This window comes from Euprymna scolopes, chromosome 19 (genome assembly GCF_053919585.1).
Source record: "Euprymna scolopes isolate OS-2025 chromosome 19, ASM5391958v1, whole genome shotgun sequence".
NCBI lineage: Eukaryota > Metazoa > Mollusca > Cephalopoda > Sepiida > Sepiolidae > Euprymna > Euprymna scolopes.
The window spans coordinates 118020049-118092137 of record NC_136500.1 but is presented as its reverse complement, the minus strand read 5'-3'; the positions used below and the strand labels follow the sequence as shown (position 1 = coordinate 118092137).

At 31.8% G+C, this 72089-nt stretch overlaps 1 long non-coding RNA gene across 1 annotated transcript; it reads left to right on the top strand.

Annotated features, from left to right (window-relative positions):
• Positions 1-48421: 48421 nt before the first annotated feature.
• On the top strand, positions 48422-57037 carry LOC145239903 (uncharacterized). The gene is made up of 2 exons (XR_013862391.1): positions 48422-48676; positions 54489-57037. It is a non-coding gene; the product is annotated as an uncharacterized LOC145239903 (long non-coding RNA).
• Positions 57038-72089: the final 15052 nt, after the last annotated feature.

Genomic DNA, 72089 nt, shown 5'->3' with positions numbered 1-72089 from the left:
ATGATGATGATGATGATGATGATGATGATGATGATGATGATGAGATTCCCCTTAATGCTCTAAAAGCCAGAGCTACAAAGTAGAGACATACACTTGAACATAGTGTATCCCTTTCAGTCAGTGTCAGACGAATGATTTTAAAAAAAAAAGAAAGGGTGGTCTTTTCTTTTATCGGGGGGGGGGGAATTCACTGCATGTATGCATGACCGCCAATAATCAGGTTCCTTATAATCAGGTTCGTGAGGGCCTTACTCCTCTTAGTGGTGCCTTGCAATGCCTTGAAGCATAGCCACAACACGGTTTTCAAGAAATCATCAGAAGTGGTAATTACCAGGTCAAAATGGATGATTACGTTCCTGATCGATCTCCACCCATATATTGGCTTTTGCTAGAGAGATTGGTTTCTGAGATAAGAAGGGCAAAGAAAGCGGGAGAACAAATAGCTGATAGGTATTAAAGCCTCAATGGGAACGGGTATCATAGTATCTTACATTCCCTTGGGCAGGATATATATCCGTTAGAGACAAGGAGTAGAGATATGCAAACTCATCTCGTGGAGCTATAATTGCCGCAGGCGAGAAGCAAAAGAGCCATTTTGCCAATAGTGGGAAAGGCACTTAGTGTCTTGTTTGGAATGGTGTCTGAGGCAGATGTTAGTATGATCAAACAAAGACTAGTTGACTTAGCGGAGGATCCAAAGGATTTAGCACAGGAGGCAAGAGACAGTCTGTCCATCTTGAACGTTACTCGGATAGAGTTAGCTGAAAATAGGCAGACAATTAACCGGTTAGTTAAGAATGTTCAGGGTATAGGACGGGGCCTAAGCAAAGTGACTCTGGCTTTATCGGGAAAATTGCGGGAGTTGGGGTATTTTGTGAAACAATTCATCCAACTTACAATGATAATAGCGAAACTTCGGCAGACCTCGCAGTCCCTGTCATTTTCCTTGGAACATGTCAGAACCCAGCTGGACATGCTTTCCCTGGGGCACTTTTCACCGAGTATAGTGGCGCCAGGCCGCCTCAGGGATCTCCTACTTAGAATACAGGCCGAGTTGCCATACAAGTTTCGCCTTCCCTCACCCCCCAGGTCGGGATTGTGGTGCTACTATAAGTCGCTTGGTTGCATAACCTTAATGGAGGAAGACAGGCTGTTGGTCTTTGCTGCTGTTCCGCTTCTTTACATGGAGAGTACATTTGAGGTGTTTCAAGCTATGTCTGCACATCCTTTTTCCCAATAGAATGGACAACTTCGAAGTAGTTGCTTGTTATAAGTTGGAAGCCAAGTATATTGCCCTTAACCTGGCTAGGACTAAATTCATGTTGCTCTCCCCGGGTGAGGCAAACGAATGCAAACAAGATATATTGAGAACTTGTACATCAAAAAGTCCCGTATACCTCATTGGTAACCACAAGCTGTTTGCTGGAGTTGTTTAGAGGTAACCAGATGGAGATTGAGCAGATCTGTCGGGTGGAGGTGTCAACGAGAGACCTACTACTGCAGGCAATAGGCCTGTCCGACGTGGTATGGGCTTTAGCACTGAGGAAGGATATAGAATTGGCGCAAGTGTGTGGGGAAGGTTTGTGAGTGCCATAAGGGCCACCCCCACTGGCCATCATCAAATTACATATGGAATGTTCGGCCTTTGGGAAGTCTGTTACTCTTCCGCCCTACTACCAGGCTTTTCTTTTTTTCTTCTTTCCTAACACGAGCCGCACGATGCATGAGGTAAGGTTCTTTACTTTTAACCACAATTGTGTTGAATTATATTGTTGTTTTAGTGTTGTCGAAAACAGAAACAGTAGAAAAGCAATTTAGTGTTGTTAAAATGTTACTTGTTTTTCTTAATAATGTTACAGGAAAAAAAGAAAGATCGCGAGAGACCAGCCAGGTTTGGTGGTGTGCACAAGGTTTTCCCGCTGGGAGGTGAAAAATCCTCCTGATTTTTTTAGGAGGAGGGGAGAGAGGAGAGTGGCAGTATGCCTGTTATAGTTGAAGTGATTAAAATTTTTAGGGGGTTGAGTTAATGCTTTTCGGGCACTCCCTAATGAAATAAATATTTCAACACAAGCTACTGAATAAATGAACAAACAACTTCGTAAAACTTAACAAGGAAAAGGTTTATTGAAACAAGTCAGGGTAGGATGCCAAAAAGATATAACTAGAATAAAACACGTCTGCCTTTGCCCGGTAGTTATTCCCAAGTGGGAATCGTCGATACCAGTGTAAGCAGAGAGAGAGAGAGATAGAGAGAGAGAGACAGAGAGAGAGTGAGGAAACAGGTCCGCTCTCTTTGACGTGTCGCTGGAAAAGGAAGAGTTTTTCTCGTCCGGGACGGAAGCAGTTATAGTTCCTTAAGGGGGAAGGAAGATCCCTGCGCTATGCCTTTGATTGGTCAGTATGTGCCATATCGGACAGTCAGGGGAGGCACTGACGCACAAGAAAAGAGTTCTATTTGTTTCTGCTACATAACCCCCTGCTTAGGCTGAAAGCCGACAGAGAAAAAGGTAGCAGAACAAATAACAAAAAATAAAATTAAAATTTAATAAAAATGTCAATTTATTCACGTTATTTTTTTTGTTTTTACGAATAAAAAATGTTCTTAGTTTTCTGTAAAAAGTTGGAGAATATTTGCGTTTTTTGTTTAATTATGTAAAACGTTCTTTTTGTAGAAAGGAGAGAAAGAAAAGTTTCTTTTTTATCAGAAATATACAGTTTTACATAGTTTCTTTGGCCAATGTACCCATCAGCCATTACGTGTAGTGGTCACATAACTGTTCTCACGTAGAGCATTTACCTTAGGTGTATGATGATGCTGTGTGTATGTTGGAGGAATGTGTGGCTCATGTATTAATGTGTCCAGAAAGGCTCTTTTTACCCTATCTATGGAAACTGTCTTTTTTTTTACCACTAATGTTAAGGATAAAAGTTTTATCAGTGCGTGAAAGCACGCGATAAGGGCCATTGTAGGGTGGAGTTAGGGGAGCTTTTACAGCGTCCTTTCTAAGGAACATGTGAGTCCATGTTGATATGTACTTCGGGACCAAAGATTTTATGGTCTGCTCCCTGGGGTGCATCGGTGGTAGCTTACTGAGATAGGCTCGTAGTCTGTTGACATACAGAACTGAGTCAGTTGTTGTATCCTCTATCGGGGTCAGCATCTGACCTGGCAACGATAGAGGTGCTCCATAGACTAGTTCGGCTGCAGAATATCCCAAGTCCTCTTTGATTGAGGCACGACAGCCAAGAAGGATGACCGGTAAGTACTCGCTCTATCACTGTTGGTCCGGGTAAGTGTGTAATGCTGCTTTCAATTGGCGATGGAAGCATTCTATCATCCCGTTAGAAGCTGCGTGATAGCATGTTGTCCGAATGCATGTGATCCATAGGATACTGGACAGTTCCCGGAATAGGTGGGCAGTGGTGGCTCGTGCCTGTAGCTGTGGAACTGCTGCAGTGCTGCACCCCCAAGTCATTTCTACTCATTATTATCGATACACGTTAAAAAGAATACGTTTATTTTTTTTTCTTTGTATGTGATAATATATCATATTAATTATATATATATATATATATATATATATATATATATATATATATATATATATATATATATTCTTGAAGCTTAATGTCGATAATTGTCCGCATACTCATATAAGCATAAAAGTAAAACTTTGCTTGGAGCTGCGAAATTCACAGTTACACATTCTTAGTGAAATTCGCTTGTGCGCATGCCCGATCTAGAACGGTTAATATGAGTCAATTTGGAACTGTAGTTTTCGCAGTTCCAAATGCGGTGTTTACGCGTTTTCGCTTATTATTTTTTTTTAAGAGGCTTTGTTTACAAATGTTTTCTTTTTATTATTATTAAAAAGTGTAACGTGTTCTTGTAAATAAAATCTCCACCTTAAAAAAAAAATTCCCACACTTTTAAATGCGATTTAAGCAGACAAAAATATTTAATATGCCAAACTTTTTTTTTTAATTAAAAGTGTTCGGGCTTTTAGCCTTGAAGTTACCAATGTTATTTTTATTTTACCTATATGGATTATTTTATTTGTATTTTTAACTAGTTTAAAATTTATTTATTTTGTAGTAGTTTAACTTTACAGAATAAAAAATATTTACATTTTTTTTATAGAAAAGCGAAGAAAAGTTTATTTTTTAAAATACATTTTAGTTAGAAATGTTTTTGCCTTTTATATATATATATATATACACACACATACAGTGATGATCATATTTATTGGCACGGTAAAATAAAAGTTAAATTTTGTCTAATAAATTCTAAAAAAGGGATTAAATTAAAGAAAATAACAAAGTATATTATGTATTTTTAACTGGCCTTTCCGATGCAGCAATCGGATTTTAGAAAAAATAAATAACAAAGGAACAACAAACATAATTGCAAAAAACCCTTGTTCAAAATTATTAGCACGATTTATTTAATAATCAATTGTATAGCCTTTGGCCTTGATTACCTTCCTCAGTCGCTTTTCATAGTCTACAACCAAGTTGTTGCACTCTTCAGTAGTAATTTTAGCCCACTCTTCCTGACAATAATCCTCCAATTGAATAAGATTCTTAGGCTTCCTTTGCATTACCCTCAATTTTAATGTTCTCCATAAATTTTCAATTGGATTAAGGTCTGGGCTTTGTGATGGCCACTCCAAAACATTAATATGATTGTCCTCAAGCTATTTCTTAGTCAGTTTAGCCGAATGCTTTGGGTCATTATCTTGCATGAACCACCAACGACGACCAAGTGAGAGCTCTTTAGCAGAGTCTTTCAGGTTTTCATCCAATATATTAACATAATCTTCCTTTTTCATGCTACCTGTGACCTTAACAAGTCGCCCTGGTCCAGAGGCAGCAAAGGATCCCCAAAACATCAAACTGCCTCCACCGTGCTTCACTGTGGGTATGGTGTTCTTAGGCAGGAAAGCTTCGCCAGATTTTCTGTAAATATAAGACACTTTATTATGGCCAAATAACTCTATTTTCGTTTCGTCAGTCCATAGAACACGTTTCCAGAATGCAACATCTTTATGAATATGACATTTTGTAAAGGCTAGCCTTGCTTTCAGGTGCATAGGCTTCAATAAGGGAGTCTTTCTCGGACGACATGCTTTTAAACCAGCTCTCTTCAAAACTCTACCAACTGTATGTCGAGATACATTCACTCCAGAGGTGCTCTGTTCATCAACAATCTCCCCAACAGAGATCCTTGGGTTTTGTTTTACTTGTCGAACAATTTTCCGTTCATCTCTTGGGGAAAGAATCCTTTTTCTCCCTCTACCCTCTAAACTCATAACGTGGCCTTGCGATTTGAACTTGTTTATTATGGCTCTAATAGTGGATTTGGGAAGGTTTAGCTTCTTTGAAATCTTATCATAGCCCTCCCCATTGGTATGGCATGCTACAACAAGCTTCCTGACGTCTTCGCTGTGTTCCTTAGTTTTAACCATGGCGATTGAAAATTATAATTTAGTCACTTATAATAGTTTAAATAAATCGCTATCTAAAAATTATCTGAAAAAAATTATTCACTGAATTAGCGTTAAACAAGCATAATATGGCTATAAAAAAGTTCAGAAAGCACGTAAACCGGAAATTGATTGATATTATACTGATACTAAAAGAAAAACAAAGCCGTGCCAATAATTTTGAACAAGGGTTTTTTGCAATTACGTTTGTTGTTCCTTTGTTATTTATTTTTTCTAAAATCCGATTGCTGCATCGGAAAGGCCAGTTAAAAATACATAATATACTTTGTTATTTTCTTTAATTTAATCCCTTTTTTAGAATTTATTAGACAAAATTTAACTTTTATTTTACCGTGCCAATAAATATGATCATCACTGTATATACACACACATATATATACACACATATATATATATATATACACATATACACCCACACACATATATATACACACATACATATATATATACACATACATATATGCACACATATATATATATACACACACATATATATATATATATATATATATATACACATACATATACACATATATATACACACACGATATATATATATATACACACATATATGCACACACATATATATATATACATATATATACACGCATATATATATACACACATATATATATACACACACATATATATACATACACACACACACACATATATATATATATATATATATATATATATATATATATATATATATATATATATATATAGCTTTAGCATTTATTTACATCCCACGAGGACAAAGCAAGAAGTTTTACACTTTGAACAAAGTTTTTTTTTAATTAAAATATGCAATAACAAGACGAGTATGTAAAACCGTTTTTATAATAAGCTTAGTAAATAGCAAAATTTGTTTTTATTTTTATATAAAAAGTTGTAAAAAGATTTGTAAATAAAATTATGTATCTTTAATTTCTTTTTTGTTTGCTCATAGTACAAACATGTAAACTTTTTTATTCTATATTTTATTTACAAAGTTTTGTTATGAACACACTGTTGCATGAGGGATTGAACAGGAGCTTTCACTGGCTGGAGTTACGCCCCCTTTCCGGTGTACTCATGTTTGGCAGATGTAAATAAAGACGCCATTTTTATAGAAGCTGATCTGTCGTTATGTCTTATTCAATCTATTGACATCCTCGATACTGACACATGGTGGTCGTGAGTGGGATAAAGATATATCTAAGTAAGATGTACAAAAGGATAAGAAGCGGAAAGTTATTTGCAGAAACAGATAAGTAACTTTATTGTTCTTGTTTAAAATTGTAATTCGCACGTACGTCACGTGGAGAAAAAAAATGTCGGAAGGAAGCATGGAAGAAACAAACAGACCAGTGACTGGCATAAGACCACCAGCGCCCTTATGTATGGAAGATAATTATCGGCGAACTGGAAGTTGTTTGAACTGAAATGGCATAACTACGCCATTATTACGTGTTTGATGAGACAGTCATTACAATATTAAACGGCACTTTTGCTTCACACGTTGGGAGATGACGCATTGAAAGTTTACTACGGATTTCAATTTCTAACACCTGAGGATGAAAGAACACCCACCGAAATTATTCAGGCATTCGATAAATACGCTATAGGGGAAACGAATGAGACCTACGAGCGTTACATATTTCATTCTTGAAAGCAAGGGGGGGTCAGAGACTGTGGAATCCTTTATTACGGCACTTCGGACGTTAGTAAAAACGTGCAATTTTTGTGACAATTGCGTTTCATCAGTACTCAGAGATCAGGTAGTGCTGGGAATACACAACCCCCAGACACAAGCTGAATTATTGAAAATAAGACAGTTAGACTTACAAAAATGTATTGACATTTGTAAGTTGTCTGAAAATGCCACGGTCCAGTCCAGAATCCTAAGGCCTGAAGGAGTGAATAAGGTTGATTTTAAACCGAGGAGAAAGACATCGGCACAAACTGACAGAGATTGCTGGGCGTGTGCACTGCGGCATGGACCGAGAAAAGAGTTATGTCCTGCATTTGGCAAGACCTGTTATCAATGTAATGGAAAAAACCACTTTGCCGCGAAATGCAAAGTATCAAGGAAAAAGAAGGTGCAGGCTGTCAAAACCCAATATGAGGACTAGGAAAACGACAGTAGTAGTTCAGACTATGGACAGGTAGACAACATAACGATTAAGGAAAAGGTGAATGCTGTGAGTCAAGAGGTGACAAAGGCGGAAATGATGGTGAAAGGAAAACCAATTGCTTTTCAGCTCGATAGTGGAGCGTCCGTGAACATATTGAATGTGAAACACGTGATTGGAAAAACACTGGAACATTCAAATAAGACCCTTGTCATGTGGAATGGAGCAGAAGTGAAACCGTTAGGAGAGTGTCGAGTTAAAATGATAAACCCCAAAACTGGACAGAAATATGCAGTTAAGTTTGTCATTGTGAAAGAGGATTTCCATCCCTTACTAGGAGCAAATGCAATCCAGAAAATGGAACTCGTCACAATCAATAACGACAAATTCAAAATGGTCGCCAAAGTTTCCCAAATGAATGAATACAGCACCCAGTACTCGGACAGCATTATCAATGACTTCAGAGATGTATTCATGGAAGAATTGGGTCAATTACCAGGAGAGGTACATTTGCAGGTGGATCCAGGAGTAACACCAAATGTTGCAGCAACACGGAGAATACCAGTGGCACTTAAAGACAAGCTAAAAGTCGAGTTGGAAAAACTGGTTAAGAAGAATGTTATTGAACCAGTGAGCGACCCAACACCATGGGTAAGTGCGTTAGCACTGGTAACTAAGAAAAATGGAAGCCTGCGGATATGTATAGACGTAAGATCACTGAATAAGGCTCTGAAGAGGGAACATTTTCAGTTACCTACACTGGACGATTTACTACCAGAACTGGCTGACAGCAAGGTATTTTCTACCCTGGATCTACGAGATGGATTCTGGCATGTAAAATTAGACGAAGTCAGCAGTCACTTAACAACATTTGCTACACCATACGGTAGGTTCCGGTGGAAGGTTTTACCTTTCGGTATTTCTCCAGCTCCAGAGATATTTCAAAAGACCCTTTTTAACAATGTGTCCGATTTGGAGGAGGTGGTTAACAAAGCGGATGATCTTCTGGTGATTGGGAAGGGTAAAACGATGGAAGAAGCAACAATTGATCATGACCTAAAACTCAGGAAACTGTTGCAGAGATGTCATGATCGCGGGATGCAATTGAATGCTGGAAAATTGAACTTACGACAAACGTCTATATCTTTCCTGGGACACATAATAACCAGTGATGGTTTACTTCCTGATCCTGGGAAGGTAAGAGCCATAAAAGAGATGCCGTGTCCAACAGATGTGAAAGGAGTGCAACGATTGGTTGGATTCGTGAATTATCTGGCAAAATTTCTACCACACATATCTGATGTGATGGCCCCAATTCGAAATTTAGTGAAGGCAGATCTGCCATGGACATGGTCCCAAATCCATGAAGAGGCTTTTGGGAAAATTAAAGAGTTGGTGAGTGAGGCACCAGTGTTGAAGTACTATGACCCCCAACAAATCTTTGGTCATTCAATGCGATGCAAGTGAGAAGGGCATGGGGGCTGCACTACTACAAGAAAGTCAACCCCTAGCCTATACCAGCCGTGCACTGACCGACACAGAAACTCGGTACGCACAGATTGAAAAGGAACTACTAGCAGTAGTCTACACATGTGAACGGTTTCATCAATATACGTTTGGTCGACAGATAACAGTGCTAACCGATCATAAGCCACTGGAGGTGATTATGAAAAAAGAATTGGTGAAATGCCCAAAACGACTTCAAAACATGCTGATGCGACTACAGGCTTACGATGCTACAGTTCTGTACCATCCATAAATCAAAAGTACGCTAAGGGAAACAATTTAGTGCACGGGCGTCCCTTTTTAAAATTCATCATTCAATAAGGTGAAAAGCTATAGTAAACATCTATATGAGTATTTTAACCATAGTTCCTGATTTCAAAAGGCGAAAAATTAAAAGGCAAATTTTTGTACCTATATTTTTATGAATATACTTGTATATCTATGTATATGTATGTATGTGTCTATTTTTGTCATATATATGCATGTATATATTTGTAATGTTGTACTTAACCAAATTTATATTTTACTCTATTTCTTTTCTATCTCTAACCCATATTAATTTTATTATCAATTTTAAATCCAGACCTTTATTTCAATTTTTTTCAGATACATCTGTCTTACTTTTAATGCTAGGTTTATTTATTGTGTCTTTTAAATTTGATAAAAACCCTTCACAATTTGCTGACGAGGAGACCTTGTTTATTAAAAAAACTATATGTAATAATTATTATCCATAACTTGATGTCTACCACAATAAAAACACTGTTTTCCGAAACGATCTTACAGATAATTGATTTTGTTGTTGTTCCTTCTTATGAAACGGATTTTTAATTTAATTATAATTTGATTTTTAAATTTTAAATTATCAATCACATTACTTAATATTGAATTAGCTCTAGGATATTTACCTACCGAGCTTATTATATATCTAAACTACAACAGGCACTTTTTCTTTCCTGTATTTTAATTAAACTAGTAATTTCACTATTACAGTAAAATATACTCAGCTCTTTAGACAATTGTTCTAATCTCCTTTTATATATATATATATATATATATATATATATATATATATATATATATATATATATATATATATATATATATAAGAGTAGGTAGTAGTTTTCTTGAAGTATTGTTGGTAAAGAAATATATATATTTTTTATTTTAAGACAAAAACAATGCGGAGGAAGACTGGAAAAGATGAAGTAAAAAAGAAAAACAAACAGATGTGTCTAACCTTTATTTGACTATCATTTTTAAATAAAGCGAGCGTCAACGGCCATTTTGTTTTTTGGCACGTGCAACAGCTAATTCACCTATAATGTTAATTTTGTCTTGTGCATTTTTATTCATGTGTAGTGTTAATGTTGATACACTTTAATTGGCGACGAGGAACGAACAATGCGGAGGAGTAACAAGACAATTTTAAAATAAAACCGGTGAACACCCACAACCCAACGAACCAGTAAAAGTTACTGAGGTACGGATAAAAATGGCGTTGCTAAGCACAATTCAAGAATAGAATAGTACGGAAGAAGAATGGTCGCACTATATTGAGAGAGTAAAGTTTTGTTTTTTTACTGCCAATGATGTCTTGAATGAAGGGAAGAATATATTTTGGTCGGTTATTGGGGCAAAACATTATGCTATTCTCAGGGGTTTAACCGAAAACAGGCCTGAGCAGAAAACATTTGAAGAGCTGTGTATTCTGATGGAGAAACACATCAGGCCGGCACCTAACGAGATACATGAACGTTTCTTATTAAACAGGAGGGACAAAGAAGAAGGCGAGTCCATCATTAGTGAATATGTGGCGACAGTGAGTAAAATGCTGGAGCATTGAAACTTGGAAGAAAAAGTAAACGAACACATACGTGATCGTTTGGTTGTGGAAGTGGAAGATAAGAAGATACAGGAGCACTTGCTTGGCGAAAGGATGCTAACTTTGGACAAGGCCATTGAAATAGCAGTGTTCATGGAATCGGCAAGGAAATATTCCAAGTTGATGTTGGAAGCACAGACGAGTGAAAGTGAAACGTCCGTACACAGGTTGCCATTAAAATGAGAGTGCTATTGTTGTGGAATCACTCGCCACCAGGCAGACAAGCGGCAGTTTAAAAACAAGGAATATTTTAAATGTAGGTGAATCGAGCATACTCGTCGGAAGTGTAGGCAAGAAGAGAGCAGGCCTGTGAGCTCAGCAGAACGAGGGAAGGGAAGCAGGACGGTGAACAATGGGGAAAAAAAGTGTTGTGCAGAAGAAATGGAAATTAATATGGAAAAGCTAGACTTGCAAACAGTTGCTACACTTCAGACACCACCAGTATTAGTGAAACTACTAATTAACGAAGAGAAAGGGGCCATGGAAGTGGACACAGGAGCTTCATGCACAATAATGAGCCTAGAAAAGTTAAAGAAAATTGGCCAAATTCGTGATCTAAAAGAAAACCATGTCAAGTTAAGAATGTAGTGAAGCCAAGACTACTATTTCTCCATTACATGTCTCTTTCTCTCTACTCTTCCCTTTCCCCTTCCTTCCTTCCTCCTTTCCTCAAAAATGTGACCAAAGGTTGTAACCAATCAGGACGAAGAACAGTTCTGGTGGGAAAGACAAAAAGAGAGATACAAAAAGTGTTGGAAGCAAAAAGATGGAGACGCGAGTGGTTCCAGAGTCAGGGGACAAAAATGAAATTCACGAACTTTCTATAACCCGGTACCACTTGAACGCTGAAATGTATATAAAACTGTTTCGTTTGGAAGTCCCTTTGTTTCTTTATTATTATTCCCAGATTGGTTTCTACTCCCGTCTTATCAATTTTTACGACTCCCCAAAAGGGGGACCCGCAGAAATGGTGACCTACCCTACAAGAATTACATTATGGTAACCGCCATAAGAACATACACTGGCGAGTTAGTTAAACCACATGGGACCAAGGACGTGGAAGTAATCCGGAAGGGTCAAAGCATCGACTACCTTTGCTGGTGGTAAAAGGAAATGTACCGACACTTCTTGGCCGCAACTGGTTAAAGAAGGTAAAGCTAGATTGGAGAGCCATGTTTCCTTTATACCAGGAAGATTCCCCTTCGAAGTTGGAAAAGCTTCTTAAAGAATTTGAGTCGCTGTTCAGTGAAAAAATGGGGTGTTTAAAAGATTTTAAGGTGAAAATACCCATTGATAAGACGGTGAGTCCCAAATTTTGTCGAGCAAGATCAGTGCCTTATGCCATAAAAGCAGATGTGGAGAAAGAACAAGATCGCCTGGAAACCCAGGGAATTTACAAAAGAATGGAGCACTCTAGGTGGGCTGCCCCCATTGTACCAGTTGCCAAAAATGATGATGGGGCATCCGGATCTGCAGAGATTACAAGCAAACAGTAAGCCGTGCATATGACAATTAACCTATTCCTCGGACAGAAGATATATTTGCTACTTTGAAAGGGGATAAGAAATTTAGCAAGCTCGACTTGAGCCATGCCAATCAGCAACTGGAATTGGATGAAGAACCCCAGGAACTGCTAACAGTAAACATCCACCAAGGATTACACCAGCCCACCACAATTTGGGGTACACAGTGCTACAGAGGTCAACAATTCCACATTGTGAACATTGAAGTCTCCACATACGTGAATATTAGCCGAAGGATAAGAAGATAAGACGTGGTCAATTTTCTCAGATATGCTTTTAAAGATAGTAACTCCGCTGTTGTGGGGGCGATAGAGAATAAATATAAATGCAGTAGTGTGAGCAAGTGCAACCCGGAAGCACATATAGGGTAAGTTAGGATTTTCTATAGAGATATCCCTACCACATGGAAAGCCATCCTTAATATAGTCACATATTCCATGCTCATGGCGATCTTGGTGGTTAGATTTGGAAGTTAAATTAGAGTATCCTTTAATTACGAACTCATCTAGGGAAATAGTCTGTCCAATGCCAGTTTCAGTTAGAAATAATAGGTCTGGTTTAGTCTCCTGTAATTGGGGTTCATCCTCTGGAAGGTAAGCACGTAGACCCCTGATGTTGGAGAAGGAGACATGGTAGTGGGGTTTATGTTGGAAGTTGGAGATCCGGGTTTCACTTCAACTTCTTTCCTCCTACAACGGACATTTTTACACAAAGAACGAAATAATAATTACACCGTGTTAGGTTGACCTAAATTCATTGTTCTTTAGCAGTTGATTTTCCTTTTAAATATTTTCACGTTTAAATCGTGTTTTTCATCTTTTAATTTTGATTCTTTTATATTTTCATATTTTTATTTCTTAATGAATTGGATACCCAAAACAGAAATCTTAACAAACAAAACAATTTTTCTGTTTTGAATTATTTATTTTTATTTTTATTTTTTGTCCGCTTTAATTTCTGGAATGAAAGGTAAGTTTTTCTTATATTTTTGTTAGACTTCTATTCAATAAGTTTTAAAATAATCTGAAATAATAAATTATATATATATATATATATATATATATATATATATATATATATATATATATATATATATATATGTGTGTGTGTGTGTGAAAATGCCAAGGCTTTTGCGAGGGTGAAGTGGCATTGGTAACTTGAGTAAGCCGTAATTCTGTGCACTGAGGTATGTGTCATAAATTTTCCCCCTACCACCTATATCCGGGGGGTTAACTACACCGCAGGGATACTGATGAGGTAGCACACATGTTTCGCTACATGCTGGTATTTGAATTATTTTCATACGTTCAGTAGAAGTGTAAAAAATTTTGAAGTGAAGTTTTGTGTCATTCAAATCATCATTATTAGACCTGAAGGTAAGTTGTAATAGTTTTGAAACTATATATATTCGTTAATATAGATATTAAACCTTATTTGTGAGAAATATGAAGCCTATATGACGTTACCTTCATTGGTTTTGAGTTTACCTAAAATGTGAAGCCGTTACGAAAATTTTCAAAATTTCACTAACGCCATATCGTTAACCTACGCACTTTGTTTACAAATATTTTCCAACAACGGCAATGACGCCAAACTACGGCTGGCTAAAAAAATTCTTTTAAATTATTAAAATTTATTTCAGCATAATGAACTTTTAGGATTTAAATTATTTTACTTTCTTTAAACCAAAACATTTCTCCCCGGCAAAATGTATTTTTTTCTATTTTATCATTTTCTCGAGCTGCTTTTTTTTTCTTCCATTTTGTTACTTTGCTTTTTTTTCTATGATAAACTAATAAACAAATTTACAATTAAAAAAAAAATACAAGAGTTATTTTTAAAATTAAAAAATAAAACTTTCATGAATATATTTTTTATTATGCACATTTTGCAAACTTTAAATTCTAAAAGTTTTAATAATTTAAAAGAAATTTTGGGTTTGTATTACTGTACACATTCGAAAAAGTTGTCAAAAAACAAATATATAACAAATAAATATTATCAAAGGCAAGATAAGTTACTTTTCTACCAAACTGGATACATTTTTTGTTTTTATTCAATGTAACATGTTTATTCAGCTTGAAAAACACGCAGTGCTTACCGTTGTATTAGAAAATTCAAAATGGCGGCCACTCTCTCTTAAACACGGTAAGTTTGGGAAAAGGTGTTATAAATAATAAACTAGACAAAATACTATTAAAAAAACACCGAATATATGTCAACTTATGTCACGGTAACATATAATGAGCGAATTTCTAACAGTATTTTGTCTAGTTTATTATTTATAACATCTTTTCTTGAACTTACCGTGTTAAAGAGAGTGTCGGGCGCCATTTTGAATTTTCCAATACATCGATAAACACTGTATTCGAGCTGAATAAAAACACGAAAAATATATCCAGTTAGGTAGAAAAGTAACTTATCTTGCCTTTGATAACATTTATTTGTTATATATTTGTTTTTTTGACAACTTTTTCGAATCTATGTGTACAGTAATACAAACCCGAAATTTTAATTTATATGCTAAAAGAAATTTTAATAATTTATATGCTAAAAGTTCATGAGAAATGTAAAAAAAAATTATATTTATTGGTGTTTGTATGATGAGAAATAAAAAAAAAAAACGGTGCTTCTGCAGTTTATTTTGACATAAAAAATCAGCATTAGCAGCAGACTTCATATGCGGGGATATAATATTGCCTTAGTAATTGACTGCATCTTCCGCCCCTGCATCCACTTTCACCTCTTAATCTTGTAAATAATTCATTAATAAACTTTCAAAATATATTTTTCTTGTTCTCCATTCAATAAGCTCTCCAGTGATATTTGTCTTTTTGAAATCGGACAAGAAATAAGAAAGTTATGACAAAATAACTGTGAAAAATCTTGATATCGGTCACAACTTTGTTAAGGAAATCCATTGATTCTATTGTCCAAAATTAGCCTCAAATTTCAGCTTTAGAATTGTTGTAACTTTCTTATTATTTGTCCTACAGAGGTGGTTCAAGTATCATTAGAATGGTCTTACTCTTTCTGCTGAGCTGTTCCATTTTGAGATATGTTAACTTTGAATTTTTCTTTCACGTACCTAATATATATATATATATATATATATATATATATATATGACTACTTCATTTAATCACATAAATTAATATACGAAAGTATAAATTTATTTACTTCAACAGTGGTCAATACGTAGGTAAATCTATGTAGTAAGTTATGGCAATTACGCTAAGGATTCATGAATCCTAGCGTGGATGAAATGCGGAATATTCTGTGTAGCTTAATTGCCATATATATTTTATAACTTATATATATATATATATATATATATATATATATAGCAATCCAATAAAAATATTGATTCTATATGCTATATAACAGACGTGAATATAAAGGGTGAATCTCCGATTTATTTTATTTATTTATCTTTTGTTTTCGTATTGAATTCCTGGGATGAAAGATAAGTTTGTTTTTCTTTCTTTTTTACACTAAAAAGTCGTTTCTAAACGAAAATACTTGTGTGATTTCTGAGAAACATAAACACAATAATTCAGTTGGAAGTCTAGCGCACACCAAAAAAAAAAAAAAACGTTTTAATTGTTTATAATTATCCAATTATGTTATTAAGTGCTATTTTTAAAAATCGTATTTACAAGATAAATTCGAATTTTACGATATCTTATTTTCTTAGATTATTAAGTAGAAGTGCAGAATAGTTACAAAACACTCTCTCCTCTAGCTGTGTCAGAAAACTCCATTAAAAATGCGTGATAAAAACTTGAATAATTAGACTTACTATTTATTGACGCTTTTTTAACTACTTGAAAAATATAATTTAAACCCAATTTTTTTTCAATAAAAGGAGTAAAGACCAAATTTTAAAATAATAACAGGTTTAATAGCAAAATATGCAATATTTGTTTTTTAAATCGGTTTTCTTTGAAAAGTAAAATCAACAAATTTTAACTTACTTCGAATATAATATATATATATATATATATATATATATATATATATATATATATATATATATATACTAGTGTTGGGACGATTCCTAATTTTTATACGATTCCGATTCCGATTCTAGGAAAATATTGATTAACAATTCCGATACCAAGTACGATTCCGATTCCGATTCCTAGGGAATTATTGTTTTGAAATATACCAGGTAGTTTTATACTTATGGTCGGTAGTTCCCAAATATGTTCCCTAACTTTGGAAGAGATATTTTATGTCTACACCAGTACACCGTCGTGTTTTGGTTTAAATAAAATTATTATATAATAAACTAAACGGAAAACTTAGCAAAATTTATTTTAGAGAAAATTTATTTTACTTAATTGGAATACCGAAAAAAAACTCAAAGAAAATAGAATTTATCCTTCAGAGAAAAAACAAATAAAATAGAATTTATATAACAGAACAAAAACAAGAAAATTAGAGAATAAATACACACGATTCATTATTTTGGTCCTCATAATTAACAGATTTAATGAATTAAATAAAAAAAGTATAGCGGAAGAGAAAGAAAATATATACTAATTAAATATAAAAAAGATAAATATTTAATTTAATAATTTATAAATGAACGTGCGTAATGAAAAAAAAAACAATATACCATGTGACATGGCGCCGTAGATACAAAATAACCTTTCCAAAGTTAACGACCATATATGAGAAATACCATTAATCGAAAGTTTTTGTGTTTTATACCAAAAAGGTAGGTATAGCGAAAAGTTACAATTAAAGGAATTTCAAAAACGATTTTTTGTTTGGCTATTGATAGTTGTATTTGTGACGGCAGTTCTTCAGACCTCCATAATTCACAAGTAGTAGTTAACACCTATTATTTTTTCTTACTTTTTCATTGCTTTTACACGTTTCTAACGTGAAGAATAAGTTTAGCCAAACTAATTTGTAAATAGGGTATATCAAAGGAACACATATAAAAATGATACCACTATAAAAAACAAATGAAATACAAGATAAAATTGAGCAAACATAATTACCAAAATTACAGAAAACGATGAAAAAAAATGGTGAAGTTTGTTGAGTGAAATGAATTATTGAAAGAAAATTAATTGAACTAATAGAAATGTTAAATAAAAAAATGTCACATTTCAATATTTTTTTAATAATTAAATTCTCAGGGTTGTCGAAATTAAAAATTAAGTGATTTTTTTTTATTAGACTTCTTTCGAAGCTTGTTACCTTGAAAAATACATTTAAAACCCTGTTTTTTTAAATAAATTGAAAAATAAACGCAATTAAAAAAATTTAATTGATAATTGAAACTTTAAAAACATATTAAACATTGAAAAATTACTTATCTCACAAATTAACGTCCAATAAAGTAGATCCAGTCTTCATACAAGAATTCGGTTATAATAAATATATCTTTCCCAAACTTAAAAATTAAATCTTTTTTTTTTTTTTTTTTTTTGAGAGAGAGAGAGAGAGTGCTTTAAAATCGCCGGGGAGTGCCGCCTAAAATTTTAAAGAAGTAAATTTTAGGAGTTTAGTGCCTTTCAAAGACGGTTATCAACATTTATTATCATCATTTAATTTCCTTTTTTTCCTCCCCCCACACCTTTCCACGTGATTCAGTAGTTAACCAGTGCTCCTGTTGCTGTCAGTCAGCTATCTTTACCTAAGTTTTAATTTCTAGTTAAAAGAATTTTTCATGAATAGAATCAGCATTTTTAAAAATTATTTTTTTAGTTGTATATATTGTATTTACTCTTTGAAGTTAAGGAGGGTTAAAAAAATTGGTGACACCTAGATGGTGACGTAGGCAAAAAAAAAAAAAAAGACACTGCGATTTCGACCCTCACTAATAAAACTGCTCTGAGTGACTAGTTGGTAATTTTTTGTTCCTTTTCTTTTTTATTTTGCTCCTCCAATTTATTTGGATGCATCATAGTTAAATGTTTTAACATGTTGGTTGTGGTCATATTAGATGGTTTTATTCCTCACGATATTTTAATTTGACAGACTTTGCAAATGGCTTTCAACTCATCATCTTCATCAACTTCAAAAAGTTTCCATGGAAGACTTTTTTGAACTTTGGCGTTGTGCGTTCTATCCCAACCATTATCAATGGACCAGAGGTCATCTAGTCAGCGTCAGACAGGGCCAAACTATTTGCAAAGAACTTTGCAGCTAATTCTACCCTATGCGACGAAGGCCATCAACTCCTCATATTTCCTCCTTCAACACAGAACAAACTAGGTAACATACAAATATCCGTGCATGAGGTTGCCAAGCTAATAAAGAACCTAGATTCTAGTAAGGCAACTGGCCCTGATGGCATCCCAATTATAGTGTTAAAAAAGCTTCAACCAGAACTTGCTCCCATACTTACGAAACTATTTAAGCGCTGCCTTAAGGAGAAGTGCTTTCCGACCCCCTGGAAGACCTCATCAGTTTGCCCTGTGTTTAAGAATTCAGGTGATAAGTCCTCTCCCTCTCAGTACAGACCAATAAGTCTCCTGTGTGTTATGAGTAAGTTGCTGGAATCCATATTAAATAGAGAAATAGTCAACCACCTCAGCAGGAATAACCTTCTTAGTGACACACAATATGGTTTCTGCTCTGCAAGATCTACCGCAGATGTGCTGACGGTTATATCCCACAGGATTAGTGAATCTCTTGACAAAGGCTTCCTTTCTAGGGCAATTGCTCTTGACATATCAAAGGCCTTCGACAAGGTATGGCATAAGGGTCTACTTCACAAGATTTCCAGCTACGGTATAACTGGAAATGTGTTCTCTATCATTAAATCATTTCTCTCCGATAGGCTCATAAGAGTAGTGGTAGATGGACAAAAATCGGAGGCCTGCAATATAAATGCTGGAGTCTCTCAGGGGTCAATCCTGGGCCCAACTCTCTTCCTGATCTACATCAATGACCTCCCTAAACACATACTTAAATCATTCGTTGACATCTATGCTGATGACACGACCATCTACGGCAACACATCAAAGGCTGTAAATGACAAAGTTCTCTCGGATTCTCTCTCCTCTGATCTCGAGCGCGTGGTTCAGTGGGGGAAGATGTGGCTGGTTACCTTTAATGCATCCAAAACCAAACTCCTATCCTTACATCATCAACGCTCTGATCCCCAGCTGGCATCAATTGTGATGGATGGCTCTCGTCTGGGTGAGGCCCCGTGTTTTGACAAGCTTCTGGGTTTGACCTTTACTCCTGATCTGAAATGGAACACGTACATCAAGTCTGTTGCCAAAGTCGCTGGAAAGATGGTGGGATCCTTCTACCGCTCCAGAAGATATCTCACTACTGATGCAATTCTCTATCTATATAAAAGCCAAGTATGTCCAAGGATGGAATACTGTTGCCATATCTGGGCAGGAGCTGCCAAAAACAGCCTATTATGCCTTGACAGAGTACAAAATAGTCTTCGTGGTTTAGTGGGGGATGCTCTTTTCTCTACCCTGCAACCTCTCTCCCACAGAAGAGACGTTGCGAGCCTATCCTTGTTTGATCATTATTTTCATGGCAGGTGCTCGTCTGAACTCCAATCCCTGGTCCCCCCTCGCCAATCTTTCACGAAAAACACCCGTCTAGCTGAATCCACTGTGAAAAATTTCCCCCACTCTATATCTGTGCCTAAATCAAAACGCGGATTCCATGAACAAAGCTTCTTTCTTAGAACTGCACGCCTGTGGAACTCTGTTCTGTCTGCCTGCTTCCCTCCGGACTACAACTTGGGTGTCTTCAAGTCCAATGTTAACAAATTCCTAATGAACCGCCCCCCCCAATTAAACACTTCATCAAATCTCCACACTAACGTAATGTACTTGCAATAACCCTTATCCCTGAGTGGCTTCCGGGCCTTGATAAGTGGTGATCACTGTGTAAAAAAAAAAAAAAATCCGCTAAAAAAGACAAAAAGAAAAAAATATAAAGGGATGGGGCGGTAAATTGTACCAACCGGTAGTTAACAAAAAAAACTTATAGAATTTAATTTTTGAAACCAATGTATAAAAGTTTACATAATGAAATGCAAATATGCATTTTCTTTTGATTTTTTTTTTTTGGTTGACTGTGTTCAATTAACACATGGTTGATGCGGTTCAATATTGTTAAACTATAAGTCTTAAGTAAAATTCTATTCATAAATACTTTTTAAAATTAAATTATTTAATTAATCGTAAATATTATTTAGACATAAAAATTAATTGATTACAAAACCTTTTAAAAATATATATATTAATTTCTTTTTCGTTCGGCAAAAAACTGCGCAAAACACTTTTAATTTTCAATTTAAAATTCTAGAAAAAAGATTATATTATTCTGCTTTTAATATAATCAAATTCAGGGTTTTATCTTTCTGGAGAAAAAAATTTAAAAAATGGAGTTTATTTCAATGAAATTAAAAAAAAAAAACTTGACTGAATTGAATTAATTACCCTTAAATTAACGAAGGGGTTATTTAATAACTTTAGGTTTGGAAGAGATAGGTATGGGGTCGGTTTTTTGGAAACATCAAAAGAAGCCGACAACTGTCAAAACTTTGCGAAATAATACAATGTGATCAATTTCATTTTAGAGATATTTCTTTCAAAAGCCTTCTTTTAAAAAAAAAAGTACATTGTTCTATTAAACCGTTTACTGTTTAAATCATTTGACTTTGCTCGTTTTATTTTAAGAAAATATAAGTTGAAAAAGCATTTTCATTCAGTATTAGAAGATTTGTCAGTAAAAAAAAAACAATCGCCAAAAAGATAAGCGTTTTTTTTTTATTTTTACTCGCAATGTAGAGCCCTGCATACTTTTTTTCAAGTTAACTCTTTTGTAGTTTTGATTACAATAGATCTGAATGAATGAACCTTGTAAGGGAGGGGCACTAAGCATTGCCCTGTTAATAATGAATTTCTTTGGGTTTTTTTTATAACATGCTACATTTCTCTCTTGCGGTTAGAAATATCAGGAAATTTTTTTCTTTTTTTCAACATCAGACTAAAAGAATCGTAATGAAGGAATCGGAAAATTAAGGTATTTTTTAACGATGCGATTCCGATTCCGATACCTCCCAAAATACACGATTCTTACGATTAACGATTCCGATTAATCGTCCCACCACTAATATATACATAAAATCAACAAATTTTAACTTACTTCGAATATAATATATATATATATATATATATATATATATATATATATATATTTGGGACAGAGCAAACAAAAAAGTGACCGTAATAGAGGTCAGTGTACCCAATGATACAGGGCTTAACAGAGCTGAGAGGGAAAAGATAACAAAGTATCAAGGACTTATGTATGATATGAAACGAAATTGGAAATTAAAAGATGTTTCAATTATACCAGTCATCATAGGAGCAACTAGGCTTATGAAAAAGAACTTTAAAAAGTACATAGCAAGCATACCCGGTGAACCAAGTGCAAGTGAAATACAAACGATTATACTGAAAGGGACGGCTAGAATCCTGAAAAGATCTCTTGGTTGGGCACACTAAAATAGGGGTAAATGTCAGACATCTGGTTGGATGTCCCATCCCCTAGAAGAAAAAGTTTAAGTATACATAAAAATATATAAAATATTAACTACATAAGACTCAATTTTTTGAATTCATAGTAATATATTACAAATACAATATTTAAATGTATTATAAGATAATATTTATTTCTAACTAATTTTAACATGATAACATACAGATAGTTTTAAAACTTTGTATATTAACTTTTTTTATTTATCTTTTAATAGACTTACTTTCCATGACTCAATTAACTCTATGATGCGCATTTAATCTTCATTTTCTTTCCCTTCACTTTCTCAGGGATTCTAGACTAATGAAACCATATGACAGGCAGCGGATGGTCACTCTCTTTTTTTCTTTCTTCTTCTCTTTCCTTTACGCGCAGTTTATTTTATTTCCTTCTCTCTATATCCGTATATTTCTCCCTCTTCTTCCTAGGTTAGTAAACGCATGTCAAGGCATTTACGTGTAAGAACGTGCATATTTAGGGGCGTGTGTGTGTGTGTGTGTGTGTGTGTGTGTGTGTCTGTTGTTACGTCGAGCTACCGGACAGCCGTTACATGTATCATAATGTTCTTGTTTTTTTTTAAATCCCTCCCACCCTCTCTATAAAATGTTTTAAGTGGATTGCTACAACCACCCCCTCTGGTTTTTTGACGGTCAAGACCCGATTCTGTTTCTTTCTTTATTTCAGTATCAAAAATGTAATTGTCTAGTTTAGATGCTTGAAAATACCATAAGGTTGAAATAAATTATTGCATCGACAATTATGTAATTTCCGTGTTATATTTTTATGTTATTGCTCTGTTTACCACATTGAGCTCTCATACCCGGATTTCCTCCTGGAATTATTCCATTGTAACACTATATATATATATATATATATATATATATATATATATATATATATATATATATATATATATATATATTCCAAAAAATCACTTATCTATGAAAATACTTATCAATGGGTACTTCCATTCTTCATTGTTAGGAGTTTATCTATATTTATGTTTTATATTCCATGTCCTTTTAAAATAAAATACTTTTTATGCAAAGATTAAAAAACATCGCAATATCAGATGTTTCACAACTGGAATAGAGGGAGACAAACGTCTCCCTTTTCTTCGAATTAAGAACTTTGGTGGTCTTAAGCGCCAGAATTAATCTCCCTTTCTATTTCTGGCTGTAAACAAAAGTTATTCATATGAGCCATCGTAACTTGAAAAATGATCACATTTTACTTATCAGTTTCTGCCATTAAAAAAATCCAATCGACCGATTTTCCATTTGTTTTTAAAAAGAAAAAAACATTGAATGAAGGAGAAAAATTGTTGTAGGTATTCAATCTTTTCAGGACAAAATTTAAAAATGTAAGGTTTCACTTTAAAAAAAATCAACGTGACTTAAAAAAAAAGGTTTTAAACTTTTGACTTTAAAAAGAGAAATTATGAGTTTTTTATATTTTATTTGCAGTTTTGTGTTAAAGATGTCAAAAATAACCCCCAAAAATCTGACACACCTATCTCTCCTCTCCATGAATGGCTTTCTAGCTAATAACGTTATTATTTCAGCATGGTAACATAAGTGCAAGTACTTAATTGTTTTAACATTAAAAAAAAATGTTTCTTCTGTCTACACTTACCTATTATGTCGCAAGAAAAATTCGTTGGGTTTTGTATGTTTTATCCCATATTTAAGATTTTTAGAATGGGGATCACTTTCTTTTATATAAGTCTTACATAAAATGATCAAATATTTATTGGCCATCACCAATTATCAGTAATTTAATGTAGAATTGCTAATCTTTACAATGTAACCCAGCGTAGTCTACTCTCTAAAAATAAATAAATAAAAATTGAGTATTTTGGTTATTACGCTTGAACAATTTTTTTTAAATCCGCCAAAGACAACAGATAATAATTAATATTTAAGATTTTAAGGCGGAGAATCACTTTCCTATATAAATTTACTGTAAAATGAGCACCGATTTAATAACCAGTTAGCAGTCAATAACACTTGTAATCATTTGCAGTTTTCAGTTTTTTGTTGCATGGGGACGAGATGGGGAGTGGGCTCATATCAGTTTTTGCTTTCATACGTTTTTTTTTTGAGGGAGCATTAAATCCTATGTTAACTATTCTGTACTTTTACTGAACAATTTAATAAACTAAAAATACCGTAAAAAAATCGTTGGGCTTAACGGAACTTTGCAAAAAGTGTTACCATGACATTAATTTTGTGGTTTTCTAGCAGTATTTTGGTTAATTATCGATTTTTGAGCGATTATTGTGACATCGTATATGACTGTTTCATATTAGCCATTTTTTCTTTTTCTAATCTAAGACTCTGTACGAATATTTTTAAAGTAAAGAAACGCTTCAAAATAAGTTAAAACACAAAAAAGTTCATCCAAGTAGGTAGAAGAGTTTCTTATGTTGCCTTTGGTAAGAATCATTTTGTCATATATTTGTTTTTGCCTACATTTTCGTGTTTTGGTGATACTACAAAATGCACCTTTTAATTAAATTGTCAGATGAGTGTACAAAGTAGTTAGTAAAGACTCCCTTTCTCGTGTTAAGAATATCTTTCTAAATTATAATGATATTATTAATAAGAGGAGAGTTTTTTGTATTTAAAACAGAACAAAATAGAATGTATGAGTAAAAAAAAGCGCCATCCCCGAATTTATAATTGAAATTTAAAAAATTACCCCTCACCCTCATTTTTATATAAAACATACGAAATAAAAGGATGAAACTTTCTTAATATCAAAATATCAAACATGAATTTGGATATTAAAATTTAAGAAAACAACAACAATATTTTTATGGTATTTTTGTTTATTAGATTGCTAGGTAGAAATGCAGAATAGTAATAAACACGTAGGCTTTTATCCATTCTTAAAACGTAAGAAGCTAAAACATATATGAGCCTCCACCCCAACTAATTGTTGCAAAGATTAAAAACTGCAACCGATTATATGCCTGATTGATTTCCAACTGGTCATGAAATAGGTGTGCATTTTATGTTAAATTTATATAGGGAAGTGATCCCCTACTCTAAAATCTAAACTATTTATTTTTTTTAATTCCTTCAGGTCAAAAACTAAATTTTGAATTTTTTAAAGGGTAAACTACGCTAGGATAGATAGTAAATATTTTTTATTTTATAATATTTTATTTCGATATTTTGTATAACAAACGTATTTTGTGTGCATAGAAGGGGCTAATTTTTAGTGACCAATGTTTGTTTGGTCAATTCCTATGATGGTATCACGTTTTAGAGGGACGTACATTTTTTAATTTCTTAAATTCTAAACTACTAATAAAATAACATGTATATAATTAGTTTAGGTACAATTGCATAATGACCGAGAATTGCAGTTTCAGGCTAAAAATGTGATTAATTTGAATGTTTATTATCTGTTATATTAAGTCTCTCTAAGATTTAAAGATAGAACGTTTAACACATTGATAAGTTAAACGCTTTGATTAAAATAGTTTCACACTTATATGAATTAACAGATTTTTAAAGATCAAACATTCATGATTTTTTCTTCTGTTTTCACGTCAAAACATGGCGTATTACGACTTGGATGTAAGTAACTATGGAGTAGCATTATGTGTGTTCACATTACATTTAACTACTGTATTCTAGTACAGTCATGGGGCAGAAAACAGGGAGGAAATTTCCAAATTTTTAAAGAAGGGATAATATTATAGCAGTGTTGAGAAAACCCACCTTTTTAATGAAGTCTTTGCAATGTTGTCAAATTATTTCATGTATATTATAATTAGTAAAGTAAACAATGATTTTATTTTGTATATTATAATTAGTAAAGTAAGCAATGATTTTATTATGTATATTATAATTAGTAAAGTAAACAATTATTTTATCATGTATATTATAATTAGTAAAGTAAACAATTATTTTATTATGTATATTATAATTAGTAAAGTAAACAATTATTTATCATGTATATTATAATTAGTAAAGTAAACAATTATTTTATTATATATATTATAATTAGTAAAGTAAACAATTATTTTATTATATATATTATAATTAGTAAAGTAAACAATTATTTTATTATACATATTACAATTTGTAAAGTAAACAATTATTTTATTATGTATATTATAATTAGTAAAGTAAACAATTATTTTATTATATATATTATAATTAGTAAAGTAAACTATTATTTTATTATGTATATTATAATTAGTAACGTAAACAATTATTTTATTATGTATATTATAATTAAAAAAGTAAACAATTATTTTATTTTGTATATTATAATTAGTAAAGTAAACTATTATTTTATCATGTATATTTTAATTAGTAAAGTAAACAATTATTTTATTATGTATATTTTAATTAGTAAAGTAAACAATTATTTTATATATATTATAATTAGTAAAGTAAACAATTATTTTATTATATATATTATAATTAGTAAAGTAAACAATTATTTTATTATGTATATTATAATTAGTAAAGTAAACAATTATTTTATTATGTATATTATAATTAGTAAAGTAAACAATTATTTTATCATATATATTATAATTAGTAAAGTAAACAATTATTTCATTATATATATTATAATTAGTAAAGTAAACAATTATTTTATTATGTATATTATAATTAGTAAAGTAAACAATTATTTTATTATGTATATTATAATTAGTAAAGTAAACAATTATTTTATTATGTATATTATAATTAGTAAAGTAAACAATTATTTTATTATATATATTATAATTAGTAAAGGAAACAATTATTTTATTATATATATTATAATTAGTAAAGTAAACAATTATTTTATTATATATATTATAATTAGTAAAGTAAACAATTATTTTATTATATATATTTTAATTAGTAAAGTAAACAATTATTTTATTATATATATTTTAATTAGTAAAGTAAACAATTATTTCATTATATATATTATAATTAGTAAAGTAAACAATTATTTTATTATATATATTATAATTAGTAAAGTAAACAATTATTTTATTATATATATTTTAATTAGTAAAGTAAACAATTATTTCATTATATATATTATAATTAGTAAAGTAAACAATTATTTTATTATGTATATTATAATTAGTAAAGTAAACAATTATTTTATTATATATATTATAATTAGTAAAGGAAACAATTATTTTATTATATATATTATAATTAGTAAAGTAAACAATTATTTTATCATGTATATTATAATTAGTAAAGTAAACAATTATTTTATTATGTATATTATAATTAGTAAAGTAAACAATTATTTTACTAATATTAAAAGACAGCTGAACCATGAACACTTCATGAGTTAAAGGACTTTATTTACAAATAGTGATTATATTGAAATGGAATAACAGAATTGAGAAATTGACAAATATACAAGATGACAAACAAAACGGTATAAATAACTACAAAATAAAATGTAAAAAATTTTGTCTTAGCTTTTTCAATCAAATTAATGTGCTTTTAGGCACTTAACAACCATATATTAAGAAAATATGGGCAATATTTTTTATCATTTTCCATAATCAATTATAATTATACGTATGTGCCTGAGGAAGGAAAACCATATATGAAACGAATAATTTTAATAGACTTATAATTTACACATTGTACCCTGAAGATATATATATATATATATATGTATATATATATATACATACATATATTGTGTTTTGTAGTATTGTATATTGTAGTATTGTATATATAAGTATAAACTTTTTATTTCTCACTAAGATCTAAATCCTAAAAATGTTAGATATAATTTCAATTAGACGATATCTTAAGCAAAAGCTTGGTGTCAAGGTGGAAAATATTTGGTTATTTTTCTAACGTCTCTCATATTATTTTTTAAATATTAAATGAATGTAGAGGTTGTAATTTCAATCCAATAATATGGACAAAATCAAACAAACAAAATAATATGTGAATGCAAATACAATAAATATTGCTTTTTTTATTTTTACAGATGTTCCTGATTAACGCTACTATTCAATTTTAATGGAGTATCGTTTTCCTTTGACATTTTACTATAAACAGTTATTACTTCATTTGAAAGACTACAGTGACATCTGTGAGAGGATTTATTATACTCACAATATTATTAAACAGAATTTGTGAAACATAACACATCTTAAAGGTATTATTTTTGTGAAATATGTGTTTACTGTTCAAATAAATCAAAAAATAAAAAGAGATCAAATCTAAAATTGCAGAAAAATACGTGACTTTTAAAAACGCAATATTTTCTATCAAAAAGTATAGAACTAAAAATATCTGGTAGAAAAGTAACACCTTATAAATGCAAAATTCTTTTAAGTAAGAAGTTAACAAATTTGCCCAGTTGGAATATATAAAACTGTGGGTAAATGTTTAGCATCTGATAAGCTGCTCCATCGTTTACTTGAACAACTTAACAGGGAAAGTATGTATAAAAAAAAGATAAAAACAATGTTCCTGTAATGTGTGTAGAATATTTTTGTTCCGGAATATCATTTAATGAGACATATCAGAAGTAACTACATGGTCTCTGAAAGAAATAAACATTATACCGGTTGTGATAGGAGAACTGGCTTAATAGAAAAAGAATCTTCATAAATACTTAAAAACGATCACTGGAAGACCAAGCTGTGTTAAAATAAAGATAGCAGCCATAAAAAGCCATCGGATATAAATTTAAATCATAACAGAATCAAGTGTTAGCTCCAGGAGGGAGCCCCTTGATCTTTTAAAACTTACTGAAGTAAAATACAAAAAAGGAAAATGCTACATTCATGTTAAGTGTGTAAATATAATTGTTTTGCCAAATACGATTGAGTAAAATATAAACTTGGTAGGTTAAACAAATTAACAAGAAAATTAAAATAAAGATGCAGGAAAATAGCTATTCTTGTAAAGTGTGTTGATATTCTTGTTCTAAAGTATAAGATTTAGTTCAACATAAATTCATACGAAAGAAAAGTTAAATTCTTGTGAAGTGTAAGGATATTCTTGCTTTAATAAATAAACAATACTGACAATAAAGAGAACTGATGCAGTGGAAAAGCCACATTATTGTGAAGTGTGTGGATATTCCTGTTCTAAAAAATCAATGTTAGTGACACACATGAGAACACACACTGGGGAAAAGCCACATTCTTGTGAAGTATGTGGATATTCTTGTTCTGAAAAATCATCGTTAAAGAAACATATGAGAATTCACACTGGGGAAAAGCAATATTCTGATGAAGTGTGTGGATATTCTTTTTCTGAAACATCTTTAGTGAGGCATACAAGAACTCACACTGGGGAAAAGCCACATTCTTGTGAAGTGTGTGATTATTCTTGTTCTGAAAAGTCAAATTTAGTGAAACATGAGAACTCACACTGGGGAAAAGCCGCATACTTGTGAAGTATGTGGGTATTCTTGTTCTTCAAATTCAAAATTAGTGAAGCATATGAGAACTCACACTGGAGAAAAGCCATATTCTTGTGAAGTGTGTGGATATTCCTGTTCAGAAAAATCATACTTACGGAGGCATATGAGATTTCACACTGGGGAAAAGCCACATTCTTGTGATGTGTGTGAATATTCTTGTTCTCTGAAATCACAGTTAGTAAGACATATGAGAATGCATACTAGGGAAAAGCCACATTCTTGTAAAGTGTGTGAATATTCTTGTTCTCGGAAATCACAGTTAGTAGGACATATGAGAACGCATACTAGGGAAAAGCCACATTCTTGTGAAGTGTGTGAATATTCTTCTTCAGAAAAATCAAATTTAGTAAGTCATATGAGAACACACACTGGAGAAAAGCCACATTCTTGTGAAGTGTGTGGATATTCTTCTTCAGAAAAATCAAATTTAGTAAGTCATATGAGAACACACACTGGAGAAAAGCCACATTCTTGTGAAGTGTGTGGATATTCTTGCTCTAAAAAATCATCGTTAGTCAGACATATGAGAACTCACACTGGGGAAAAGCCTCATACTTGTGAAATTTGTGGATTTTTTTGTTCTTTAAAATCATCCTTAGTTGTACATATGAGAACGCACACTGGGGAAAGGCCATATTCTTGTGAAGTGTGTGGATTTTCTTTTTCTCATAAATCAACATTAGTGAAACATATGAGAACTCACACTGGGGAAAAGCCACATTCTTGTGAAATTTGTGAATATTCTTGTTCTCGGAAATCACAGTTAGTAAGACATATGAGAACGCATACTGGGGAAAAGCCACATTCTTGTGAAGTGTGTGGATATTCTTGTTCAGAAAAATCAAATTTAGTAAGTCATATGAGAACTCACACTGGAGAAAAGCCACATTCTTGTGAAGTGTGTGGATATTCTTGCTCTCAAAAATCATCATTAGTCACACATATGAGAACGCACACTGGGGAGAGGCCATATTCTTGTGGACTGTGTGTATATTCTTGTTCTAAAAAGTCAAAGTTATTGGCACATATGAGAAATCATTCAACAAGTGCAGTTTCTGCTACACAGAAGTAGAGAATGTTAGCTACTGACATCCAGTTGTAAACCCCTGTTGGGGGATAACCATTATACAATGCAACACACTGGCGTGTGTAAATATCTCCACTAAAAATCTGTAAAACATAAATATCCGATATAGTAGCAATAGTAGTCTAGGGAAGATGTACCAGAAAGAACAGTTGGAAATAAGTCATACCCTAATCACTATGACTAAGAAATTCCTACAGCTATATACCTAGAAAACGGGACTATTAAGGAGAAAATCAAGGATTTATGAAACGAAACTGGAATCTTAAGAAGATTTCAAGCATTCCAGTCATTATCAGAGTAACTGGGCTAATAAAAAAGAATGTCAAAAACCTATCAATGAAATATACCCGGTGAACCAAGTGCAAGGGAAATACAAACAATTTTATTTAAAGGAACGGTTGGAATCTTGCTTTGGTAGAGTAACTTAATTCATGGGAGAATGTCATTCAGTAGAATGTCCCTATCGCCAACAAAAACAAACTATTAAGAAAATTAAAACAAGAAAGGGAAAACCCACATTCTTGTGAAATATGTGCATACATTTTTTTCTAAAAAAAGTTAGTGAAACATTAAAGAACTCTACACTAGAAAATTCATATTTTAGCACAATATTTGAATATTGCTTAAAGTCAAGTTTAGTGATGCATATCAAAAACACAGTAAAAGACATACTTGCAAAATATTTTAAAGTAAATGAATTCGCATTTATTCATATACAAACTTGAATTATGAGATAGTATATTATTAATATGCTAGTATTTACGTAGAACACGCTTGAAAGTAAAATAATAAAACAGGAAAGTCAAATTCTTCCACAATATCATATGTGCCTATTCTCTTTTATAAATAAAGGTCACTGATACATATAAAAAGAACACAATTAGTAAAAGTAATTCTTTGCAAAATAGTTTTATTCTTAGAATCCGCATTTATTCATATGAGAACTTCAAACTAGACACACTTGAAATGGCTCATGATTGATGCAACTATTCTAAACGAATATTGTCAAAATACAGAGGATTAGAAGAGTAATACGATATAAGTAAATGTTTTAAAATGATATACACTATAAAAGATATAAACATTACACTAATTATTTTCAGAGAAAATGAATTAATAAAAAGCTATAAAAATACCAAGATACAATCTCTGGAAGAACAAACTATTGCAAAAAAACAGGTACAGCTAACAAGCGACAATGTACATGTAGCAGAAACAAATGGGACTTTTTCTTTCATGAATCGATGCCTCTCCCCTGTGCTATTTGGCCACATACTGAGCAATCAGGGGTACGCGCATTCCTCCCTTCTATCCTCTAAGGAATTCGGCCAGCATCCGGTTTGAAGAATAAGAACTCGTCCTTACTGAGAGAGACACACAACAGAATGGACCCTTTTCTTCGCTCTCTCCACCTCGGTGTTATTCCTACTGGTATCAACGATTCCACTGGGAATAACTACCGCGATAGCACCAGGTAGCCAGAGTCCAGCCTTTGATCAGGAACATATCACATTCTCCTTAATAAACCTGTTCTGTGTTACATTTTATAAAGTTGTTGTGTTCGTCATTTCAGAAGCTTGTATGGAATTATTTGTTTTATTAGGTTGTGCCCTAAAAGCATTCTAAACCCTAAATTCATAATAAAACTCTCCTAGTAAATATTTTAATCGTAATGAAAGCAAATATTAGCTCCAGCGAGTGAAATATAAAAGTCAAAAACTATATTCTTGTTATCTATTTCTAAAATAAATTTCTCGTAAATAAAATGTTGCAAAAAAACTAACAACTGACAAAAGCCATATTCTTACAATGCATATGCACCATGAAAAAATTGAGAGTCCGGGCCGCCTAATGCGTAGATATCCAATACTATTGACAGATGGTGTTTTCTATAAAAGCATGTATGTACCACAAAAAGAAGGGAGTCTCTGCCTCATTGAAATAAACTACGTATATCGAGCCACCATAGTATATGAAAATAGGAATGGCGCAAGATAACTATGAAAGTCTACCTATACAAATCTTAATCAGAAAGTTTGCTGAGAATTTTGGTGACGTCATACTGGAAAATACTGCAGATGTATATGATAAACCAGCAACAAGGATTGAAAAAAGGAAAAGAAAGAAATACACAAAAATCAATATTGACACAAGATAACACGGATGATATATAAGGGAGATAACAAAGATAGAAACGACATAATAGAGTTGGAAAGTTCTTGGGAGAGTTTAACCAGGAATATAAAGGTAGGGATGCTATACTCCAACAGCTAAAGTGTGGGAGACTTTCAATGATGAGGAAAGACTACCTGATGTAATGAAAAATAAAGACCTTTTAAGATATTAGAAAGGTTTTATTCAACATAAAATTCAGCAGGTACAACAACATGGTCGGTAACGAACGACTAAGTTGGGAAAAGGCGCCAATTTCGTTCTAGTTGTAAACATCTGGTGCGCATGCGCACTAGCGCTCTAAACTCACAACACTCTCCACCACATTTTATTTATATTTCGGGTTGCAGGTGACCTTCCTGCCCCTTTTTGTAGCTTCTGGAAGAAATTTGAAAACGCCCTTCTTCGAGTCAGACTGTTGCTGCTGCTCTTCTATTTCTAAACACTTTGTTTTGTCGACTGAAGAGAAAGACTCTCCATTTAGTGAGGTATTATTCTTTTGCGTGAATATTCATCTATTCATATTATTCATCTATTCATATTATTTGTAGATGGTTTCGGTCCCATGAAATCTATTGAAAGACGTTCAAAGGGGGATCGGGAATGGATTAATCGACCTGGAGGTTTGAAGAACCTTGGTTTTAGTTTAGCACATAGTTGACATTCAGTGCAGGTGCGCTTAGCATCTTCCATGGAGAATGGTAGATTCTTCTGCCTCACAAAGTGATAGAGTCTCGCTACTCCAGGATGACAAAGTGCTGCGTGCAGGTCCTTTAGTGATAATGAGCGCGAAGCAGAGCATGATCGAGAAAGGGTATCTGCAGAGTTATTAAGAGAACCTGGTCTATATACTATCTCATAAGAATAGTGTGAAAGTTCAAGTCTCCACCGAAGCAGCTTATCGTTTTTAATACGATTTGGTGTCTGCGTGTTGAACATAAATGATGCAGCCTGTTAGTCAGTAATAATAGTAAAGTGTCGACCGAGTAAGAGGTCACGCCATTTACGCACAGATTCTACAATGGCTGCCGATTCACGTTCCACTGCTGAATGTCGGCGTTCTGACTGCGTTAGGGTTCTGGAAAAATATGCTACTGGACGTCCATTCTGGGAAAGGCAGGCTGCTAATGCTGTCGCAGATGCATCAGTTTCTATCGTAAAAGGAACTTCATCCTCAATGGCTGCAACCGAAGCCTTGCAAATTTCATCTTTCATGGCTTGAAATTGATTTTTTAGTTTCTCAGTGATAGGAAAGGACGTAATGTTTAATAAAGGTGAAATCCGATCTGAGAAATTCTCTATCCATGGTGAATAGTATGAGAAGAGACCTAGAGCCCGCCTGAGTGACTTAATGCAGTTCGGAGTCGGTAATTCTTTTAGTGGTGTAAGTCTGTCTGGATCAGGACTGATTGTTCCGTTTTCCAATAAGTGCCCTAGAAACTTTAGTTTGGTTATACCATATTCACATTTTACAGGGTTTAGTTGCAAGTTAAGACGGTTGATAACCTTTCTAAAAGCTTCCATATTTTCGTTTAATTCTTTATTAGTTTTTCCTCCGATGACAATGTCATCAATGTAGGCAAATGTACCTTGGAGTTCATGTTCTTGAATCAGATTATGCATAATACGTTGAAACACAGCTACTGAGTTCGTTAGCTCAAAAGGTAACCTAGAAAACTCGTATAGTCCTCCGTCAGCTTCAAATGCTGTGTAAATTCTCTCGTCTCTACGTATAGGGCATTGACAATATGCATACTTCAGGTCCAAATTATTGAAAATTTTGTAATGTGATAGTTGGCGTATGATATCCGAAATTTTGGGAAGCGGAAAAGCATCCAAAAGTGTAAACCGATTTATAGTTGCAGAATAGTCAACGACCATGCGACGCTTATGTCTTTAATTTCTAGTTACTAGTACTTGGGCTCTCCATGGGGAATTCGATTTGATTATGATACCTTCTTTTAATAATTTTTGTATCTCATTCCGGATAAATTCGCAGTCCGATGCTGAGTAGTTTCTGCTTTTTGTTGCGATGGGTTTACAATTCTTTGCTAAATTAGCAAAAGGAGACGGTGGCTCGATTTTCATCTGAGTGACGTTACAAATCTGTAAAGATGGTATCTTTCCGTTATAACGGAATTCCACCCGGTTATGCAATTGCATGAACTCTTGTCCTAGTATAATTGGAGCACACAAGTTGGGAAGGATAGATAGACGCATATTAGTGTAAATTTGTCCATTAACAGCGATGGGCGCAACCCGCAACACAGTGTCCTAAGGTTTTGCTCGTGAGATTCGAGGAAGCCATGGTTATCGTATCATTAGAAGGTAATATACTAAGGCCGAGTGATCTCACGATGTTCATTCGTATGAAGTTATGAGTGCTTCCACTGTCTACCATAGCTTTCAAACAGGTACTATTAATTGTTGCATTTACTACAGAATATTGTGTGCATGGAGTGCATTGGGATGACGCAGTGAGGGTAATATATGCAGAACTAGTCCTGGTATTATAAGTTGTTTGTTTAATTTTAGATCGGCAGACTTTAGAGAAGTGGCCCCTCTTTCCGCATTTAAGGCAGTCAAGATTCCGGGCTGGGCAAATATTTCGAGAATGATTTTCTCGTCCACAGAATTGGCATCTGGCGAAGTGAGATGCCTTTGCTACAATTGATGTGTCATAAGCTGCTGCATTATGTTGGGCCATTTCTAGACTTTGTGCAGTTGCTACGGCATGATCTAGGTTAATTTCAAAACTTTCAAGTAATCTCTGCTTAATAGTTGAGGAAGTGAGACCTGTGATAAATGCGTCACGTATCGCTAGCTCCGCATGTTGAGAGGCAGTAACATCTTCAAATTTACAATCCTTAGAAAGATACTTTAGTTTTAGGAGAAACTGATCAATAGATTAACCTTGATTTTGTTTCCTAGTGGCGAGAAGGTGACGAGCAAACACAGAATTTACCGGTTTTACATAGGTTGCTTGAAGGATGCTAATAATAGCCCTCTCGAATGTTGAACAGTGAGATATAAGAGAATAGACCTTCGGTGAGATGAAATTAATCAGAATACTTAACTTATTCGGAGGATTTTGAGGATGAGCGACTGTGAGAGAGTTGATGCAGTTGATGAGGGTACGATACCAATGATTCCATTCGTCAACGGTTGTATCTGACGATCCTTCGAATTTACCAGGTCTCAGTATAGCATCCATTGTTGCTGTTAATTTTTAATTTTATGTTGAATAAATTGTAATGAAAAATAAAGACCTTTTAAGATATTAGAAAGGTTTTATTCAACATAAAATTCAGCAGGTACAACAACATGGTCGGTAACGAACGACTAAGCTGGGAAAAGGCGCCAATTTCGTTCTATTTGTAAACATCTGGTGCGCATGCGCACTAGCGCTCTAAACTCACAACAGTAGCCAATAAAAATCAGGCCTTACGAATGGATTTCTAAAAAATAGCTGGCCTACAAGCAAATGGCCAGTTCAGGTTTCGCCACTCAGCAGTTGAGAGCCCGAGCCACCTTAGTGGAAATGCAGAATCTTATTGGCAGAATAAAGAAACATCGCTAGCAAAAGGTGATACAAACTTTATAACAAAACGAGTGAGATACCTGTACAAATCTCAATTAGAAAGTTTGCTGAGAATTTTTAGGGACGTCATACTGGAGAAGACTGCAGATGTGTATGATACACTAGAAACGCCGATTGCAAATAGGAAAAGAAAAATACACAAATCGATATAGAAACAAGATAACAAGAATAGAAACGACATAATAGAGTTGGAAAGTGTTATGTTTGACGTTCATCTTCGTCGCCAACTGTTATGTCTGCAGGTTTCACCAAATAACGTATAAGGCAATACAAATGAAGACTCAACAAACAAAGGTAGATCAATAAGAAGTGTATTAGGAAAAGTATATATACAGTATATTTACATAATGGTTGTCAAGTAAGAGAGTCTTGGCTGGAGAACATATCTGCTCTCGGCTCGGCCTTCGGTGGCTTCTGGTTAACACACATTCAGACTAACCGAGTCTTGCTATTTATGTATAATATTATCCACATATGTAAATGAGTGGGTGCCACCACAACAGAAAGAAAATAAACGAGACACCAAGTAAATATTGAATATATCTCAATACACCAAAAAGAAATCCAATAATAACACTTCCATTGAGGAAGGTAGCATCATTCCATATAAATTATAGCGTTTTCCTCAATTTGTTGATTGGTAAGCAGGCTATAAAAGCAGCATTAATAAATGACGACAGAACCCTTATCCCCATAACAGTGAGATTACTCCCTCACAAATACAAACAAATCTTTTTTTCTTACTACAATATAAAAGATCCTCACTCAATTGGCTTCATACGACATCTGTGAAATATTATTGTCTGAAATGTAGCTTAAAAAACAAGCAGGATAGAGCAACATCGCTAGTAAAATGTGATACAAACTCCATAGCAAAGCGAGTGAGATACCTCGCTATTAAACAATACAGATTAATCTACTGGTGTATGGTGTACTGTTAAACACTGTCGCATATTGTTACTACCTAGCAACATCAGGTTACCATTTAGCAGGTTGTTTATAGTTATGAAATATAATTCACACGATAACACATTAGATAGAATCTCTATCTTCAAGTCGGTCGCCTTTTTATATTTGAATTATTGTTTGATCTTCCGGAAACATCCTACATAGAAAAGTGTTCAGCGATTAAATTTTTCCAATTTTGAAAATTTTTCATGAATTGTTAATCAAGTCATAAAAAATTTAACATAAAATAATAGAATCAACAAATGAAGTAATTTCATTTAATGTTGACATGAGTAACTTAATAATTAAAATGAGTTTCTAATAATGTGAGAGTTAGAATATTTTAAAACATATTTTATCAAACATTTTCCCTACAACAATAAAAAAATATGTGACCTTACTTTAAATAATTTAATCCTAAACAAATATATTTTTAATCAACTCAGAAAAAGTGAACATGAAAATATTAAAGTCAACCAAGAAGCAGCCTCTTTTAATATTGATATCAGTAACTTAACAATTATAATGGGCTTATGAATTATAATGTTCAGTTTTCAGCTATTTTCATTTGACTAACGTTAACAGATAAATAATAAAATAATTTTATTCCCGTTTAATTTTGTTCTTTTATTCATCCGATGTTAATATTAATTGCTGTTTTTAAAGGATGTTAGTTTATAAATGTTACAGAAATTAGTGCAAGACCTCATTTCGATCTGCGAAGCTTTCTTGCAAGGAAAACAACAAATCAGCAGGAGCAGAAAATACATTATGGAATTAGAAGGGACAGCTCCAACTATGACAAATAATAGCAGCAGCAGCAGCTAAAAACAAAAATATTCACAAACCTTTACAAAGTACCAAATTCTCAACTCTGGTTAGTTAATTTCCAACAGTTTGATTGGCTGTCAAAATCCAACTTTAACCAATCAGAAAAGACTTGCCGTGAGAGCCGGGCACCTGCTAAATTATGTTTAAATAAAGAGGAGAAGCTGACCGCGGAGACTGACTCGATAGGGCCTGGCGCACACCACATAAATCCCTGTCAGTTAAGAATCCAACTCCAAAATCAAGGAGAACAACCAACTATAACCCTGGCCTGTTGGAATATGTCCATGTTTATCAGCGTCAACTGCATTAAACGTTTAAAATGTTTCGTGAAATTTAGTTTTCTTATTTTCTGAGTTCAGTTTTCAGCTATTTTCATTTTCACTAACTTTAAGAGATAAGTAATAAAATTATTTTATTCTCGTTTAATTTTGTTCTTTTATTCATCCGACGTTAATAGTTATCGATAAATAATTGTTGTTTTTAAAGGATGTTAGTTTATAAATGTTAAAAATTTTTATTATAGTTATAATTATTATTAGTTTTGTTAAAGTTCTGTGAATATATCAGAAAAAACGCACTCAGAAAGACACCTGTAGCGGTCTAGGGTATAGAAGGGAATGTGTGTTCATCTCACATCGAGTCACCAATTTGTAGCCGACTGGTGGATATATTATACATATCCCACGGTCGTACAAAATAGGAGAAATGATTTGAATTGGGAAAGGAAAAATGAATTGCTTTGAGGAAAGAACGAACAATGCGTTTACTTGAATTAAACGAATAGGAATTTATTTCGTGAAGAAACAAGTGAAAGAAAAGGGTACTACACGTGTTTAGTTTGGCGTGCGTCTCTCGCTGTTTACTGGTGAGAAGGAAAGTCTATTGTCATAGAGTGAGAAAGAGAGAAAGTCAATCCAGTTTGGTGTGCGTCTCTCGCTGTTAGCTGGTGAGAGAAAGTTTATTTTGTAGTAGAGAGAGAGAGAGAGAGAGAGAGAGCGAGAGAGAGAGAGAGAGAGAGAATGAGAAAAAGTCAGTCCAGGCCATGGGGATAGAAAACGTATAAAGTGTACATACTGTCTGTTAGCTCGTGCCCAATACATAGTAGTAGGGGACGTGATGCGCGCAAGCGCGCGCCTCCCGAAAGGGAGGCTGCTGGTTCATCGAATCTCTCAGCTCAAGAGCTGGTCTGAAAAAGGAAGATGCTGCTTATAGCTCTTGTCTTTATAATTATTTCCGGTGGTCTTTTGCGCATGTGTGGATTTCCTTTGAAAGGAAATAGACGTTGTCCATCTGTGCGTACATGTGCGTACATTAGCGTGTGTGTGTATACACGTGAATGTGAGTGTATGTACACGAACGTGAATATTCGTGCATGTGTGGACGTACGCGCGTATGTTTGTATGTATATGACAAGTATATGTACGCGCGTATATTTGTGTGTATATGACAAGTAATATGGCTTGAGATGTGAACGCGTGTTTTTGTGTGAGACTAGGAAAGACTCTCACACACCCATTTATTTAAATATATTTTGTTAAATTTATGTTCGTTTTGTTAGTTACACTAAAAAGCTTTGTGTAAATAGAAAAAAGTTTTTTTAATCCTTAAAAGTTTTGTAAATATTTAATATTAAAGAAAATGTTTTCTAAATATATATTTTTTCTTTTAAATCTTAAAAAGTTTTGTAAATATATATTTTTTTTAATCTTGCTCGCGAACATTTGGCCATGTCTATTATTTGACGTGTTTACAAACAACCACCGGCAATGTCAAGGTCGAACAATTGGTGTCACGCGAAATGTTAGCCAGTCTTTGTCTTCTGCTCTGGGGTATCTGATATTTACTTGATCCACTAGGTGTGTCAGAATTTTGGGGGAATTTTTGACACCCTTAACACAAAACTGCAAATAAAATATACAAAACTCGTAATTTCTCTTTTAAAAGTGGTTTGTTTAATTTCTTTATAGAATATACTTCTAAAATAAACTACTAACGTTTTTTTTTAAAATAACAGAAATATTATTTTTATTTAAAAAAACAGTGTTTACAAAATGCCTGCGCACGCTCACGCAGCCTTTTTTTTACGTAATAAAATGAATTGATTTTACGAGTTTAATTTTTTTCTATTTTTTCAATTTAGAAATCTATCAAAATTTTTCTATTGGTTGAATTATTACAATATTTGCAGGTTTAATGTGAAATTTTATGCTCTTTCACATAAACTAAATATAATATTCTAGACAAGCGTTTTTTTATTCACCCCCCATTTTGAAATGTCTATTAAAATGATAAGAATTTTCTCACCTCAGATTTACATATCACAACTTGAAGATAACAAATCGATAAATAAAATAATCTAACTTAAAACAAAAAAGAACAGTTTTCTGCAAATTTACCTGTAAAGTAAAGTTTAAAACCTGTTTTTAAACCACGTTTATTTTTTTAAGTGAAACCTCACATTTTTTTAAATTTTGTTCTGAAACGATTGAATACCTACAACATTTTTTCTGCTTCATTCAATGTTTTTTTTTTTTTAGATTTAAAAAAAAATCTCTCCATAAAGAAGAAATAACATGTATTAAATCAAAAACTCATGTTTTTCTTTAAGAGAATAAAAAAAATGGAAAATTCGCTGAGTAGTTCTTTTTTTTAACGGCAAAAACTGATAAGTGAAATGTGATCATTTTTGAAAAACGCTGGCCCAACTTTTGTTTACAGCAAACACATGCCAGGAATAGAATATGAGATTAATTCTGGCGCTTACAGGCCACCATAGACCTAAACTCTAAGAAAGGGAGACGATTGTCTCCCTTTTTTTTCATTTGTGACGGGCTGAACTCGCGGTATTTTAGAATCATTGTTTAAAAATTATTTTATTTAAAAAGTACATTGAATATAAAATATAAATACGGATAATTTCTTAACAATGAAGAATGGAAGTATTCATTGATTAGTATTTTATAGGTAAGTGATTTTTGGAATTTATATATTTTATTATATTCGAAATAAGTTAAAATTCGTTGATTTTCTTGAAATCTTTTTTAAAGAAAACCGATTTTAAAAAAAAAACAAATATTGCATATTTTGCTATTAAACCCGTTATTATTTAAAAACTTGGTCTTCGCTCCTTTTATTGAAAAAAATTAGGGTTTAAATTACATTTTTTAAGTAGTTATAAGCTTCGAAAGATAATAAGTCTAATTATTCCAGTGTTTATCACAAATGTTTATCGGGATTTCTGACACCGCTATTGATCCACTTGTACTTAATTTGCCTTTATGAAGAAGTAAGCGAATAGCATTTTTTTTAAAATAAAAGTGAAAATTATAAAAAGATTTGTATCTTGTGATACTACACTTCATCTTTATAAAAATAAAAGTTATAAAAGATATGTGAATAAAATATATATTTTTTTTAATCTCGATTGTTTTGCTTATACTTGTGATTTTATTGTGCATAAAAATTGCCTCGGTCTAGAAGGATTTCTCCTTCACTGGCCACCTCCATATATCGCACTTTAAATAAATATTACATTGTATTAAAAATGCACAAAGAAAGATTTAAACACACACACACACACACACACACACACACACACACACACACACAGTGTCAGAAATTTCGTGAAAATAGTGAATAATTCCACCCCATCTTTCCAAGCTTATAACTCCTCGAAAAATGTAATTGAAGCTCTAATTTTTTTTTTCAATTAAAGGAGCAAGGACCAAGGTTTTATTAAAAAAAAAAAAAAAAAAAACAATGTGTTTTTTAAAAAAAAAAAAAAAAGGTTTTAAACTTCGGACTTTACAGGTAAATTTCTAAAAAAGCGATTTTTTTTTGTTTTAAATTTGAATATATTATTTATTGACCTTTTCTCTTCAATTTGTGATATATAAAACTCCCGACATAATTAATTATTTACTTTTTAATAGACATTTCAAAATGAGAGGCGTGAATTATTCGACCCCCTGTCTTTCCAAGCTTATAACTCCTCGAAAAATGTAATTCAAGCCCTAATTTTTTTTCAATTAAAGGAGCAAGGACCAAGGTTTCATTAAAAAAAAAAAAGACAAAAAAAGACAACAAAAAAAACAATGTGTTCTTATAAAATAAGGTTTTAAACTTCGGACTTTACAGGTAAATTTCTAAAAAAGCGATTTTTTTTTTTTTGTTTTAAATTTGAATATATTATTTATTGACCTTTTCTCTTCAATTTGTGATATATAAAACTCCCCGACATAAATTAATTATTTACTTTTTAATAGACATTTCAAAATGGGTGACACTTGGGGGGGGCGTGAATTTAAAAAAAACGTTTGTCTAAAATATTATATTCGGTTTATTGGAAAGAACATCAAATTTCACATTGACCCTGAAAATATCGTAAAAATAGAATCAATAGAAAAATTTTGATAGATTTTTAAAGTTTAAAAATTGAAAATATTGAGTTCGGAAAATTCATTACTGTTTAAAAAAAAAAAAAAAAAATTTCTATTACTTTTAAAACAACTGTAATAGTTTATTTTGGAAGTATAATCCATAAAGAAAATAAATAACTCACTTTTAACAGAGAAATTACGAGATTTTTATATTGTATTTATATTGTGTCAAAAATTCCTACAAAAATTCTGATACTGCTAACACTGCACATAAAAATTAATCTTGGTCGCAAAAACCCAAACAAGTCAGTTGTTTTATATTTGTTTCTGCCATTAAAAAGTTTGGATATAATAATTTAATTTAATTTTTTTTTTTTTTTTTTTTTGATGATGTATTTTTTAATTGACATCATCCGAAATTCTCAGTTATAACGTCGGTTTATATATTGATTGTTTATTTGGTATTATTTTACGACCTGTCCCAGCATAGTATAAACACCCCAGACCACTCTATCTTAAGAACGGCTTTCGGAATAAACATATCTCAACCTCCCCATGTTAAGGACGGCTTTAGAAGTTGGGGGTGTTTATTCTGAAAGCTGTTCTTAACATAGGGAGATTGGAGGGTTTATAATACGCTGGGTGGGGTGCGTCGTAAAAATTTACCATTTATTTTTTTATTTATTTTTTTTTCTTCTTCTTCTTCTTCTTCTTCTTCTTATTATTATTATTATTTAAAAGTTCTGTGATTATATAAAAAGAACGCACAGAGAAAGGCACCCATTTATTTAAATACATTTTTTTTTTCTTTTTATTACTTACATTAAAAGGTCTTGCGTAAATAGAAAAAAGTTTTGTTTTTTAATCCTTAAAAATTTTGTAAATATTTAATATTAAAGAAAATGTTTTGTAAATATATATTTTTTTCTTTTAAATCTTTAAAAGTTTTGTAAATATATTTTTAAAAAATCTTGCCCGCGAACATTCAAATATGTCTGCTATTTGACATCTTTACAAACAACCAACGGCAATGCCAAGGTCGAACAACCGGTGCCACTTGAATTGTTCGACAATCTTTATCTCCTGGTATGGGATATCTAATCTTTACTTGATCCAAAAAAATAAAAAATAAATTAGAATTATATATATATATATATATATATATATATATATATATATATATATATATATATATATATATATATATATATATATATATATATATATAATATATATATATATATATATATATATATATATATATATATATATATATAAGAGTAGGTAGTAGTTTGCTTGAAGCATTGTTGGTAAAGAATTTTTTTTTTTAAGCCAAAATCAATGCCGAGGAAGACTGGAAAAGATGAAGTAAAAAAGAAAAACAAACAGATGTGTCTAACCTTTATTTGACTATCATTTTTAAATAAAGCGAGCGTGAACGGCCATTTTGTTTTCGGCACGTGCAACAGCTAATTCACCTATAATGTTAATTTTGTCTTGTGCAATTTTACTCATGTGTAGTGTTAATGTTGATACACTTTAATTGGCGACGAGGAACGAACAATGCGGAGGAGTAACAAGACAATTTAAAAATAAAACCGGTGAACACCCACAACCCAACGAACCAGTAAAAGTTACTGAGGTACGGATAAAAATGGCGTTGCTAGGCACAATTCAAGAATAGAATAGTACGGAAGAAGAATGGTCGCACTATATTGAAAGAGTAAAGTTTTGTTTTTTTACTGCCAATGATGTCTTGAATGAAGGTAAGAATATATTTTGGTCGGTTATTGGGACAAAACATTATGCTATTCTCAGGAGTTTAACCGAAAACAGGCCTGAGCAGAAAACATTTCAAGAACTGTGTATTCTGATGGAGAAACACATCAGGCCGGCACCCAACGAGATACATGAACGTTTCTTATTAAACAGGAGGGACAAACAAGAAGACGTGTCCATTATCAGTGAATATGTGGCGACACTGAGAAAAATGCTGGAGCATTGAAACTTGGAAGAAAAAGTAAACGAACGCATACGTGATCGTTTGGTTGTGGAAGTGAAAGATAAGAAGATACAGGAGCACTTGCTTGGCGAAAGGATGCTAACTTTGGACAAGGCCATTGAAATAGCAGTGTTCATGGAATCGGCAAGGAAATATTCCAAGTTGAGGTTGGAAGCACAGACGAGTGAAAGTGAAACGTCCGTACACAGGTTGCCATTAAAATGAGAGTGCTATTATTGTGGAATCACTGGCCACCAGGCGGACAAGTGCCAGTTTAAAAACAAGGAATATTTTCAATGTAGGTGAATCGAGCATACTCGTCGGAAGTGTAGGCAAGAAGAGAGCAGGCCTGTTAGCTCAGCAGCACGAGGGAAGGGAAGCAGAGCGGTGAACAATGGGGAGGAAAAGTGTTGTGCAGAAGAAATGGAAATTAAGATGGAAAAGCTAGACTTGCAAACAGTTGCTACACTTCAGACACCACCAGCATTAGTGGAACTACTAATTAAACAAGAGAAAGGGGCCATGAAAGTGGACACAGGAGCTTCATGCACAATAATGAGCCTAGAAAAGTTAAAGAAAATTGGCCAAATTCGTGATCTAAAAGAAAACCATGTCAAGTTAAGAATGTAGTGAAGCCAAGACTACTATTTCTCCATTACATGTCTCTTTTTCTCTACTCTTCCCTTTCCCCCTTCCTTCCTTCCTTCCTTTCTTCCTCAAAAATGTGACCAAAGGTTGTAACCAATCAGGACGAAGAACAATTCTGGTGGGAAAGACAAAAAGAGATACAAAAAGTGTTGGAAGCAAAAAGATGGAGACGCGAGTGGTTCCAGAGTCAGGGGACAAAAATGAAATTCACGAACTTTCTATAACCCGATACCACTTGTACGCTGAAATTAATATAAAACTGTTTCGTTTGGAAGTTCCTTTGTTTCTTTATTATTATTATTCCCAGGTCGGTTTCTACTCCCGTCTTATTAATTTCGACGACTCCCCAAAAGAAGGACCCGCCGAAATGGTGACCTACCCAACAAGAATTACATTATGGTAACCGTCATAAGAACATACACTGGCGAGTTAGTTAAACCACATGGGACCAAGGATGTGGAAGTAATCCAGGAAGGGTTAAAGCATCGACAACATTTGCTGGTGGTGAAAGGAAATGTACCGACACTTCTTGGCCGCAACTGGTTAAAGAAGGTAAAGCTAGATTGGAGAGCCATGTTTCCTTTATACCAGGAAGATTCCTCTTCGAGGTTAGAAAAGATTCGGATGAAGTAAAGAATAGATACCCCGTAGCAGACGACGCCGCCTGGCGGTGCCAGGCGCACAATTCAACTAACACCGGTGATTCGACCTTGACATTGGCACAAGCACATGGCGTCGGTTGTTTTTAAACACGTCAAATAGCAAACATGCTCGAATATTCACCAGCATTTTTTAAAAAATATATTTACAAAACCTTTGAAGATTTAAAAGAAAAAGTATATATTTACAAAACATTTTAAGACAATTCAATATTTATTCTTTAAAACATTAACTTCAGCGACAATTAATATATTTTCAAAATAATATTTTTAAATATTACATTTTTACGAATATTTGCGAGCAAGATTTTTTTTAAAATAAAAGATATTTCAATAAATGGGTGTCTTTCTGAGTGCGTGTTTAATATATTTACAGAACTTTTTAATAACTATTTTATTCTTTTTATTAAACAAAAATAGAACTTTTATAATGACATAGATATTATGGACTGTTTCGAAATTTTTAAATTGAAGTTAGTTTTATTAAAAAAAAAGACGAGGTGGGTTTTTTTTCAATTAAATTATAAACTTTATTTGAACTTTCAACAAACTTTTACAGACATAAAAATAGACTTAAAAGATATTTTATAATAATTTTAAAAAAATATATTTAACGAAAAGTTTTTTTTTATCATTTCATTGTTGAATAAAATTTCAAAGTAATAAATGGTGAAAAAAAATATCTCGAAAAGAAAAAACACCTCGTCTTTTTTTTTTGTTTTAAATAAAACTTTAATTTCAAAATTTCGATGTTTGAAAAACAGTACATAATATATATTTCATTATAAAAGTTCTATTCTTGTTTGATAAAAAGAATAAAACAATAAATAATAATAAAAAAAAACAACAGTCCATTAAGTTCAAATAAAGACTGTTTGAATAAAACTTATAAAAAAAGGTTCATTCTATACGGTTTGGGCCATTTCTTTTTTGTGCGTTTTCAATATTTATTTACAGTGCGATGTATGTCGGTGATCAGTGAAGGAGAAATCCTTTTAGGCCGAGGCAATTTTTTATGCATAATAAAATCACAAGTATAAACAATCGAGATAAAAAAATATATTATCTTATTCACATATCTTTTTATAACTTTTATTTTTATAAAGATGAAATGTAGTATCACAAGATAGAAATCTTTTTATAATTTTTTAAACACGCACTCAGAAAGACACCCATTTATTGAAATATCTTTTATTTTAAAAAAAAATCTTGCTCGCGAATATTCGTAAAAATGTAATATTTAAAAATATTATTTTGAAAATATATTAATTGTCGCTGAAGTTAATGTTTTAAAGAATAAATATTGAATTGTCTTAAAATGTTTTGTAAATATATACTTTTTCTTTTAAATCTTCAAAGGTTTTGTAAATATATTTTTTAAAAAATGCTGGTGAATATTCGAGCATGTTTGCTATTTGACGTGTTTAAAAACAACCGACGCCATGTGCTTGTGCCAATGTCAAGGTCGAATCACCGGTGTTAGTTGAATTGTGCGCCTGTCAACGCCAGGCGGCGTCGTCTGCTACGGGGTATCTATTCTTTACTTCATCCAAAGATTCTTAAAGAATTTGAGTCGCTGTTCAGTGAAAAAATGGGGTGTTTAAAAGATTTTAAGGTGAAAATAACCATTGATAAGACGGTGAGTCCCAAATTTTGTCGAGCAAGATCAGTGCCTTATGCCATGAAAGCAGATGTGGAGAAAGAACTAGATCGCCTGGAAACCCAGGGAATTTACAAAAAAATGGAGTACTCTAGGTGGGCTGCCCCCATTGTACCAGTTGCCAAAATGATGATGGGGGCATCCGGATCTGCAGAGATTACAAGCAAACAGTAAACCGTGCATCACCATGTGACAACTAACCTATTCCTCGGACAGAAGATATATTTGCTACTTTGAAAGGGGATAAGAAATTTAGCAAGCTCGACTTGAGCCATGCCTATCAGCAACTGGAATTGGATGAAGAAACCCAGGAACTTCTAACAGTAAACACCCACCAAGGATTACACCAGCCCACCACAATTTGGGGTACACAGTGCTACAGGGGTCAACAATTCCACATTGTGAACATTGAAGTCTCCACATACGTGAATGTTAGCCGAAGGATAAGAAGATAAGACGTGATCAATTTTCTCAGATATGCTTTTAAAGATAGTAATTCCGCTGTTATGGGGGCGATAGAGAGTAAATATAAATGCAGTAGTGTGAGCAAGTGCAACCCGGAAGCACATATAGGGTAAGTTAGGATCTTCTCTGGAGATGTCCCTACCACATGGAAAGCCATCCTTAATATAGGCACATATTCCATGCTCATGGCGATCTTGGTGGTTAGATTTGGAAGTTAAATTAGAGTATCCTTTAATTACGAACTCATCTAGGGAAATAGTCTGTCCAATGCCAGTTTCAGTTAGAAATAATAGGCCTGGTTTAGTCTCCTGTAATTGGGGTTCATCCTCTGGAAGGTAAGCACGTAGACCCCTGATGTTGGAGAAGGAGACACGGTAGTGGGGTTTATGTTGGAAGTTGGAGATCCGGGTTTCACTTAAACTTCTTTCCTCCTACAACGGACATTTTTACACAAAGAACGAAATAATAATTACACCGTGTTAGGATGACCTAAATTCATTGTTCTTTAGCAGTTGATTTTCCTTTTAAATATTTTCACGTTTAAATCGTGTTTTTCATCTTTTAATTTTGATTCTTTTATATTTTCATATTTTTATTTCTTAATGAATTGGATACCCAAAACAGAAATCTTAACAAACAAAACAATTTTTCTGTTTTGAATTATTTATTTTTATTTTTATTTTTTTGTCCTCTTTAATTTCTGGAATGAAAGGTAAGTTTTGTCTTATATTTTTGTTAGACTTCTATTCAATAACTTTTAAAATAATCTTAAATAATAAATTACGTTTATATATATATATATATATATATATATATATATATATATATATATATATATATATATATATATATATATATATATATATATATATATACATAATGACCCTAAAAAAATAAAAGCTGTTTTGAATATAATAAACTAGTTATGACCAAAGTTTCATTTCATTCGGACAAAACACTAAGAAACGGGGCCTAATTAGAGTCGTGTATATATATATATATATATATATATATATATATATATATATATATATATATATATATATATATATATATATATATATATATATTTATATATATATATATATATATATATATGACTACTTCATTTAATCACATAAATTAATATACGAAAGTATAAATTTATGCGTAAAACTTTAAGTATTTACTTCAACAGTGGTCAATACGTAGGTAAATCTATGTAGTAAGTTATAAAATATATATGGCAATTACGCTAAGGATTCATGAATCCTAGCGTGGATGAAATGCGGAATATTCTGTGTAGCTTAATTGCCATATATATTTTATAACTTATTATATATATATATATGTATAGCAATCCAATAAAAATATTGATTCTATATGCTATATAACAGACGTGAATATAAAGGGTGAATCTGAGAATCTCCGATTTATTTTATTTATTTATTTTTTGTTTTCGTATTGAATTCCTAGGATGAAAGATAAGTTTGTTTTACTTTCTTTTTTACACTAAAAAGTCGTTTCTAAACGAAAATACTTGTGTGATTTCTGAGAAACATAAACACAATAATTCAGTTGGAAGACATCTTAGCGCACACCAAAAAAAAAAAACGTTTTAATTGTTTATAATTATCCAATTATGTTATTAAGTGCTAGTTTTAAAAATCGTATTTACAAAATAAATTCGAATTTTACGATATCTTATTTTCTTAGATTATTAAGTAGAAGTGCAGAATAGTTACAAAACACGCTCTCCTCTAGCTGTGTCAGAAAACTCCATTAAAAATGCGTGATAAAAACTTGAATAATTTGACTTACTATTTATTGACGCTTTTTTAACTACTTGAAAAATATAATTTAAACCCAATTTTTTTTTTCAATAAAAGGAGTAAAGACCAAATTTTAAAATAATAACAGGTTTAATAGCAAAATATGCAATTTTTTTTTTTTAATCGGTTTTCTTTAAAAAATAAAATCAACAAATTTTAACTTACTTCGAATATAATATATATATATATATATATATATATATATATATATATATATATATATATTCCAAAAAATCACTTACCTATAAAAAATACTGATCAATGGGTACTTCCATTCTTCATTGTTAGGAATTTATCCATATTTATATTTTATATTCCATGTCCTTTTAAAATAAAATACTTTTTATGCAAAGATTAAAAAACATCGCAATATCAGATGTTTCACAACTGGAATAGAGGGAGACAAATGTCTCCTTTTCCTCGAATTAAGAATTTTGGTGGTCTTAAGCGCCAGAATTAATCTCCCTTTCTATTTCTGGCTGTAAACAAAAGTTATTCATATGAGCCATCGTAACTTGAAAAATGATCACATTTTACTTATCAGTTTCTGTCATTAAAAAAATCCACTCGACCGATTTTCCATTTTTTTTTTATTCTCTAAAAGAAATACATGAGTTTTTGATTTAATATATTTTATTTCTTCTTTATGAAATTATTTTTTTTTAATCTACAAAAAAACATTGAATGAAGGAGAAAAATTGTTGTAGGTATTCAATCTTTTCATGACAAAATTTAAAAATGTAAGGTTTCACTTTAAAAAAAATCAATGTGACTTAAAAAAAAAAAGGTTTTAAACTTTTGACTTTACAAACCACTTTAAAAAGAGAAATTATGAGTTTTTTATATTTTATTTGCATTTTTGTGTTAAAGATGTCAAAAATCCCCCCCCCCCAAATCTGACACACCTATCTCTCCTCTTCATGAATGGCTTTCTAGCTAATAACGTTATTATTTCAGCATGGTAACATAAGTGCAAGTACTTAATTGTTTTAACATTAAAAAAAATATTTCTTCTGTCTACACTTACCTATTATGTCGCTAGAAAAAATCGTTGGGTTTTGTATGTTTTATCCCATATTTAAGATTTTAGAATGGCGATCACTTTCTTTTATATAAGTCTTGCATAAAATGATCAAATATTTATTGGCCATCACCAATTATCAGTAATTTAATGTAGAAAAGCATAATTGCTAATCTTTACAATGTAACCCAGCGTAGTCTACTCTCTAGAAATAAATGAAAATTGAGTATTTTGGTTATTACGTTTCAACAATTTTGTTTAAATCCGCCAAAGACACAACGAATAATAATTAATATTTAAGATTTTAAGGCGGAGAATCACTTTCCTATATAAATTTACTGTAAAATGAGCACCGATTTAATAACCAGTTAGCAGTCAATAACACTTGTAATCATTTGCAGTTTTCAATTTTTTGTTGCATGGGGAAGAGATGGAGAGTGGGCTCATATCAGTTTTTGCTTTCATACGTTTTTTTTTGAGGGGGCATTAAATCCTATGTTAACTATTCTGTACTTTTACTGAACAATTTAATAAACTAAAAATACGGTAAAAAATCGTTGGGCAAAACGGAACTTTGCAAAAAGTGTTACCATGACATTAATTTTGTGGTTTTCTAGCAGTATTTTGGTTAATTATCGATTTTTGAGCAATTATCGTGACATCGTATATGACTGTTTCATATTAGCCATTTATTCTTCTTCTAATCTAAGACTCTGTACGAATATTTTTAAAGTAAAGAAACGCTTCAAAATAAGTTAAAACACAAAATAGTTCATCCAAGTAGGTAGAAGAGTTTCTTATGTTGCCTTTGGTAAGAATCATTTTGTCATATATTTGTTTTTGCCTACCTTTTCGTGTTTTGGTTATACTACAAAATGCACCTTTTAATTAAATTGTCAGATGAGTGTACAAAGTAGTTAGTAAAGACTCCCTTTCTCGTGTTAAGAATATCTTTCTAAATTATAATGATATTATTAATAAGAGGAGAGTTTTTTGTATTTAAAACAGAACAAAATAGAATGTATGAGTAAAAAAAGTGCCATCCCCGAATTTATAATTGAAATTTAAAAAATTACCCCTCACCCTCATTTTTATATAAAACATACGAAATAAAAGGATGAAACTTTCTTAATATCAAAATATCAAACATGAATTTGGATATTAAAATTTAAGAAAACAACAACAATATTTTTATGGTATTTTTGTTTATTAGATTGCTAGGTAGAAATGCAGAATAGTAATCAACACGTAGGCTTTTATCCATTCTTAAAACGTAAGAAGCTAAAACATATATGAGCCTCCACCCCAACTAATTGTTGCAAAGATTAAAAACTGCAACCGATTATATGCCTGATTGATTTCCAACTGGTCATGAAATAGGTGTGCATTTTATGTTAAATTTATATAGGGAAGTGATCCCCTACTCTAAAATCTAAACTATTTTTTTTTTAATTCCTTCAGGTAAAAAACTAGATTTTGAATTTTTTAGAGGGTAAACTACGCTAGGATAGATAGTAAATATTTTTATTTTTTATTTCGATATTTTGTATAACAAACGTATTTTGTGTGCATAGAAGGGGCTAATTTTTAGTGACCAATTTTTGTTTGGTCAATTCCTATGATGGTATCACGTTTTAGAGGGACGTACCTTTTTTAATTTCTAAAATTCTAAACTACTAATAAAATAACATGTATATAATTAGTTTAGGTACAATTGCATAATGACCGAGAATTGCAGTTTCAGACTAAAAATGTGATTAATTTGAATATTTATTATCTGTTATATTAGGTCTCTCTAAGATTTAAAGATAGAACGTTTAACACATTGATAAGTTAAACGCTTTGATTAAAAATAGTTTCACACTTATATGAATTAACAGATTTTTAAAGATCAAACATTCATGATTTTTTTCTTCTATTTTCACGTCAAAACATGGCGTATTACGACTTGGATGTAAGTAACTACGGAGTAGCATTATGTGTGTTCACATTACATTTAACTACTGTATTCTAGTACAGTCATGGGGCAGAAAACAGGGAGGGAATTTCCAAATTTTTACAGAAGGGATAATATTATAGCAATGTTGAGAAAACCCACCGTTTTAATGAAGTCTTTGCAATGTTGTCAAATTATTTCATGTATATTATAATTAGTAAAGTAAACAATTATTTTATTATATATATTATAATTAGTAAAGTAAACAATTATTTTATTATGTATATTATAATTAGTAAAGTAAACAATTATTTTATCATGTATATTATAATTAGTAAAGTAAACAATTATTTTATTATATATATTATAATTAGTAAAGTAAACTATTATTTTATTATGTATATTATAATTAGTAAAGTAAACAATTATTTTATTATGTATATGATAATTAGTAAAGTAAACAATTATTTTATTATGTATATTATAATTAGTAAAGTAAACAATTATTTTATTATATATATTATAATTAGTAAAGTAAACAATTATTTTATTATGTATATTATAATTAGTAAAGTAAACTATTATTTTATTATGTATATTATAATTAGTAAAGTAAACAATTATTTTATTATATATATTATAATTAGTAAAGTAAACTATTATTTTATTATGTATATTATAATTAGTAAAGTAAACAATTATTTTATTATGTATATGATAATTAGTAAAGTAAACAATTATTTTATTATGTATATTATAATTAGTAAAGTAAACAATTATTTTATTATATATATTATAATTAGTAAAGTAAACAATTATTTTATTATGTATATTATAATTAGTAAAGTAAACAATTATTTTATTATATATATTATAATTAGTAAAGTAAACTATTATTTTATTATGTATATTATAATTAGTAAAGTAAACTTTTATTTTATTATGTATATGATAATTAGTACGGTAAACAATTATTTTACTAATATTCAAAGACAGCTGAACCATTTACACCTTCATGAGTTAAAGGAATTTATTTACAAATCGTGATTATATTGAAATGGAATAACAGAATTGAGAAATTGACAAATATACAAGATGAAAAACAAAACGGTATAAATAACTACAAAATAAAATGTCAAAAATTTTGTTGTAGCTTTTTCAATCAAATTAATGTGCTTTTAGGCACTTAACAACCATATATTAAGAAAATATCGTCAATATTTTTGATAATTTTCCATAATCAATTATAATTATACGTATGTGCCTGAGGAAGGAAAACCACGTATGAAACGTATAATTTTAATAGACTTATAATTTACACATTGTACCCTGAAGATATATATATATATATATATATATATATATGTATATATATATATATATATATATATATATATATTACTTAACATTCATATATATACATACAATACTATAAAATACAATATATATATATTATATATATATATATATATTGTGTTTTGTAGTATCGTATATACAAGTATAAACTTTTTATTCCTCACTAAGATCTAAATCCTAAAAATGTTAGATATAATTTCAATTAGACTATATCTTAAGCAAAAGCTTGGTGTCAAGGTGGAAAATATTTGGTTATTTTTCTAACGTCTCTCATATTATTTTTTAAATATTAAATGAATGTAGAGGTTGTAATTTCAATCCAATAATATGGACAAAATCAAACAAACAAAATAATATGTGAATGCAAATACAATAAATATTGCTTTTTTTATTTTTACAGATGTTCCTGATTGAACGCTTCCATTCAATTTTAATGGAGCATCGTTTTCCTTAGACATTTTACTATGAAGTTATTACTTCATTTGAAAGACTACAGTTACATCTGTGAGAGGATTTATATACTCACAATATTATTAAACAGAACTTGTGAAACATAACACATCTTAAAGGTATTATTTTTGTGAAATATGTGTTTACTGTTCAAATAAATCAAAAAATAAAAAGAGATCAAATCACAAATTGCAGAAAAATACGTGACTTTTAAAAACGCAATATTTTCTACCAAAAAGTATAGAACTAAAAATATCTGGTAGAAAAGTAACACCTTATAAATGCAAAATTCATTGAAGTAAGAATTTAAAAAATTTGCCCAATTGGAATATATAAAACTGTGGGTAAATATTTAGCATCTGATAAACTGCTCCATCTTTTACTTGAACAACTTAGCAAGGAAATTATGTATAAAAAAGATAAAAACAATGTTCCTGTAATGTGTGTAGAATATTTTTGTTCCGAAATATCATTTAATGAGACATATGAGAAGTAACGACATGGTCTCTGAAAGAAATAAATATTATACCAGTTGTGATAGGAGCAACTGGCTTAATAAAATAATCTTCATAAATACTTAGAAGCGATCCCTGGAAGACCAAACTGTAATGAAATATAGATAGCAGCCATAAAGGGAACAGTATCTGTTCTTAAAAGAGCCCTCGGATATTAATTTAAATCATAACAGAATCAAGCGTTAGCTCCAGGAGGGAGCCCCTTGATCTTTTAAAACTTACTGAAGTAAAATACAAAAAAGGAAAATGCCACATTCATGTTAAGTGTGTAAATATAATTGTTTTGCCAAATACGATTGAGTAAAATATAAACTTGGTAGGTTGAACAAATTAACAAGGAAATTAAAATAAAGATGCAGGAGAATAGCTATTCTTGTAAAGTGTGTTGATATTCTTGTTCTAAAGTATAATATTTAGTTCAACATAAATTCATACGAGAGAAAAGTTAAATTCTTGTGAAGTGTAAGGATATTTTTGCTTTAATAAATAAACAATACTGACAATAATGAGAACTCATGCAGTGGAAAAGCCACATTATTGTGAAGTGTGTGGATATTCTTGTTCTAAAAAATCAACGTTAGTGACACACATGAGAACACACACTGGGGAAAAGCCACATTCTTGTGAAGTATGTGGATATTCTTGTTCTGAAAAATCATCGTTAAAGAAACATATGAGAATTCACACTAGAGAAAAGCCATATTCTTGTGAAGTGTGTGGATATTCTTTTTCTGAAACATCATCTTTAGTGAGGCATACAAGAACTCACACTGGGGAAAAGCCACATTCTTGTGAAGTTTGTGATTATTCTTGTTCTGAAAAATCAAATTTAGTGAAACATATGAGAACTCACACTGGGGAAAAGCCACATACTTGTGAAGTATGTGGGTATTCTTGTTCTTCAAATTCAAAATTAGTGAAGCATATGAGAACTCACACTGGAGAAAAGCCATATTCTTGTGAATTGTGTGGCTATTCTTGTTCAGAAAAATCATACTTGCGGACGCATATGAGATTTCACACTGGGGAAAAGCCACATTCTTGTGAAGTATGTGGATTTTCTTGTTCTGATAAATCATCATTAGTGAAACATATCAGAACTCACACTGGGGAAAAGCCACATTCTTGTGAAGTGTGTGAATATTCTTGTTCTCGGAAATCACAGTTAGTAAGACATATGAGAAGGCATACTGGGGAAAAGCCACATTCTTGTGAAGTGTGTGGATATTCTTGTTCAGAAAAATCAAATTTAGTAAGTCATATGAGAACTCACACTGGAGAAAAGCCACATTCTTGTGAAGTGTGTGGATATTCTTGCTCTAAAAAATCATCGTTAGTCACACATATGAGAACTCACACTGGAGAAAAACCTCATACTTGTGAAATTTGTGGATATTTTTGTTCTTTAAAATCATCCTTAGTGGTACATATGAGAACGCACACTGGGGAAAGGCCATATTCTTGTGGACTGTGTGTATATTCTTGTTCTAAAAAGTCAAATTTATTGGCACATATGAGAAATCATTCAACAACGAGTGCAGGTTCTGCTACACAGAAGTAGAGAATATAAGCTACTGACATCCAGTTGTAAACTCCTGTTGGGGGATGACCATTATACAATGCAACACACTGGTGTGTGTAAATATTTCCACTAAAAATCTGTAAAACATAAATATCCGATATAGTAACAATAGTAGTCTAGGTAAAATGTACCAGAAAGAACAGTTGGAAATAAGTCATACCCTAATCACTATGACTAAGAAATTCCTACAGCTATATACCTAGAAAACGGGACTATTAAGGGGAAAATCAAGGATTTATGAAACGAAACTGGAATCTTAAGAAGATTTCAAGCATTCCAGTCATTATCAGAGTAACTGAGCTAATAAAAAAGAATGTCAAAAACCTATCAAGGAAATATACCCGGTGAACCAAGTGCAAGGGAAATACAAACAATTTTATTTAAAGGAACGGTTGGAATCTTGCTTTGGTAGAGTAACTTAATTCATGGGAGAATGTCATTCAGTAGAATGTCCCTATCGCCAACAAAAACAAACTATTAAGAAAATTAAAACAAGAAAGGGAAAACCCACATTCTTGTGAAATATGTGCATACTTTTTTTTCTAAAAAAAAGTTAGTGAAACATTTAAGAACTCTACACTGGAAAATTCATATTTTAGCACAATATGTGAATATTGCTTAAAGTCAAGTTTAGTGATGCATATCAAAAACACAGTAAAAGACATACTTGCAAAATATTTTAAAGTAAATGAATTCGCATTTATTCATATACAAACTTGAATTATAAGATAGTATATTATTAATATGATAGTATTACGTAGAACACGTTTGAAAGTAAAATAATAAATCAGGAAAGTCATATTCTTCAACAATATCATATGTGCATATCCTCTAAGGAATTCGGCCAGCATCCGGTTCGAAGAATAAGAACTAGTCCTTACTGAGAGAAACACCAAACAGAATGGACCCTTTTCTTCGCTCTCTCCACCTCGGTGTTATTCCTACAAGTATCAAGTATTCCACTGGGAATAACTACCACGATAGCACCAGGTAGCCAGAGTCCAGCCTTTGATCAGGAACATATCACATTCTCCTTAATAAACCTGTTCTGTGTTACATGTTATGAAGTTGTTGTGTTCGTCATTTCAGAAGCTTGTATGAAATTATTTGTTTCTTAGCTTGTGCCCTAAAAGCATTCTAAACCCTAAATGCATAATAAAATTCTACTAGTATATATTTTAATCGTAATGAAATCAAATACAGCGAGGGAAATAAAAAAGTCAAAAACTATATTCTTGTTATCTATTTCTAAAATAAATTTCTCGTAAATAAAATGTTGCAAAAAAAACTAACAACTGACAAAAGCCATATTCTTTCAATGCATATGTACCATGAAAAAATTGAGAGTCCAGGCCGCCTAATGCGTAGATATCCAATAATATTGACAGATGGTGTTTTCTATAAAAGCATGTATGTACCACAAAAAGAAGGAGTCTCTGCCTCACTTAAATAAACTACGTATATCGAGCCACCATAGTATATGAAAATAGAAATGGAGCAAGATAGCTATGAAAGTCTACCTATACAAATCTTAATCAGAAAGTTTGCTGAGAATTTTGGTGACGTCATACTGGAAAATACTGCAGATGTATATGATAAACCAGCAACAAGGATTGAAAAAAGGAAAAGAAAGAAATACACAAAAATCAATATTGACACAAGATAACAGGGATGATATATAAGGGAGATAACAAAGATAGAAACGCCATAATAGTGTTGGAAAGTTCTTAGGAGAGCTTAACCAGGAATATAAAGGTAGGGATGCTATACTCCAACAGCTAAAGTGTGGGAGACTTTCAATGATGAGGAAAGACTATTTGTAGCCAATAAAAATCAGGCCTTACGAATGGATTTCTAAAAAATGGCTAGCCTACAAGCGACTGTGAGAGAGTTGATGCAGTTGATGAGGGTACGATACCAATGATTCCATTCGTCAACGGTTGTATCTGACGATCCTTCGAATTTACCAGGTCTCAGTATAGCATCCATTGTTGCTGTAAATTTTTAATTTTATGTTGAATAAATTGTAATGAAAAATAAAGACCTTTTAAGATATTAGAAAGGTTTTATTCAACATAAAATTCAGCAGGTACAACAACATGGTCGGTAACGAACGACTAAGCTGGGAAAAGGCGCCAATTTCGTTCTATTTGTAAACATCTGGTGCACATGCGCACTAGCGCTCTAAACTCACAACAGTAGCCAATAAAAATCAGGCCTTACGAATGGATTTCTAAAAAATAGCTGGCCTACAAGCAATGGCCAGTTCAGGTTTCGCCACTCAGCAGTTGAGAGCCCGAGCCACCTTAGTGGAAATGCAGAATCTTATTGGCAGATTGTGTTCATACTGTTTGCTGCAACACAGTATGTAAATATTTCCATTATAAGACCTGTGAAGAGATGCAGCATTTAACGAAATAAAAGGTGGCAAGCATGACGGGAACAACGTCTAGCCTTCAAATAACACTTGGATATAAATGCATAAAAAATAAATGAAAAAAACAAATATCTGGTGAAGTAAGATCTAGATATAAAAAATGATTAGACAATATATATTCAAACATTTGCATTTAAAGGTGTAATATATTGGACAGGATTATCTCCCTTGCACTTCAATGAACTACGGATTATCTCCCTTGCACTTCGATGAACTACCACTAGAGGGCGCGACAGTCTTGAAATCTCTTCTTTTTGTAAATAAAAGGACCGGGAGACGATCTTTCCCTACGAGACATACCGTCTGCCGATCTATCTATAATGGTATTTTGTCTTGTGCATTTTTATTCATTATGCATTGTTAATGTTGATATACTTCAAAAGGGAACTTTAGATTAGTGAAAAATGATGAGAAAATATAAAGAAAATAAACGAAACACCAAGTATACCAAAAGGAAATCTAATAATAACACTTCCATGGAGGAAGGTAGCAGGATTCCATATAAATTATAGCGTTTTTCACAATTTGTTGATCGGTAAAGCAGGCTATAAAAGCAGCAGTACTAAATGACGACAGAACGCCCATCCCCATAACAGTGAGAATACTCCCTCACAAATACAAACGAATCTTTTGTCTTTCTACAATATAAAAGCTTTTCGCTCAATTGGTTTAGTACAACATCTGTGAAATATTATTGTCTGGAGTGTAGCTTAAAAGAAAGCAGAATAAAGAAACATCGCTAGCAAAATGTGATACAAACTTTATAACAAAACGAGTGAGATACCTGTACAAATCTCAATTAGAAAGTTTGCTGAGAATTTTTAGGGACGTCATACTGGAGAAGACTGCAGATGTGTATAATAAACTAGAAACGCCGATTGCAAATAGGAAAAGAAAAATACACAAATCGATATAGAAGCAAGATAACAAGAATAGAAACGACATAATAGAGTTGGAAAGTGTTATGTTTGACGTTCATCTTCGTCGCCAACTGTTATGTTTCCAGGTTGAACCAAATAACGTATAAGGCAATACAAATGAAGACTCAACAAACAAAGGTAGATCAATAAGAAGTGTATTAGGAAAAGTATATTTACAGTATATTTACATAATGGTTGTCAGGTAAGAGAGTCTTGGCTGGAGAACATATCTGCTCTCGGCTCGGCCTTCGGTGGCTTCTGGTTAACACACGTTCAGACTAACCGAGTCTTGCTATTTATGTGTAATATTATCCACATATGTAAATGAGTGGGTGCCACCACAACAGAAAGAAAATAAACGAGACACCAAGTAAATATTGAATATATCTCAATACACCAAAAAGAAATCCAATAATAACACTTCCATTGAGGAAGGTAGCATCATTCCATATAAATTATAGCGTTTTCCTCAATTTGTTGATTGGTAAGCAGGCTATAAAGCAGCATTAATAGAATATAATCTAGAATATAGAATCGCTATCTTCAAGTCCTTCGCCTTTTTATATCTGAATTATTATTTTATCTTCCGGAGATCTCCTTCATAGACAAGTGTTCAGCGATTAAATTTTTCCAATTTTGAAAATTTTTCATGAATTGTTAATCAAGTCATAAAAAATTTAACATAAAATAATAGAATCAACAAATGAAGTAATTTCATTTAATGTTGACATGAGTAACTTAATAATTAAAATGAGTTTCTAATAATGTGAGAGTTAGAATATTTTAAAACATATTTTATCAAACATTTTCCCTACAACAATAAAAATATGTGACCTTACTTTAAATAATTGAATCCTAAACAAATATATTTTTAATCAACTCAGAAAAAGTGAACATGAAAATATTAAAGTCAACCAAGAAGCAGCCTCTTTTAATATTGATATCAGTAACTTAACAATTATAATGGGCTTATGAATTATAATGTTTTTATTGACCTGAGAGTTAGAATATTTTTGTAAAATATTTAGCACATTTCATCAAATACTTTTTTTTTACAAATATTAAATTATGTGACCTTAATTTTAATAATTTTGTTGGTTGATTTTGTTTTATGGCATATTAACACTTTTCAGGTTATTTAATGCCGAATCCAAAGATTTTGAAGAAAAATTTTTAATAGAATATTTGTTGTTTTCAAGTCGGTTTATATTTACCCATAGTTGGGACCCTAACAGGTACTACCACTCCGGGTCAGAGTGGACCTGGGAGCAATGGTAAGTAAAGGGTGTCTCCAAACTCCCAAAGCCCGCAAGCTGGGGTCTCACCACTGGATATAGTTGAAGGTTATATCCAGGACCAATCTTTTAATAATTAAATCATGAAAAAATATATTTTGGAAACGAAATATATTATCACTATTTGATACAGTGTAAAAGCATTATAATGCTATGTAATCTGGATATTCTCTCGACAATTACCGCACATATATTGAAGTTGACCTCATAGTATTTGTGCAATACCTCGTCCACAACCGTTGGAATTTCTCTATGTTTAGCAGCGTCAACATCATTAAACGTTTAAAGCGTTCCGTGAAATTTAGTTTTCTTATTTTCTGAGTTCAGTTTTCAGCTATTTTCATTTGACTAACGTTAACAGATAAGTAATAAAATAATTTTATTGCCGTTTAATTTTGTTTTTTTATTCATCCGATGTTAATATTAATTGCTGTTTTTACAGGATGTTAATTTATAAATGTGACAAAGTTGAGTGCAAGATCTCATTTTGATTTCTGAAGCTTTCTCGCAAGGAAAACAAGTTAGCAGGAGCACCAAATACAGTATGGAATTAGAAGGTACAGCCCCAACTATGACAAATAATAGCAGCAGCATCAACTAAAAACAAAAATATTCACAAACCTTTACAAAATGCCAAATACTCAACTCTGATTGGTTAATTTCCAACAGTTTGATTGGCTGTCAAAATCCAACTTTAACCAATCAGAAAAGACTTGCTGTGGGAGCCGGGCACCTGCTAAATTATGTTTAAATAAAGAGGAGCTAAGATGGCCGATGAGACTGGCTCGATAGGGCCTGGCACAAGCGCACACCACATAAATCCCTGTCAGTTAAGAATCCAACTCCAAAATCAAGGAGAGCAACCAGCTTTAACTCTGGCCTGTTGGAATATCTCTATGTTTACCAGCGTCAACTTCATTAAGCGTTTAAAACGTTTCGTGAAATTTAGTTTTCTTATTTTCTGAGTTCAGTTTTCAGCTATTTTCATTTCACTAACTTTAAGAGATAAGTAATAGAATTATTTTATTCCCGTTTAATTTTGTTCTTTTATTCATCCGACGTTAAGACGTTAATAGTTACTGATAAATAATTGCTGTTTTTAAAGGATGTTAGTTTATAAATGTTAAAAAATTTTATTATAGTTATAATTATTAGTATTAGTTTTGTTAAAGTTCTGTAAATATATTAGAAAAAACGCACTCAGAAAGACACCTGTAGTGGTCTAGGGTATAGAAGGGAATGTGTGTTAATCTCACGTCGAGTCACCAATTTATAGCGGATTGGTGGATATATTATACATATCCCACGGTCGTACAAAATAGGAGAAATGATTTGAATTGGGAAAGGAAAAATGAATTGCTTTGAGGAAAGAACGAACAATGCGTTTACTTGAATTAAACGAACAGGAATTTATTTCGTGAAGAAACAAGTGAAAGAAAAGGGTACTACACGTGTTTAGTTTGGCGTGCGTCTCTCGCTGTTTACTGGTGAGAAGGAAAGTCTATTGTCGTAGAGTGAGAAAGAGAGAAAGTCAATCCAGTTTGGTGTGCGTCTCTCGCTGTTAGCTGGTGAGAGAGAAAGTCTATTTTGTAGAATAGAGAGAGAGAGAGAGAGAAAATGAGAAAAAGTCAATCCAGGCCATGGGGATAGAAAACGTATAAAGTGTACATACTGTCTGTTAGCTCGTGCCCAATACATAGGGGGACGTGACGAAAGGGAGGCTGCTGGTTCATCGAACCTCTCAGCTCGAGAGCTGGTCCGAAAAAGGAAGATGCTGCTTATTGCTCTCTTGCTTTTATAATTATTTCCGGTGGTCTTTTGCGCATGTGTGGATTTCCTTTGAAAGGAAAGAGACGTTGTCCATCTGTGCGTACATGTGCGTACATTAGCGTGTGTGTGTGTGTGTGTGTGTGTGTGTGTGTGTGTGTGTGTGTGTGTGTGTGTGTGTGTGTGTGTGTGTGTGTGTGTACACGACCGTGAATATATGTGCATGTGTGGACGTGCGCGCGTATGTTTGTGTGTGCATATGTATATGACAGGTAATATGGCTTGAGATGTGAACGCGTGTTTTTGTGTGAGACCAGGAAAGGCTCTCACACACCCATTTATTTAAATATATTTTGTTAAATTTATGTTCGTTTTGTTAGTTACACTAAAAAGCTTTGTGTAAATAGAAAAAAGTTTTTTTAATCCTTAAAAGTTTTGTAAATATTTAATATCAAAGAAAATGTTTTGTAAATATATATTTTTTCTTTTAAATCTTAAAAAGTTTTGTAAATATATATTTTTTTTAAATCTTAAAAAGTTTTGTAAATATATATTTTTTTTAATCTTGCTCGCGAACATTTGGCCATGTCTATTATTTGACGTGTTTACAAACAACCACCGGCAATGTCAAGGTCGAACAATTGGTGTCACTTGAAATGTTAGCCAGTCTTTGTCTTCTGCTCTGGGGTATCTGATATTTACTTGATCCACTAGGTGTGTCAGAATTTTGGGGGAATTTTTGACACCCTTAGAACAAAACTGCAAATAAAATATACAAAACTCGTAATTTCTCTTTTAAAAGTGGTTTGTTTAATTTCTTTATAGAATATACTTCTAAAATAAACTATTAACGTTTTTTAAAAAAATAACAGAAATATTACTTTTATTTAAAAAAAAAACAGTGTTTACAAAGTGCCTGCGCACGCTCACGCAGCCTTTTTTTACGTAATAAAATGAATTGATTTTACGAGTTAAATTTTTTTCTATTTTTTCGATTTAGAAATCTGTCAAAATTTTTCTATTGGTTTAATTTTTACAATATTTGCAGGTTTAATGTGAAATTTTATGCTCTTTCACATAAACTAAATATACTATTCTAGACAAGCGTTTTTTATTCACTCCCCCCCATTTTGAAATGTCTATTAAAATGATAAGAATTTTCTCACCTCAGATTTACATATCACAACTTGAAGATAACAAATCAATAAATAAAATAATCTAACTTAAAACAAAAAAGAATAGTTTTCTGTAAACTTACCTGTAAAGTAAAGTTTAAAACCGGTTTTTTAAACCATGTTGATTTTTTTAAGTGAAACCTCACATTTTTTTTTAATTTTGTTCTGAAAAGATTGAATACCTACAACAATTTTTTCTGCTTCATTCAATGTTTTTTTTTAGATTTAAAAAAAAATCTCTCCATAAAGAAGAAATAAAATGTATTAAATCAAAACTCATGTATTTCTCTTAAGAATAAAAAAAATGGAAAATTCGTCGAGTAGTGTTTTTTTAACGGCAAAACTGATCAGTGAAATATGATCATTTTTGAAAAACGCTGGCCCAACTTTTGTTTACAGCAAACACATGCCAGGAATAGAATATGAGATTAATTCTGGCGATTACAGGCCACCATAGACCTAAACTCTAAGAAAGGGAGACGATTGTCTCCCTTTTTTCCATTTGTGACGGGCTGAACTCGCGGTATTTTAGAATCCTTGTTTAAAAATTATTTTATTTAAAAAGTACATTGAATATAAAATATAAATACGGATAAATTCTTAACAATGAAGAATGGAAGTACTCATTGATTAGTATTTTTATAGGTAAGTGATTTTTGGAATTTATATATGTTTATTATATTCGAAATAAGTTAAAATTCGTTGATTTTCTTTAAATCTTTTTTAAAGAAAACCGATTTAAAAAAAAACAAATATTGCATATTTTGCTATTAAACGCGTTATTATTTAAAAACTTGGTCTTCGCTCCTTTTATTGAAAAAAATTAGGGTTTAAATTACATTTTTCAAGTAGTTAAGCTTCGAAAGATAGTAAGTCTAATTATTCCAGTGTTTATCACGAATGTTTATCGGGATTTCTGACACTGCTATTAATCCACTTGTACTTAATTTGCCTTTATGAAGAAGTAAGCAAATAGCATTTTTTTTTAAATAAAAGTGAAAATTATAAAAAGATTTGTATCTTGTGATAATACACTTCATCTTTATAAAAATAAAAGTTATAAAAGATATGTGAATAAAATATATTTTTTTTAATCTCGATTTTTTTGCTTATACTTGTGATTTTATTGTGCATAAAAATTGCCTCGGTCTAGAAGGATTTCTCCTTCACTGGCCACCTCCGTATATCGCACTTTTAATAAATATTACATTGTATTAAAAATGCACAAAGAAAGATTTAAACACACACACACACACACACACGCACACACACACACACACACACACACACACACTGCACATAAAAATTAATCTTGGTCGCAAAAACCCAAACAAGTCAGTTGTTTTATATTTGTTTCTGCCATTAAAAAGTTTGGCTATAATAATTTTTTTTAATTTTTTTATTTTTTTTTTTTTTATTTTGATGATGTATTTTTTAATTGACATCATCCGAAATTCTCAATTATAACGTCGGTTTATTTATTGATTTGTTTATTTGGTATTATTTTACGACCTGTCCCAGCATAGTATAAACACCCCAAACCACTCCATCTTAAGAACGGCTTTCGGAATAAACATATCTCAACCTCCCCATGTTAAGAACGGCTTTAGAAGTTGGGGGTGTTTATTCCGAAAGCTGTTCTTAACATAGGGAGGTTGGAGTGTTTATAATACGCTGCTGTGCTGGGGTGCGTCGTAAAAATTTACCATTTATTTATTATTATTATTATTATTATTATTATTATTATTATTATTATTATTATTATTATTATTATTATTATTATTATTTAAAAGTTCTGTGAATATATAAAAAGAACGCACTGAGAAAGGCACCCATTTATTTAAATACATTTTTTTTTGTTTAAATACGTTCGTTTTATTACTTACATTAAAAAGTCTTGCGTAAATAGAAAACAGTTTTGTTTTTTAATCCTTAAAAATTTTGTAAATATTTAATATTAAAGAAAATGTTTTGTAAATATATATTTTTTCTTTTAAATCTTTAAAACTTTTGTAAATATATTTTTAAAAAATCTTGCTCGCCAACATTCAAATATGTCTGCTATTTTACGTCTTTACAAACAACCAACGGCAATGCCAAGGTCGAACAACCGGTGCCACTTGAATTGTTCGACAATCTTTATCTCCTGGTACGGGATATCTAATCTTCACTTGATCCAAAAAAATAAAAAATAAATTAGAATATATATATATATATATATATATATATATATATATATATATATATATATATATATATATATATATATATATATATATATATATATATATATATATATATATATATATAATTTAAAGGAGATTAGAATAATAGTCTAAAGAGCTAAGTGTATTTTAATGTAACAGTGAAATTACTAGTTTAATTAAAATACAGGAAATGCTCGTTGTAATTTAGATATATAATAAGCTCGATAGTTAAATGTCCTAGAGATAATTCAATATTAAGTAAAGTGATTTTCAATTTAAAAATTAAAAAAAAAATTTTTTAATTTAAAAATCAAATTTTAATTAAATTAAAAACCAGTTTCATAAGAAGGAACAACAACAAAGTCAATTATCTGTACGATCGTTTCGGAAATCCGTGCTTTTTATTTGTGGTATACATGAAGTTATGTAGAATAATTATATATAGTTTTTTTGGTAAGCACGGTCTCCTCATCAGCAAATTTAGGAGGATTTTTATTGAATTTAAAAGACACCATAAATAAACCTAGCATTAAAAATAAGGCAGATGAATCTGAAAAAATTTAAATAAAAGGTTTGGATTTAAAATTTATAAGAAAATTAATATAGGTTATAGATAGAAATGAGTAGAAAAAAAATATATTTTTGAATTTACATAATAAATTTGATTTAAAAATATATAGAGATAGTTACCTTTTAGTTTTTCTTTTTTTTGAAATCAGGAACTGTGTTTAAAGTAGTCATTTAGATGTTTGCTATAGCCTTTTATTTTATTGAATGATGAATTTTAAAAGGGTGACGCTCGTGCAGTAAATTGTTTCCGTTAGCGTATTTTGATTTAAAGACGCTACAGTTAATATATATATAGAGAGTATTTATTTTGCAAGTTTTTAAGGGGAGATAATTGTCATGTATTATTAACTTTATTTATTATTTGATTTATGGGTCTATATATATATATATATATAGAGAGAGAGATGATGCACTTTTCATAACGAATTCTACTAATAAAAATTATGAAAAAACAATTAAAGCTCTACATAAATTATTTAAAAATTATGGACTTAGTATAAAAATCGACCCTAATAAAAATAATTGTTAATTTCTTAGACATAACCTTAAATCTTGAAAATTCTACCTTTGAACCATACCATAAACCTAACCAATCACTCCTATATGTCCACAATCAATCAAACCACCCTAAATCAATATTAAAATCAATAGTTCCCAATATCGCTCTAAGAATTTCCAGACTGTCTTCTACTAAATCAATATTTACCAAAAATGAAAAATACTATAATGAAGCCCTTAAAAACTCTGGATATAATTCACAAATTAAATTCATAAATGAAAATGATAGAAACATAAACTGCATTAAAAATAAACCTATTAAGAGCGTAATAACATATAATATGGCAATGTCTTCCCGTATACGAGTTAAGAAAAATAACCAAGAGACAAAAAAAAAAAAAAAAAAAAAAAAAAAGATAAAACCAAACTAAAAATATTAGATAATAATACAAATAAACAGCAAACTAAAACCCGTAAACGTAAGAATAGACACAAGGAGATCCTATGGTTCAACCCCCCGTATTCCAAAAACCTAGAAACAAACATAGCCAGAGAATTTTTTAAAATATTAGATAAGAACTTTAAAGCCCCCCATAGATATAATAAAATTTTCAATAAGAACACAATTAAAGTCTCTTACTCTACTATGCCTAACCTTCATCAGAAAATGATTAGCTCTAATAATAAGAAAATTAATAAACTACAAAATACAACTATACAAAATACATCGGACTGTAACTGTAGAAGAAAAAATAAATGTCCCCTACAAGGCTCATGTAAAATTAAAAATGTTATCTATAGCTGCACAGTATCAAAAACTCCAAATCTACAAGAACCTATTAACAGCCATAACTCAACTACCAGATTAAATAATAACACCAACTTAAATCAATCTACCGATCAATTACTAATCAACCCACCACATAATAATCCAACAATAGACCTAACGGAAAATAATCACAATAATCAAGAGGTAATATATATTGGTTCCACATCTGGCCCAATAAAACATAGAATTTCGACGCACAAACATTCTTTTAAAAATAACTCTCTATCAAACCAAACTACTCTATCCAACTATATTTGGCAACTAAAAAATAGCAATATTTCTTTCAACTTAAAATGGCAAATAATTGAGACTTGCAAATCATATAAACCAGGAGATAAATTTTGTCCACTATGTACAAAAGAAACCCTAAAAATTTTAAAATATGAAGATATAAAAAATACAACCAAACTAGTAAATTCAAGACACGAGCTTCTGACATCTAATCATAAACGTTGGTTTAAATTTAATAAATATAAACCACCTTAAATCATTAAAAATTACTCATTAGTAAAAATAGATTACAATTTTTTTTTTTTAAATAAATTAAGTTAGACCAATTACCTCCCCTAGACCCATAAATCAAATAATAAATAAAGTCAAAATTACATGACAATTATCTCCCCTTAAAAACTTGCAAAATAAATACTCTCTATATATATATTAACTGTAGCGTCTTTAAATCAAAATACGCTAACGGAAACAATTTACTGCACGAGCGTCACCCTTTTAAAATTCATCATTCAATAAAATAAAAAGCTATAGCAAACATCTAAATGACTACTTTAAACACAGTTCCTGATTTCAATAAAAGAAAAACTAAAAGGTAACTATCTCTATATATTTTTACATCAAATTTATTATGTAAATTCAAAAATATATATTTTTCTACTCATTTCTATCTATAACCTATATTAATTTTCTTATAAATTTTAAATCCAAACCTTTTATTTAAATTTTTTCAGATTCATCTGCCTTATTTTTAATGCTAGGTTTATTTATGGTGTCTTTTAAATTCAATAAAAATCCTCCTAAATTTGCTGATGAGGAGACCGTGCTTACCAAAAAAACTATATATAATTATTCTACATAACTTCATGTATACCACAAATAAAAAGCACGGATTTCCGAAACGATCGTACAGACAATTGACTTTGTTGTTGTTCCTTCTTATGAAACTGATTTTTAATTTAATTAAAATTTGATTTTTAAATTTTAAAAATATTTTAAAAATTTTTAATTTGAAAATCACTTTACTTAATATATATATATATATATATATGTGTGTGTGTGTGTGTGTGTGTGTGTGTGTGTGTGTGTGTGTGTGTGTGTGTGTGTGTGTAGGCAGTAGTTTGCTTGAAGCATTGTTGGTAAAGAAATATATTTTTTTTTTATTTTAAGCCAAAAACAATGCGGAGGAAGACTGGAAAAGATGAAGTAAAAAAGAAAAACAAACAGATGTGTCTTCTTTATTTGACTATCATTTTTAAATAAAGCGCACGTGAACGGCCATTTGTTTTTGGCTAATTCAACTATAATGTTAATTTTGTCTTGTGCAATTTTATTCATGTGTAGATGTGCGACGAGGAACGAACAATGCGGAGGAGTAACAAGACAATTTAAAAATAAAACCGGTGAACACCTTTTCTCCTCCTTGCAACCTCTATCTCACAGAAGAGATGTTGCGAGTTTGTCTCTGATGTATCGTTATTTTCATGGAAGGTGTTCAACTGAGCTTCAATCTATGGTCCCCCCTCGCCAAACTTTCACAAGAAACACTATCAATAATTTCCCCCACTCTTTATCTGTGCCTAAACCTAAACGTAGATTCCATGAACAAAGCTTCTTTCTTAGAACTGCACGCCTGTGGAATTGTCTTCCGTTTTCCTGCTTTCCGGCTGACTACAATATGGTTGTGTTCAAGTCTAAAGTAAATAAGTTCTTGATGAGCCGTTCCATATAAGTTATCAAATTTACCAAATTTTCATTACTAATGATTACTATATTGACCAATTTCTACTGTACACTCTTTAACCCTTATCCTTGAGTGGCCTCTGGGCCTTGATAATGTGGTGATGCCTTTGTAAAAAAAAAAAAACCCACAACCCAACGAACCAGTAAAAGTTACTGAGGTACAGATAAAAATGGCGTTGCTAGGCACAATTCAAGAATAGAATAGTACGGAAGAAGAATGGTCGCACTATATTGAAAGAGTAAAGTTTTGTTTTTTTACTGCCAATGATGTCTTGAACGAAGGTAAGAATATATTTTGGTCGGTTATTGGGGCAAAACATTATGCTATTCTCAGGGGTTTAACCGAAAACAGGCCTAAGCAGAAAACATTTCAAGAACTGTGTATTCTGATGGAGAAACACATCAGGCCGGCACCCAACGAGATACATGAACGTTTCTTATTAAACAGGAGGGACAAACAAGAAGGCGTGTCCATCATCAGTGAATATGTGGCGACACTGAGAAAAATGCTGGAGCATTGAAACTTGGAAGAAAAAGTAAACGAACACATACGTGATCGTTTGGTTGTGGAAGTGAAAGATAAGAAGATACAGGAGCACTTGCTTGGCGAAAGGATGCTAACTTTGGACAAGGCCATTGAAATAGCAGTGTTCATGGAATCGGCAAGGAAATATTCCAAGTTGATGTTGGAAGCACAGACGAGTGAAAGTGAAACGTCCGCACACAGGTTGCCATTAAAATGAGAGTGCTATTATTGTGGAATCACTGGCCACCAGGCGGACAAGTGCCAGTTTAAAAACAAGGAATATTTTTAATGTAGGTGAATCGAACATACACGTCGGAAGTGTAGGCAAGAAGAGAGCAGGCCTGTTAGCTCAGCAGCACGAGGGAAGGGAAGCACGGCGGTGAACAATGGGGAGGAAAATTGTTGTGCAGGAGAAATGGAAATTAATATGGAAAAGCTAGACTTGCAAACAGTTGCTACATTTCAGACACCACCAGTATTAGTGAAACTACTAATTAACGAAGAGAAAGGGGCCATGGAAGTGGACACAGGAGCTTCATGCACAATAATGAGCCTAGAAAAGTTAAAGAAAATTGGCCAAATTCGTGATCTAAAAGAAAACCATGTCAAGTTAAGAATGTAGTGAAGCCAAGACTACTATTTCTCCATTACGTGTCTCTTTCTCTCTACTCTTCCCTTTCCCCCTTCCTTCCTTCCTTCCTTCCTTCCTTCCTCCTTTCCTCAAAAATGTGACCCAAGGTTGTAACCAATAAGTACGAAGAACAGTTCTGGTGGGAAAGACAAAAAAGAGATACAAAAAGTGTTGGAAGCAAAAAGATGGAGACGCGAGTGGTTCCAGAGTCAGGGGACAAAAATGAAAATCACGAACTTTCTATAACCCGGTACCACTTGTACGCTGAAATGTATATAAAACTGTTTCGTTTGGAAGTTCCTTTGTTTCTTGATTATTATTCCCAGGTCGGTTTCTACTCCCGTCTTATTTATTTCGACGACTCCCCAAAAGGGGGACCCGCCGAAATGGTGACCTACCCAACAAGAATTACATTATGGTAACCGCCATAAGAACATACACTGGCGAGTTAGTTAAACCACATGGGAACAAGGACGTGGAAGTAATCCAGGAAGGGTTAAAGCATCGACTACCTTTGCTGGTGGTGAAAGGAAATTTACCGACACTTCTTGGCCGCAACTGGTTAAAGAAGGTAAAGCTAGATTGGAGAGTCATGTTTCCTTTATACCAGGAAGATTCCCCTTCGAGG